This window comes from Ichthyophthirius multifiliis, assembly GCF_000220395.1.
Source record: "Ichthyophthirius multifiliis unplaced genomic scaffold scaff_1120509251018, whole genome shotgun sequence".
In the NCBI taxonomy this organism is placed as follows: Eukaryota; Ciliophora; class Oligohymenophorea; order Hymenostomatida; genus Ichthyophthirius; species Ichthyophthirius multifiliis.
The window spans coordinates 1-63222 of NW_004086280.1; the positions used below are offsets into that span (position 1 = coordinate 1).

Sequence of the window (63222 nt, forward strand, 5' to 3'; positions counted from 1 at the left end):
GTTTTTTTTNTTTTTTTTTTCAAAAAAATTATTATAAAAAATATCTAAGGTATATTTTTATGTTAAATTTATTTAAAATAAGTTATATATATTCCAAAAAACCTTAAATATTAAATAATATATTTTTCTTCTTCATAATAATAATAATAAACTAATTAGTATATTTTATAAGAGATAATTCATATTTAACTACTTTATTTATTTAAATATTCATTAAAATTATTAATAATAATCTTAGTATTAATTATAGATTGAATAATTGACCAAAAAATAATTAAAATAGTGAAAAAAAGATAATTTTGCATATGTTTTTAATGATTATTTTAAGGAAAGAAATCTAAAAAAAAATTAAATTAAAAATTTAAAAATAAAAAAAGATTAATGATAAAATATTATCTAATATTAATAATTAGATATGATTTATATAATTAAATAAAAATATGGTCATGATAATACATTAATTATATAAAAAGTTTTAATTTTTTATTTATTAAATAAATTATTTTTATTTAATATTAATAATAAAAATTTTACTTTAAATATAATAAATTAAGAAATTATATTTATATTTTTTTATATATATTTATTATTTTCTTCATTATATTAATATTATTATTTACATAGAAGTACCTCTACCTTAAAAAAAATCCATTTTAATTTGGTCTTTATAAAAAAAATTATTTTATTTTATTTTAATATTAATTTTAATTTTAATTTTAATTTTTTTTTTTTTTATTTAATAAAAGATATATAATATAAAATCAGTAAACTATGTTTTTTAAATTATTAGAGTATCATATAATTTTAATTGTTCATTGTATTTAAAATAAAAATTATTTTTTTTAAAAAAAAAAATTCTTTATAAAAATCTTAAATTTATAAAATCTTGATAAAACATTTTATTTAATAGAGATTTTTAATTTTTGAAGTATTGAAATATACGACGCATTAATCATTTTAATAATATTTTATAATAAAAGTTAGCTTTATTATTAGTTAAATTTACTTGTATTCTGATATACTTTTTATTTTTTTATTTTTAGGAATTATTAGTTTTTTTCATAAGATATGCTTTTGTTATTTTTTTTAATTAAATTATACTATCAGAAAAAGCTTCAAAATTATGTTATTATTTTATAAATTAATCAAATTCATTAAAAAAAATATAAAAAAGTTATAAATAAATAATATATAATAAATTTTTTATTAAAATATAATAATATATTATCAATAAGAATATAAATAATATTTTTATATTAATAACAAAATTTTAATTTAAATAATTATAAATATAATTATATATATAAAAAATTGAATTAAATAAATAAATATTTTTAAAAAAGAATATTTAATAATTTATATTTATATATCATAAATTTTTTATTAAAATAATTTTTATAAATATATAATACAAAATTTAATTTATACAACTTATTTATTTTCTAATTATTTTTTAAACACAAATTATAAATTATCTAAAATAATCAATAAATGGAATAATTATAAGATTCGAAAACGTAATAAAAATTATTGAATTATATAATTTAAAATAAATTAAATAAAAGAACTTTAAATAATAATGATTTCAAAAATTTTAAAACTTTCCAAAGTTTTTATAAATAAATTATAAATGAAAATCAAAAATTTGAAAAAATTATGTATACATAAAATGAATTTAGTAAAAGTATTACAGAAAATATGTTTAGAAAAACATTTTAACGCTTTTCTAAATAAAAAAAAAGTGAATTACCAGATATATATAATTTGAAAAAAAGCAAACCGATTGACAGTAAATATAAAATATATATATATCTAAATAAATTTTAACAAAAGTTTATCAACCAAGAGATGGTTAGTATATAAATTTAACATTTAAACCAAAAATGGATTTAAAGCGAATTGAATATACACCTTAAAAATAAAATAAAATATTATGCCCTCGACCAATTTAAGAATTAAAACCTCAAAAACTAAAATAAAAAGTAGCAGGTAGGGTAGCATCACAGAAACTATTTTTAAAAAAGTATACAAAATTAAAATAAACAGACTACAAATTTTAGATAAGCAGAGATTAATAGGGAAAATAGGTATAAGCTCCAAGATTTAATTTGAACGCTTTTTTTCTTGTGGAAGAACCTGAAAAGAATAAAGAAGATTTAAATGTAAAGATTGCAAATATAACAAGCAAGTAGAATAAGTATAATTAACAATAAGAAAATTAAGATTTAATTGATGAAAAAACTTAAGAAGAGATTTTTAAAAAATAGTTTTAAAATGAAAAAATAAGATAAGATTTTGACGCGTTATTATTATGCTAATAATAGCAATAAAAATAATAATAAAATTAAATTAAAAGCCATGATTATGGATATAATCATTTTTATTATTCTAATATTAGATCTCAAAGTTAAATTACTTAAATAGCTAAATGTCTATTATTAATAAACAAAAATTCTCCTACTTAGATAAAGTATTATTTACTTTTTTTTTATTTTTATATTATTATATAATTAATTAAATTATAGATAAAAAAATACTGTAACTTTAGGAAGGCCAGGTTATGATTTTTTAAAAGTGACTAAATATAAAGACAATGAATTCTTTTAAAATACAATAAAATAAGATAAACCATTTTATCATAAAGATAATAATTAAAGGCTTAATTTTGATAGCACTTTTAGAGATATCAAATTTGGTAGAATTAGTAAAGGAAAAATCTAACAACATAGGCCGGAAGATAATATAAAAGATGTTTATCCAATGAAAATTAAAAAATTTAATGATTAGAAGAAAAATTTGAATATTAGAAAAATAAATAGAAAAAAAATTGAATATTTAAATGAGTTATATCCTAAATATTTTGAATAACATAAAAATTTAGTCGAATATTTCAATAGTAATAATGGATAAGATTGCGATGATGTATTAAGTTTATCAGATTATATTCCTAAAGGATTAAGAATTCAATGTTATAACTGAAATATAAAGGTTTATTGTTAGATTAAATTTAATTTAAAAAATAAAAAAAAAATATAATTTTTTATAAAATTCATTTAATATGATAAAATAAAGGATAATTTATAGTAAAAAATATATAAACATTTTCTTTATGTGAATATAACTATTTTTTAATTTTAATAAAACATTTTTAGACTAGAGTTTTTAGCAATTATTTCTAGTAAGTTTAAAAATTAATAATGTTTGTACTAAAATTAAATGTAAATAAATAAATTAAAAAATATTAAAATAAAGAAATATTTAATAATAAAAAGATTATTCTTTTGATAATTATAAAAAGAATTTACTTAAGAAATATTTATTTTAATTTTAAATATTAAATAAATAAACATTTATGAAATGTGAATATTACAAAATATCTTTTTTATTTTATTTTTCCAAATTATATATGACATTTTTAAATTTTATTCATTTGACTTTATTTTATTATATAAATATTAATTTAATTTTTTCATTTGAAATTTAAAACAATTTTTCCTATATTAATGTTTTGTTCCATTCTTAAATGTGCATCTTTAATCTTTTTATTTTAAAATAAAAATAATAATTCTTAATAATATATTTATATTTTATTATATAGGAATATAATTTAATAAATGATTTCTATTTTTTCTTTTAATTTTATATAAAATATATATATAAAAAAAAATTATTTTGATTTTTTTAATTTTAATTAAAAATATATCTTGTTTTGTTGTATAATATATTATATGAGTAAGTATTTACATTTTATAGTCCTTTTTCATCCCATGTAACATCATATTATTTATCAATAATTGTAGTAAATTATTTATTCGAGAATTCCTTTAAAACTTCTTTGCAAAATTATTAAACAAGCTATTTTTTATATTCATCATCTCTATTTCTATGAAAAAAGAATATCATTAATAAAAAAAAGTAAAAGAATACCTTAATGTGCTAGTTATTAATGATGCTCTCTTCTATACTAAAGGAACGAAACTGAAATCCTTTACTTTTGCTCCTCCCATTAAGCCATAAAGAATCCATCTTGCATCCATATTTAAAATGTTTGTAGTCTTTAATTTAAATAAGATTTATTTTAAACTAAAGAATAAAATACCAATTCGCTATTCTAAGCTCCTATGCAATCTAAAATAATATCGATTCCTTTTCCATTCGTTTATTCTAAAATTTTTTATTTTTAATTTTAAATATCTTCTTATTTATAATTAATTCCTGCCTTAGCACCTAATCTTTTACAATAATTAATTTATTTATTTTGTAAAATAAATACTTTAAACAAAAATCCACTTTTTCTTTTGAAGAAGTAGTTATAATGGCATTTGCTTCATAATGTTTACAAAGCTAAATAGCTGCAGTTCCTACTCCACTTGCTCCTGCATATATGAGTACATTTTCATTTTTTTATAATTTTCCTATAAATCTTAATAACATAAATGCTGTTAGCCAACACTCTGTAATACTTGCAGCCTTTTTGTATTTTTTTATTAATAATTAAATAAAACTTTAAAAATATTATTTATCTACTTCTGAAAAATTTAAATTTTCTGGAATTTCAATTATATGATCTTAATGCACTTTTGTATATCTTTTTTTTATTTATAAAATAATAATCGATTTTTTTACTATGCGTATCCACCCCCTGAAAGTAACGCCATCACTTTTTTTTTTTCTTTACTTTGTTTTTATTTTTATTTTTTTTGTATATATTTATATTTATTACCCGTTTTCATCTAATAAATATCCCGCTGCCTCTAATCCCAATATTTATGATGCGCTTTTTGGAGGAGAATATTTACCTTGTCTCTTTTTTATTTTTTTTATAAAAATAAGGCAATATTTTTATCTCTTAAGTTATAAAAATTAACTTATAATATATCTGCTCTGTTTAATGCTGTAGATTGTATTTTTATTAAAACTTCTTTTTCTGAACAGACAGGTATTGGAGATTACTTTATTTATAAAATATCTACGCCACCAAAACCATTTAAATGAATATGTTTCATTAAACTAAAAGTATATTTTAATTTTAAGAACATTAATTATTATTTTTCTAAGTAAAATTAATTTATATTTTTTTTATCTTATTATAAATATTTATATAAATATAATTATCATAGACTTTAAAATATTTATTAAATATCTATATATATTAAATTAAATAAAAAAATATATAAAATTATTTCTACTACAAAAGAATATATCATTCATAATTATTTTGGTTGGTATAGTCTTTAAGTATCATTTTGGAGTTTAATCCTATAATTTAATAGGTTATATTTCATATTATATTTCATTTAATTTTTCATAATTTAAATCAAGTCTTTTATCATTTGAATAAATCAATAAATGAATAAAAAGACACATGAAAGCAAGAGAAGTAAAAAATATTTCCATCCAAAAGAATCCACTTTATTTGTAATTTGTTTATTCAATAATAAATCCGACAATTAAAGGTCCTATTACTAGTCCTTTTTAAGTATTTAAGATTTTTTTTATTTTTATTTATAAAAAATAAAATACCTCCGTTTTAAAAACCAATTGTTATTCCAAAAGCTGTTCCTAAAATTTTATTAGGAACAACTAAAGGAATACAAGACCAAAAAACAGCTCCATATAATGAATAAAAAATTCCAAATAAAATAAGTGGGAAAATAAATGAAAAATTAACACAATTATCAAACTCTTGTCCACATTAAGGCATTATAATCATAAATAGGTGAGCAAATATTAGAAATATTGAAGATATAATGAGTAATTAAGATCTTTTTCCTATTCTATCTATTAAAAGTCCTATTAAAGGAGTCAATATAGATGAAATTATGTAAGGTATACCCATGTAATTTGCTTTATTTAATTTATTTTTCAAAATAGAAGAAAAATTTTTTATTACATGCTTAACTATTTCGAAGACCATACTAATTTTGCAAATAATCTTATAAAATTTGCATAAAAGGAAAAAAGCACATATAATTGCAAATACTTGAAATTACTAAAAGTTTAAATTAATGATTTAAATATATAGCATCTTAAATTTTTAATCGGTTTTCTTCTTAATATACAACTTTTAGTTTACCCTCTTATTTATCAGCTTTCCTGTCTAAAATTATTAGAAAAATCCCACATGTAAAGGAAAAAATGCAAAAGAAACAGCCTAAAATCAAAGGAAAAAATAATTATTTGTTATATATTTTATAAACTTAAGGAAATACGAATGAACCCAAAACACTTCCTAATCTAGAAACAGACAAATTTAAACTCATTGCTAGAGAAATATCTTTGTCAATAAACCATTTAGAAGCAACCGAACCTAATTTTTATTTTTAAAAATTATAAATCATATTATATTAGCAAATATTTTTTTTATACTTTATGTTACATTTAAGCATTCTCCTCCTAAACCAAAAATAATACGACCAAATAATATAATTGAATATTATTTAACTTATTCATGAAATCCAATAGAACATATTAGTTATCCTATAATCAATATAAAAGTAAACAGAAAAATTGCTTTTCTAACACCTAAACTGTCTATGAAAATGCCAGCTAATAGTGGTAAAATTATATTTGGTAATGAATATACAGAATACAATAAACTAAATTATAAGTTGGTTAAACTCATGTCTTTCTTTATTTAATTTAGTAAATAGCCCGGAAAATCATAACACATATATGATCCAAATGTAAGAAAACACATAAATAGTAAAGCTAATAATCTCATTTTTGTTTTACGATATGAATTATTATAATTTGGTTCTTTGCTTTACATTATTGTTAATTTTTTTATTATTAATTTATAAGTTAAAAATACTATTTTTTTATTAATTTTAAAATTTTTATTCAAATATATATTAAAATATATTTATATATAAAATTAATATTTAAAGTCATTTATATAATAATTATAATAATTAATTTTATATTTTTTTAATTTTAATATAATTTATGATCGAATTAAAGTAATTTATTTTATAAATAATTTTTATTAAAAGCATCATTTTTGAAAAAAAACTGAAAATATATATTCATTTAAATATAAATCAATTTTACTTTAAGAAATAAAAAAAGGAATATTAATTATAAATTAAGATTAAATTTGCACATACAGATTTATTTTTATAAAATTGAAATTATTTAATAAATCGTGAAAGTTTTTTTTTTTACCATTGAATTTTATTATGGATATAAATTATTATTTTTTTTACTTTAAATTAATAACAAAGAAATTATATAATTTAATAACAACTAATCTTACATGCCTATAATTTCGATTATATTTAACTTTTAATAAATTTAATCTATTTAAATAAATTAAATTTTCAAATTTTAATTTATTAATTTTTTTTTAGATATATGTAAATAAATCTAAATTAATTTATTTTAATTTAAATGTAAAATTTCATTAAATTTTTTATAAAACCTAAAATTTATTAAATATTATTATACTAAATTTTGTATTTATACAATATATTAATTATTTATTTTTTAATTTTTTGTAATTATTTATTAAAATCCAATTAAAAAAAAATTAATATTATCCATATTATTTCATTCTTTTTTTTTATACTGATTCTATAATTAATAATTACAGAAAAAATCTATAAATATATAATATATAATGAAACTTATAAGATTATGTTTAATTTTAAAAACTAACATAAAAAATATTACTATACAAAAAAATATTATCTTTAAATTAAAACATTACTTTTACTAAAATAATGTAAGTTAATTAAAGAACAAAAATTAAAAAAACACTATTTTTTCAAAGAAAAATACATGTAAAATTGTTTATATATAATAATAAGAGTTAACAAAAAACAATTTAATAAAATACATAACATAATAGTATGCTAGCAATCTCTTTATTATTACTTATAACAATTATAGTAAAAAGCATAATTGCAACTATTTAATCAGAAATTAAATTTAGACTATGACTATTGGATTCATTTAATTAAAACGGAATACAATAATATATTGAATTTAAATAGGTATGAATAATTATAAAAATATACTAATACGAATTAGAATGAATAATTTAAGAAACAATCATAAATTTAGCCAATAAAAATGAAGATCTTTTAAATGAAAAACTGTAAATTTAGTTTAAATAAATCCTTTTAAAAAACAAACTTCTTATACAAAAGAAACATTAGAAAAATTTCAAAAATTATTCTTTTATGAAATCCAATGTTAAAAGATTAAATTTAAGCTTCTAAAATTACTGTCTCCCTTTTGCTTTTTACAAAACTATATATTTTTTTGGAAAAGCAAAAAAATTAGTAAAATGAGAAATTATCAGACTATGCAATTTTTTTTAGTTAAAATTGTCTAATTTGGAAAAAATATATATACTTTACTCAAAATAAATTAATTTATTATAGTACTTAATTAGTTTATAGATGTAAAGTAATAATAGAATTTTAAGGAGAGGAGGGGAGGGGGTCGATATAATAGAATTTTAAAACGAAATAGCGCACATAGTATCTAAAACTATATCAAGTCAAAAAAATAATAAATTTAAAATATAGAAATATATATATTAATCTAATCTCAAAATATAGAAAATTTATTTAAGATATTAAATAGTTACAAAATTTTTTGCAATAGAAAAAAAATAATCTCAATCAATAAACTTGTTAAAGAATATTAGGTAATTAAGATGCATTACATATTAGTTGCTTATAAATTTTTATTTCTGTATTTTTTATTAAAAAAATCAATAAACTAAAATAATGGTATTTATATTTTATTTTTAAACAAACAAAAAAATCTATAAACAAGTAATAATTTGAAATTATATCACATCAATATTTTTGGGAAAAAACTAGTATTTGAATATGAATTAATAAGTGTATTTAATATTTTTACGCTTTAGAAGATGAAAAAAACATATTTAGAAAAATCAATATTAAAACTTATTAGTTAATACTTATAAAAGTTATTGTTAATTATTAATGTTTTTTATTTTTTACTAATCTATTATATTTAATTTTAAATTTCCTATATTTATATTTTAAATAATAAAATAAATAAAAATACTATTTATTTTCTATATATTAAAAAAACTTATTAGTTATTTAATTTCACAATCTTATTTTTATATTTTTTGATTTAGTTTATATTTAATACAAAATATTGTTTTATAATATTAAATTTAATTATTTTTATAATATATAATTAAATAAAAACAAATATATATTAAGGTTTTTTAGAATATATTATATATTTTATTTAAAATTTTACTTATTTTATATTTTAATAATATAGTTTTTTTTTAAACTATATAAAATTATTTTAATTAAATCTTTATAACAAAAACTTAAAAGATAAATAATTAAAAAAAAAAATATTTTAATTAAATTAATTTAGTATATATATTTTCTTTTATTAACCAAATATTTCATATATTTATCATGATAAATTATATGTAAATACTTTCTTACTCATTGTTTTTAATTAAATCCTAATTAAGCATATAATTTACTTGATATTTCTTTCATTTTATCAAAACAATTTTTCTTTTTTTCTTAATGATGTGTTATAACAACTGTTTATGGAGATTTCTAAGGATTTAATTTTTAGTCTTATATTGCAAAAGCGCATTATTTTGCTAAAGTTTCAAATGCCAAAGATACACATTCTCCTGTTTTTGCACTTTATTTTATTTTTTATTTTTTATTTTATATATAATAATATACCTAGTTTCAAAATAATTCATTTTATACTATTATGCTAATTCAGCTGCAATTAATGTTTATACTTATCTATCCTATTTTATAAAAAAAAAAACTAATAAAAAACAATAATAAATAAAAAAACATTAAAATACTTCTTATAAATCAACTTTATTGCCAACAAGTATTTTTTTTACATTAAGCTCTGTTTTATCAATTACTTATTAAATCCAATAGTCTTATATTTCTATTTTTTTTTTAAATGCAACTTAAAATAACTTTTTATTATTTCAATTACTATTAAAACTTTACTTGTCAGTCAAATCAAATGTTAATATTATACCATCTGCTTTTTAAAAATAATTTTTCGTTAAAGCAAAATACTTTTCTTATCCAGCAGTATCCCAAATACAAATTTTTATTTTATTTTCATTTACTTATATTGTTTTTGTAACTAAATTTAAACCTATTGTTGGTTCATATTTATATGTAAATGCTTATGAATCTTTTTTTTATTTGTTTTTGCATAAATATAAATAAAATATTTTAATAAAACCAATTTCTTATTCTTTGTCATCTTATAAATATCTATTAATTAAACAGGTTTTTCCTGCCCCTTTCAATATTTTTTAATCATTTTTATAATTTATTTTATTTATAAAAAAACCTTAATTTCCTACAACTATAATATCGATTTTTACCATATTATTTTTATTTTTTTATATTATATTTTTGTTAGGTTGTTTTTTCAATAAAAATATTTATATACTTATTTTTAAAATTATATAAATTTTTTAATTTACAAATAGAAATAAATAATAAAATTAATAATTTATTATTTAATTAATATTTAATATATATTATTTTATTAATTTATTATTATCATATATATTACACTTGTGATTTTTAAAATTAAATTATATTTATATCTGTAATATATATACTAATTAAATATATATTTCTTAATTATTTTAAAATAATTCTTATTAATTTAAATTATTATTAGTATGTTTGTATATATATACTAATATAAATTTTTATATATTAATATATAGTAGTTAATATCATATACGCAAATAATTTCAGTTTTATTATAATAGTTTTTTTAGCATATTTTTTATTTAAATAATTTTGAGGATATTATTAAACTATGTTTTTTTTTTTTTATAAATTATACATACATTAATTATTAGTTATAATTACTTTCTAAATTTATAAATAATCTAATAATTTTATTCATTTTAATTAATTTAATTAAAAATATTTTATTTAATTTTTTTAAATTAATTTCATTTTTATTAAATTTTACTATAGATAATTGTTATTTTTTATAAACTTATTATTATAGAATATAAAAAAATAAAAATCTATAAATCAAAAATTAGAAGTAATTAAAACAAAAAAATATGTGTTAAAAAGAGCTAGTTTAAATTGTATATAAATAAACAATACATAAAATATAAAAATCATATAAAAATTTTAATTAATCTATCTTTATCGTTTTAGGCTGCAATTTGCCCTCTAGCAAACATTTCATCGCACCAGTATTCATCCCAAATCCAATAATCTATAGGAAATCTCACATTCGAATTTTCTGTTATATCTAAGTACTCAATATTTTATATATTTTCAGTAACAGCTTGGCCACATTCTTGTGATTTTAGGAAGTACATTAATAAATATTTTATAAGAATCTTCATATTTATAAGGTATGACTTAAACTAACCCTCCATCAAGACATTTTTTACCTTTATAAATATTAAAGAATTAAGGTCGAGAAATATAAGGAATCATTCCTGATGAAATAAGTGCTTCTCTAAAATTATCTTTATTTTCAAATTAATCTACAAGTACTTTTTTAAGTTTAAAGAATCCATCAACTTAAGCCACATAAGTATGAAGAACACCATTTATATGAGGAATATCGTCTTTTTTTCCTCTATAAAATCCCAATATTCATTACAAAACTATTCCATCAAATTACCTGAAGTGAAAAATCCAAAATATCTTCTATTTTCTTTCTCAAAAAATTTACGTATTTTATTTTAATAATAGTATTTCATATCGTAATCTTTTTAATATAAAGATACATGAAAAAATGCTCCTACTGCTGATCCTGCTGATATTCCTCCTATTTTATATTCTCGAAGTTTTTCTACTCCGACATATTATGTTAATACATGTAAGTAACCCATTTGAAAAGCTAGAGCTCCTGCTCCACCACTTAAGAGTAATTCTTTTATTTATTTTTATTCCATTATTTATTTTATAAAGAGTTATTTTAGAATTTTTTAAATTATATATCAATTTACACTATTTTTTAAAAATATTGATTTAATTTTTACAAATATTTTTATTATAAAAAAAAATATGTAAAATAGAAAAATTTAATAGATTTTTTTTATTTCTTTCTTTTTTACTTTATTCTTTATTACTTTTTTTTTTTTTTTACTTATTTGTATTTTTAAGATATATAATTTTTTTTTTTTATAAAAAAAAAATATAAAATAAAAATAAAACAATTAAATATTATATAAAAATAAAATATTATTTAATTTATTAAAATGTAAAATTAATGATATATTTTTAAGTTTATTAAAAAAAAAAAAAGAGAAAAAAATCATTTTAACAAAGCTCCACTTGCAAATTCTTCTTATCCCTATTTGACTACTGAGTCAATTTTTTTTAATATCTTTTTAGACTTATATTTCTTTATCTTTTCATTAATTTTCTATTTTTCAACTTCCAATATTTCCAATTGTTTCATTTATTTTTCATTTTCTCTTTTAATAAGAGGGTGTTCTAAATCCATTTTTTCAGGATTTTTAGCTATGTCTTCAAAAAATTTAAACTCTTCTAATTCTCTTCTAGACATTTATTCAGGTAACTTCATTTTATATTATGTTAAATCTGTATATCTAATTTCTGTTGGTTACCATATATCTAATTTTTTTCTTTTTATATTAAAAATAAATACTAAATTTTTATTATTATTGCATTTTACTAAAATTTCAAATGCCTTCTTTATATTTTAAAACTTACTGGTTTACTCTTTGCTATATATTAAGGATTAAATTTGGAATCTTAAAGCTTATACATCATCAACCTTCTTAAATATTCGCCATATAAAGAGTCCATTTTTTTAGGACGTGTTAATAGAATATAATTATCAAGTCCTCCATATTTGTCAATACATCTAATAGCTTTAGTACTTAATCTTAAATGTATTTTTTATTTCAAAATATCGCTTTATAGATATTTTTTACGTACATTAACTCCAAATCTTCTTGTATTTCTTTTTATATTATTAATTTGTTTAATTTATAATTAAAACATACATATATATATTACCTTTTATCTGAATAACAATATTTTTTTCCTGATTTTGATTGTTTTCCATGAAATAAACCTTTTTAGGATCTTTATGTACGTTTAGTTATATTTCTTTCAAGTATGTTATTTACTTTATGAAGATCAAGAATACTTTTTTAATCAAAATTTTTGAATAACATTTATTGTTTTGCATGTCTTGAAAATGCATAGATTGGCTTTTGAATTATTATTGCAAATTTATTAAATGTTCTTAATATATTAAACATTTTTTATATTAGAAATTTTTTTTCTCTTATTTATTTTTTATTTTAAATTTATATATATCTTTTATTTTTGTTTATTTAATTTATTATTTGTTTTTTTTTATTATTATTATTTAAAACATATACTTACTTTATTAAACTAAATCAATTGTTAAAGATTATTCATAAATAATTGTTTATTTAATATTTTTTTTTAAAAAAAAATTGAGATTAAAATATATTTTTTTATTAGTTTATTATTACAAATTACCTAAATATTTATTCTCATATAAAAATAAAAAAAAGAAGTTAAATTTTTATAATTTTTGAAATTTTAATAAATTATTATTATAATTAATAAAAAAATTCATAAATTTGTTTATAAGATTTTATATAAAAATTATATATGGCAACTTCAAGGTCTACATCTTAAGTAAAAATAGCAAATAAAATTAAATAAACGAAAAAAAAAAAAAGAAAAGAAATTTAAATGAAGATAAATTAAGAACATAAGAATTAAAATAAAAATATAAATTGAAAGATGAACTATAAAAGCAAGAAGTCGAATAAATTTCTAATAAACTATTTAAAATAAAGCTTTAATTTGATTATTAATAAAAACATTTTCAAGCTTAATAGGAAATGTAGAAGTTAAATGAAGAAAATAAATTTTTAAAGCAATAATTATAATTTTAAAAATAATAATGGTAATAATCTCTTTAAATTTCTAACTATATATATAGTTAAGGAGAAAGTTAATAAAAGTAATTAAAAAATGAAATAACAAAAAATTAAAATATTAAAAAAAAAAAAAGCAGTCGAGTATAAAGTAATAGATCAGTAAATAATAGTTAAAATATTTAAAAAAATAAAGCAGACAAATTACAAATTGATGTTGATATATTGAAATTTTAACAAAAATAAATAACTAAAGAAAATAATTTTTTAAAATAAAAACTTGAGATTATGTAAAATTAAATAGAATAAATTTACAATGTAATATAATCAAACAATATATTTAATCTTAAAATATCAAATGTTGAATATCAATAATAACTAAACAAATCTTTAAATTAATTAAATTAATTTAAATAGTAGATATAAAACACTAAAAATCAATTTTTAACTAAAATTAAAGGAGTTTTTTAAAAACATGAAAAATAAAACTAAATAATATCAAGCGAGAATGATAAAATAATGAAAATTTCTAAAGAGCTTCTTTCCTAATCATATGATCGAACTTTAAATAATACTAATTTTTCAGATAATAGTTCTTATTCTTCTTCAAAGAAATAAATAAATGAATAGTTAATAAAAAAATAAATATAACCTTCCACTTAAAATAACTAAAATAATTAAAAAAAAAAAAATAATAATATAAAAAAAGAAAATAACTAATTTAAAAAAATCAATAAAAGTGTGTTTGTAAACGAAAATAAATAAAAATTTAATGATTAATTACTTAAAATAGGGTAAAAAACAAATGTAAAGCAATAAAATATGGAAAATTGTTAAAAATAAACTAATAATAAAGTAACTTAATAATAATAAATTGAAAAATAATAAGCGAAATAAAGAATTTTCGAACATAATATAAATTTATGTTTAAATGCAAATAAAAAAATAAATAATGCAATATCGACTTAAATAAATAAAATTAATAATTAAAATTTAAAAAATCAAAATAAGTTAGATTAGAGAAGATTGTCTTATGGATATTAGGCATTAAATAATTAAAAAAATAGTTTTAAATTAAACATTACATCTCTTCAAAATTCTAATTATGAGTGTAGATAATATTCTGATAGAAAGGCGTTTGCTTCGAATAATAATTTTAACACAGTAGCACCTATTAGTTGTTAAATCACACCTAAGTATTCTCCAAGCTAAAGTTAATAGTAAACATCTAGGATTAAATAAAAAAAAATTTGATATATATATATATTAATAATTTAATAAAAAAAAAATTATTTATTTAATATAAAATTTTTGGTTTTTTTTTTTTTTTTTCTTTATTATTTTTAAATTTAATAAGAAATATTAATTTTTAATATTATCTATTTTATTTTTAAATACAATTAATAACAAAATGTATATATTTAGATTGTATTAATAAAAGAATATATCAAAAATATGAAAAAAAACTATGATAAAATATATTTATTTTTAGATTGTTTTAAATATATAATAATAATATTAAATAATTATTTGATAAATAAATTATTTTTTTATTATTTTTAAATAATTACATTATTTATTTTATGTTATATTTACAATAAAAATAAATTGTATTTTTTATTTATTTTAAAGAATAGAAATATTTATATTGAATAAAAATTATTAATTAAAAGTTTTTTTTTTATAGATTCAATAATTAATAAATTTAAAAGGAAAAAAAAAAAAAAAAATAAGGAAAAAAAAAAAATAATAAATAAATAAAGTAAAAAAGGAAAAAATAAAAAATAAAAAAAATATGAAACCTGTTTCTTTTTTTGACGACGAAAACATAGGTTCAGTAAAAAAAATATGGTAAAAAAGTTCTAAAAATAATGAAAAAGCTGGATAAATTAAGACTATTTTTACTAACACATTCTAGAAGAAAAGTAAGAAAGTAGGTAAAACAAAACTACTTTAATACTATATAGATGAAGAATACTTATATTTTTCGAAAAACTTAAAATCTGATAAAATAAATGGAGTCTTAGAATTAAATTGTTGTAAATTAGACCTCCTTTAAAATATAGAACCAAAATAAATAGATTCTTCTATGTCTGAGCCATTATGGGGATTTAGAATAATGAGAAATGGAAAAACACTCGAAATATATACAAAAGATTAAGTGTAATGGAAAAAATGGAAAAATATATTTATATATAAATCAATATAATCTACTTTTCATGAGGATTTCATTGTTACTAAAATGATAGGAAAAGGTTCTTTCGCTAAAGTTTATTTAGCTACAAAAAAAGAAAATGGATAATAATATGCAATTAAAGCATTTAATAAAGAATTCATGCTTAGTTAGCACAAAGGGAAGGAATCATTAATTAATGAAGTAGGTAATAAGAAAATCATATATTAAAAAATAATATATATAATAATGTATAAAATAATATAATTTAAAAAATATAAAAAATGAATATATATATATATATATATATATATATAAATATATAATATATATATATATATTAATTATTATTAAATTATTTTTAGGTGTTATGAGAAATATTAGAAGTGAGCATCTAATTAACCTTTATGAAGTTTATGAAACTGTAAATTCAATATATTTTGTTGTTGATATTTTGAGTGGTGGAGAACTTCTTCATCGAGTTAGGGATAAAGGTACTATAAATGAAGGAGACTTGAAACTTTTGATGAGAAATTTAATACTTGCTTTATAATATTTACATTAAAAAAATATAATGCATAGAGATTTAAAACCTGAAAATTTACTCCTTAAATCCAAAGATAATGATCATGATATTGTTGTAGCGGATTTAGGACTTGCGACATTTACAAATATTAAAGATATATTATTCAAGCGTTGTGGAACACCAGGTTTTGTTGCACCAGAAGTTCTTATTTACTAAGTAAAATATCAGTGTATATATATTTTTTTAACATTTTTTTTTATTCATAATAAATTAATAAACAAAAATTATTTATTTATTTATAATTAAAAAAAGGAAGGAGATTCTTTTTATGATGTAAAATGTGATATTTTTTCTGCTGGAGTAATCTTTTATTTATTACTTATAGGTAAGCAGCCTTTTTAAGGAAAAGATTATAAATAAATTCTAAGAGCTAATAAAGCTTGTGAAATAAAATACGATACACCTGATTTTACTAATGTTTCTCCTTAAGCAAAAGATCTTTTGATAAAAATGCTTATTGCTTAACCTGAAAATAGACCATCAGCAACTGAATGCTTATAACATCCTTTTTTAAAAGATAATAGTGGATAAGGATAATTATTGTAAAATGCCCAACTAAACTTAAGATCTTATGAAGTCGATTATTTAGCTAATGTTAGAAATAAGAAGGTATATTATAATTTTTTCTTTTTTTTATTTTTTTTTTAATATAAATAAAATTAGGAAGTTGATTCGTAGGACTAAATAGGATCTCTTGCATTACATTCTAATGGAATTTCCGCAATGAATGGAAAAATTGATACTGTTGGAAGTTTAAGTACTTGCAGTAATTCCAATTTTTAAAATAAAAATGGCGAAACTCATATTCCTTAAATTTCTAAATTTTCAGTTAAACCTAGATCTGATAGTATTGATGTAAATATGAAAAATAATTAACAAAATGAAACTGGATCTAATAAAATTAATCTTCAAATAAGAATAATTTGCATAAACTAGCAATTAAAATACAATTAACAAAGGTTATTAAGAAGAACAAAAGAAAGATGATTAATGAATAAATACAAAGTTAAAAGATAGTATTAATAGTTGATATTATATATAAATAAAATTAATATCAATTTAATAATAATATTATATGACATTAAAAATAACATTTTTTTATTTTACTTAATAATTAAATTTATTATTTATTTATTTTTATAAAATATAATTTTATAATATGGTATTGTTTTATTATTTAATTAATATTTTAATATTTAAATTTACTTTTTTTATTCATTTATTATTTTATTTAAGATAGTTATTTTTACTATTTAGAAATTTAATTTATTTTATAGTAAAATTTTAAATTTTTTATTTAAAATTTAATTAATTTATATTGTTACTATATTTATTAATACTAAACATTCTTATAAAATTAATATATATATATATTTTTTAAGATTATAAAATTAATAACAATATAAGTTTCTATAATAAAAATTTTAAAATTGAATAAATTTTAAAAAAATATAAGTTCATAATAAATTTACTAAAATATATAAAAAATACTTTAAAGTAAAACAATATTTTTTTTACTTTTTAATTTAAATTTAATTATTTATTTGAAATAAATTAATGAATTTAATATTTTTTTGTTAAAATTTAACAAAATTTATATATACGATATATATCATAAAATATTAACATATTTTCGTTATAAAATAAAATGCTTATAATATAATAATTATAAATATTTTTTTTAAAATTGAAAATTAATTTAATAATTATTGCAATTTCTTTTTTAATACTTTTATTCTCAATTTAATAAATTTTAACTTTTTATCTCTTAATATTTTTTTTTAATGCCTTTTAAATGGTCTACTAAACATATATTAAATTAATCTGGAATCATTAGAAAGCATCCTTAATTATTATATTTTTTTAAATAATTTCGAAATTAAAAATTACCTTAAGCGTCTAAATGAGGAATAAGACATTTAGGTAACCTCTTTTGCATAAATTCCTTATTTTTTTAATAAATTTAAAATTATATTTTCTTTAATAATTTATTATATACATTGCAATATTCTATATCTTAATCAGTCTTTTTTTTAAATTATAAGTAAGGATTTAAACAATTTCTTGAACATTTCAAACTTTCTTTTACTGTGCTTTTTTGATCTTTATAACATTAAATTTAACAATCATGGGTAAAAGCCTTTTATTAAATAATTTTAAAGATTTTTTATAATTTTTTTTTTTTATAATTTATTAACTTTTAACTATTTATATTCTTCAGCATATTTTTCAAAAAATAAATCTAAATAATTATTTGACCTTTTGATGGCATCTTTATAAAAATAATCTAATTCTTCTTAATTGTAAATACGATTAGTTTTGTTTTTATTTGAATCCATACACCTTATTTTATAAAGATATAATTAATTAATATTTTTAAAACTAAAAAATATTTTATTTAATCATTATTTATATTTTTTTAATAAGTAAATTCTAAAATTATATATATATATATATGGCAATTAAATAAAAAAAAAATACAATTGAAATTATATTTTTTATAAATTAAATATAAGCAAAAATACTTTATAAAATAATTAATAAAATTAAATTTAAAATTAAAATTAAAATCAGGATAATTCAAATATGTAAAATTAGAATCAAGCAAATTAAAATACAAATAATAATAATTAGAGCAATAATAATGCTATTAATAATCTTGATGAAAAAAATTAATAAACAGATAAAACTAATTAAAACTATTAATAATCGCTCTAAGAAAAATTATCATCAAACCCTTTTTAATAAAAACCCTTAAGAGAATATTATGATGCATCTGTTTCAAAAGTTTTATTAGAAGGTTTAAGAGAGTTAGCAATATAAAGGTATATTAATTTATTTCAAAATATTATCGTGTTCTTTTAAAAATTAAAAATTGTTTATTTTTCTTAAAAAGCTATAAGATTTAATTTTACTTCAATAATATTATGCTGATTATTTTATATACAAAAATAAGACAGTGATAAAAGTTATTAAAGGTAAAACTTATACTCGTATATCTTTTTTTAAAAAAAATAAAATAAAACAACTTTTATTTTTCAAAAGTATATAGTAATATAAATATTATATAAATTTAATTAATAAAAATAGGCCAGAAAATCCTTTACAATTTTTGGGAAAGTTTTTATTAGATAGAGATCCTGAAAAAAATTAATGAAAAAAAAAAAACTAAAGTTTTTATAAATTATTAAAATCATATTGATAAATAAATTTTATAATAATATAAAAAATAAAACTTTATTATGATATTATATCCTTATATTTAAAATTATAATTGATTTTATTTTATTTATTATATCATTTTTTAAATTCTTCATATTCAGCATCTTCTTGTTAATCATAATCTTCATCTTCTTCTTCTTCTTCTTCTTCCTCAGGTTCAGGTTCTTTAATTTCTCCTTTATTTTTGAGAAAGAATTATTTTCCACTTAACCGTAATTCTTCTTCTTTTTATTATTTAACTTTTAGTTTATTTAGTTCGTCATCAAATTTAGCTTTCCAAACAAGAAAGTTTTCTATTGTACAAGGTGTATATGTATCAAAAGTTGGTCTATGATAAATAATTTTCTATTTTTCAACAGCTTATTCTTTTTATTGAAGAATTAAGTCTATAATGTTTGTTTATATCCATTCCTTTATTTAAAATATTATAATTTTATATATATAAAATAATTTTATATTTATTACTCTAACACCTTCAATAATTTCAAAAACTAATAAATTTCCTTAATTTCTATTCATTATTTTTCTTGTTAATATTTCTAATTAAGCTATATTATCTTATGTTATATCGCTTATTGGTTCAAAAGTTATTTTTGGAAAACCTGATATAGGATACCTTTTTACCAATTCTGCAATTATTTTTATATTATATGATTTTTAATTTACTTCTTATCTAAATATAAAAGGTTTGCAAACAACTTCGAATTTAAATGGATATGAGCTTTTTAATAATGTAATATCATTTAAATAAATTGATTCCAAAACATCAACTTCTTCTTTTTGTTTTAAATAATTTCTATATCTCCTTACATTTGTTTTTATTTTATTTTACTAAAGATAATAATTAATATATAATTTATTTTTAGTTTTTTTCTTTTTATATATCTTTTATATAGTCTTTCTTTTTATATATTTTTCTAAAAATATTTTTTTTTCAAAATAATTCAAATAAGATATTTTAATTTTTATGAATCATGAAATCATATTTATTTTAAAAAAGACTTTAAAAAACAAAAATTAAAAAAATAAGATTTTTAATATATTATTAATTTATTAAAAAAAATAAAGAATTGAAAATATTAAAAATAAAAAAAAATTAAATATTATATAATATTTTATTTTATTTTTTATTTAAATAAAAAAAATATTAAAAAAAAAGTAATAATAAAATTTTTAAATATATTTAAAAAAAATCTTATATATCATAATAATATAATATTTTTTTATATATGTTTTTATATATAATTTTATATATATTTAAAAAAAAATGATAATATATATAATATCTTTATTTTTTTTTTTCTTAAAAAAAATAAATAAAGATATAAAAAAAAAAAGATTCAATTGCTTCTTCAAATATTTTCAACTTGTCCTTCATCATCATTTTGTAATTCAGAAGTCCAAAGAGTTAAGTTATCTCTTATTAATTACATAATGGTAGTTGCATCTTTATACTAATCTTCTTCAATATGTTCGATATCAGCAATAGCTTCATCGAAAGCTTATTTAGCCAAATTACATGCTTAGGAAGGATTATTCATTACTTCGTAATAGAAAACAGAGAAGTTCAAAGCTAAGCCCAATCTAATAGGATGAGTTGTATTTAAATCTTTGTTTGCAATTTCAGAAGCCTTTGTATATGCATCCAAAGCTCCATCTGATGCATTTTAATGGGTTTAACCTGTTGCATATTCTGAAATATATCTGTAATAATCTCCTTTCATTTTAAGGAAGAATACTTTTCCTTCATTAGTCTTTTAATTTTTTTTAAATAAAATATTTTTTTTATTTTTTTTACTTTTGCTTTTGGAATTAAATGCACATCAAGCAATTCAAGAATGTTATTACAAAATTAAGAAAGTTCTGCCTCTATTTTTTTCTTGTATTCCTTTAAAAGGTTCAAATTTTTACTTCCTTTTGCTTCTTCTTTTTATTCAATTGAAGATATTGCTCTCCAAGCAGTTCTACGAGATCCGACAGAGTTTTTGTAAGCGACTGAAAGCAAGTTTCTTTCTTCTATTGAAAGCTCTTAGTCTAATTTAACTACTTATCTCATGTAATCTAGCATGTCTTCAAATCTTTCTGTTTATTCAGAAATTTTTGACATATAAATTAGTTCTTCTCTAGATAGACTCATTTTTTATTTTAATTTTTTTTTATATTTTTTTAATTAATTTATTTTAATAAATTTAAAATTATTTTTAAAATATTAATGAAATTTTAATTATTTTTTCCTTTATTTATTATAAAAATTTTAATTTATATAAATTATTATAATAAATTAAATTAAAAAAAAAATTTGCAATCTTATATATATAAATAAATTTTGCAATAAAAATTTTTATATTATTCTTTTTTTAAAATAAAATAATTATATTTATTATTCAAATTTAAAAATAAATATAAAAAAATTAAAGCAAAATATTAAATTGTTTATAATTTTATTTAAAAAATATAAATATTAATTGATTTGAGTAAAAAAATTAATATAATATTAAAAAAATATTAAGTAAAAAAAATATATTAAATTAAATAAAATATAATATAATATATAAAAATATTATAAATATATTAAATAATTTTCTATATAAATAATATTTAAATAATTTAAATTAAATTAAATTAAATTAAATTAAATTAAATATATATATATATATATATATATATATATATATATATATATTTATACATATATTTTTTATTTATTTATTATTTTATATATATATTTATATTATATTTTTATTTTTTTATTTTTATTATTTATATATATTAAAAATATATATATTTATCTTTTTTATTTTTTTTTTAATATTTTATTATTAAAGATATTTTTTTTTTATTTTATTTTTAATTATTTTTTATAAATTTTTATTAATTAAATGAAAGATTTATTTTTTTTATTTAATTTTACAAAAATTATTTTTTTATAATTATTAAAAACATTTAAAAATTATTATTTTATTTATAAATAAATTATCATTAATTTATTTTTATTCTAAGATATATTTTTTTTTTAACATTGATAAAATTTTATCTTATTTTATTTAGTTTTATTTATTATTATTTTTGTTTTAAATATCATTTTTATTTAATAAATATTTTCTTTAGTTTATAATTATTATTATGTATTTTTAAATATAATTATTTATCAAAAATTATCATTTTATTTTAATTATTAATAAATCTTTTTATTTAAAAAATATTTTTTTATAATATAAATTATATATACTTTAATGATATATATTTCTCTAAATCTTTAAATACCTCATTTTACATATATATATATAATACAATTAATTAATTTTCAAAGAATAGTTTATATTTTATTCTAATATGTTATTAAATTTATGTAGCATAAATAAATATTTTTCATAAAGATATAAAAATTCTAATATATTTTTCAAATAATCAGAATTTTATCATTTTGAATATTTTTAAATACCTATGGATCAAATCTTTTAAAGAATAAATTAGCAAAAATAAATCTTAATTTAATAAAGCTTTTTACTTGATAAAATTTAAATTTATTTTAATTTTTATTTTGTGCTTAATATACTAATTTTTTATTTTATTTAACAAATATATACAAAATATTTCCTTATAATTTATATAATAAAAAATAAGCATAATTTAAAATTTTTTAACTAAATATTAGTTTTTTAAATAAAGTTTATTTTAAATACATAGTTTTTTTAAGAACTTAAGTGATATATATATTATTCAAAAATGCATTAATTTTTATTATTACATTTTTTTAACATATTATTAATTATAATATTTAGTTATTATTTTTTAATAAATATTTATTCATCAAATTTACTACTTCCAGTAATAATTTATTTTAAAACAATTGTCTAAATTAAATATATAATATTTAAAATCCTAACAATTAAAGGAAAAAAAATTAATTTTTTAAAATTCTCCATTTGTTAAAATAAATCCTTAACTCTTTAATTGCATCAAGTAATTAATCTATATATTTTAAATCATTTTTAACATTAAAACACCTTAATTTTATATAAATCTGGAAAAATATATAACCCCTTTCTCTTTTTTTGTATATTGGAAATTAATAATAAGTTTTAATTATTTTAAGACATTTTTTAATATTTTTTTAAAAAATTAAAAATATTTAAGCATTTACAGCAAACAATATTTTATTAAAAACTTTATGGACTTTTCGCAGAGTTTTTGAAAATTAAATTTGATTAAAATATAAAGTTTTACTTAGAATGCAAATTTTTATATTAAAATAAACAATTTCGAGATTCAGCTAATATTAAATTATTATTATATTTATAACAAGAAGAAAAATTAAAAAATTATTTTTCTTTTTAGGTAAGATTTTAGAAATATTATATATACTTTTAAATAAATAATAATGTATCTATAATTAATTATAATATAGTAATTTAATTTTTACTAATAATTATATATAAAAATATTATAATATTAATTAATATTTATTTTTATTTATTTTTAATTTAATGACGCAATAATGCATATATGCGCACATAAAAAAATTTCATATATAATAAATAAATTATTAAATTTATATTATTTTATTCTAAGTAAAAAATTATAAAAACTATATTTAAAAAAGAAAATTAGTAAGTTATGAAAAATGACTATATTATTAAAAATAAATAGAATTAATTAATATTTTATAAATTTAATTTTTATAAAGTACAATGTTTTTAGATTATATTTATTAATAAATAAATTTATAAAGATGTTTAAGAAATATCATTGATTATTTATATTTAATTAATTTTATTTTTTTTATTAATTTTAATATACATAATAAATAATAATTTAAAATTATTTATATTTGTAATTCAAAAAATTAAATTAATTAAAAAAATTAAATTAATTATGAACAATATTTTTATATTTAATTTTTTTTATTATTATATTTATATTTAGTTTTAGTTTTCACTTTTTATAAAAATTTTCTAGGATAAAATAATCTTTAAAGGAACAGTTTATTTATGAAACTTTCTTTTTTAAAATTAGTGTATTTTCAAGTAAAAATGTATATTCATTCTAATCACAAAAATTTTGAAATTAAATTTAAATACTCTTTTATAATAACATATTTAATTTTTTTTAATTCCCAAAGAATAAATAATTTTATATTTAAACATCATAATTTTTTATAGAATTTAATTAAGTATAATTAAAATTTATATGACATAATTTTTAATATCATTTTTTATTTCAAATAAAAATTATTTTTATAATATAGATATATTAATAAAATTAAATACAAAAATTTATACTCTAAAAACATAATAATTATTTTTTAAATAATAATTTATAGAAAATCTAATAAGATAATAAATTAATAGATTTATAAAATTATAATAAAATTAAAAAAAAAATTACATGGTATATTATAATTTAAAAATAAAAAAATTTAAACAAAAAATTCTATATAACAAATTTATTTTCTAAATTTTGGTAGTAATATTATTAAATATAGATTAGAAATTTATATTAAGTTAATTTCATATAATGTATAAAATATTTATATTTTTTTTAAATTTAATTTACAAAAAGAATAAAAATAAATGAAAATTACATTTTTATTATTAATAATTTATTTAAAATAATTATTAGCTTAATAGTAATTGCAAATATAGCTTGATGATAAATTATAATATAATATAAGCTTTACACAATTCTAAATGAAATAAATTTATGTATTTAGATTATTATAGGAATACAAATTCAAGTATATTTATATATCAATATAATTAAAGCATCCACTTCCCACTAATTAAAAGTTTCATCCTATACTATGTATGTAGTAAAGAAGAGAGCCGACAGTAATTTTAAAGGAAGATTAAAGTTTTAGTTTATTATAATATTTGCATATTTAATAAACAAATTAGAATTTGATAGATTTTAATGGTTATTATTAGAAAAAGAACAACTTATATTTATAAATAGATACTTAATATTTAAATGAAAATGTAAATTACTTTATAGGAGTATATTAAAGTGATAACATATTAAATTATGATTTTTAATTTTAAATTTTTGAATAAAAACAATGCCCAAATAATAATTGTCTCTTTTAAAAAAATGCAAGTTGTGTAAATGGACGTTGTTTATGCAAAAAAGGATTTATAGATGAAGATTGTTCGCTTACTTCCAAAACATTATAGTTAAATTAGGAAGAAGAAATTTAATTAAATAATTAAAGCTTAATTTATTCTAATTTTATTTTAAATATAAAAAAAGATGATGCAGAAAAAGAATATACTTTACAAATATAAAATAACTGTGAATCATAATATGCTATTAATGTTTATTTAAATGTTGAAGGAATGTAAAAATCTCTAGTGCCAAATCCTAACAATTTTTATAATAAAATGAATATAGAAAAGGATGAAATACAGCTATTATTAATTAATATATCATAATTATATAATTCTTTCGATGAACCTAAATAAATTATAATTGCCTTTTAAGTAAATACACCTTTAGAATAAAGAAAAATAGATTGCAATGCAAGTATTAAAGTTTATCATGATTCAGAAGATTAAATGGATAAAAATATAATTATTGTTTATTTTGTTTTAGGGGTTGCAGGGTTTCTTTTATTATTATCGATAATTTTAACAGTTATCAGAATTAAATATAAAAGATAAAGATTAGTAGTAGACGAGTAGATAGTTGATTCGATTTAATAGCAATAAAATTAATACTAGGGAAATAATAGAAATTATCATAAATTATCAATAGATGAAATTAATTAATTTTTTCCTTAAATAGCTTATATAGATATTTGCGAAATTTAAAAAGCAGCGAATAAATCGATTTCTGAAAATTGTTCTGTATGTTTAGTTGAATTTGAATAATAAGATTTTTGTAGAGAAACTATATGTAATCATGTTTTTCACAAAGAGTGTCTGGAAAAATGGCTAAAACAGAATCAAAACTGTCCGTATTGTAGATCTAATTTATCTTTAAATAATTTAGAAAAAATTTTAAAAAAAATAATTGATTAAAAATATTATTATAAAGGATAAATTAATAGTTAATAACAAAATATTGTGTCTTCTCAAAGAATTACTAAATCAGGCTTATAATAATCTAGTTCTGCTATTAATATAATATCCTAAAATTAAAAATAATTGCCTCTAGTAAACATATATTAAGATATAATTGCTAGTAATTAATTAAATCGTTAAATATGAACTTGCATTATAAGGAAGAAAAATTTTATTATTCAAAATGGAAGAAAAAATTTTTAACAACTTTATTTTAATACAAAAAATAATTATTATTTTTATGTTCGCCTTAATTTAATATTTTGATTTAATCTAAAAATCAAAAAAAAGATTAAAAATCTAATTTAAATATTGAGTTATTTATTTTTACCAATTTATATATAAAAAAATATTCAAATAAAATTAATAAACAAATAAATTTTTTAATATTAAAAAAAATATTTATATTATTTATATTTTAATATATATATTCAAATATAATAATTGCCATATATATTATTTTTATAATAAAATGGTTATTTATTTATCATGTGTTTATGTAAAATATAGTTTTCTGTAATTTGTTTTTAGTTTTTAAATAGTTTGGATGTTTAAAAACATTTATTAACCTCCGTTTTTGTTAATATTCTTTTTTACGATTTTTAAAATTTTTTTTTTTTTTTTACTTCTATATTAGTAGTTTTATTATATTATAATCTTTTAGCTAACATATTTTTAATATTTTACATATTTTCTTGTATTTCACTCTTAATATTTTAAATTGGTATTTTTTCATTACTTTTAAAGTTAAAAACTAAATGATCTTAATTTAATGTTTTAACTTTCAAATAAGGAATTTTTATTTTTTCCCCTTTATAAACTACGTTATAATCATTATTATAATATAAATATTCGTTTTATCCTCTTTTGTATTTATCAAGCTTGTTGTCAAAATATTTTATTTTAGGCACTTATATATTTTTTTCATATTCTTGCTTTTTTCTTTTAAAAGCATTTCTAATTTGATTATCTAATATATGGTCAAATTGTACTGGTGTTTTAAAAACTGAATCTATAAATTATATTTTTTTATTTCTATAATCAGAAGTTTTTTCAGTAAGCAAAATGTCATGATTACTTAAAAATTTATTAGCTTCTTTCATAGTTAACTATTAAGAATGTTAATGCTTATCAAAAGAGTTATCCTCTTCAAATTATTTTATTTAATTTATTGTATTTTATTACTATGTTTTTTCTTAAATATTTGCATTAGTTGATACTGTAACATTTTTCTTTTCTGTACTTGTGGAATGAGAATTACTAATAGTATTGTTTTTTTTAATTTATTAATTTCCTTATCTTAGTTATATATTCTTTTCCCATATTTATGACTCTGAATTACGGGTTTTATAAAAAGGAAGTTTTTTTAAAGTTGAAAAAGCTTAATTTTAATTTAAAAGCTTTCTTTTATAATATTCTGTATATGGTTTTTTAAATGTTTTTACAAGTGAATTTTTCGGATTTTCATAAATCTTTTTTAAATATTTTTAGAAAGCTTCTTAAGTCATTTATTTTATAGCTTAATTTTTTTACTAAACCTTTTCATTGTAAATTAATCTAGTTCGATTATTCTTAGAATTATCTGATTACTTTAATAAATGAAAGAATTCTTACACACTTTGAATTTCAAAATTATTATTATAATAAAAATCTCTATGCAATTTCTACAATTCCTTTGGGTTTTAAAAAATATGCTATAATATGTTACTTTCGTAATTTTTTTTTTCCTAAAAACGATCTATGAGAATATTTTCTAAACAATTTTATGGATATAAAAGTGTAGATTATTCCAATTTTAATATTTAAAGGGAATCTTTTTTATTTTTTAATTAAAAATTATTATTTATATAATAATTGGACATTTATTATTATTATTAAATAGAATTATTAAAATAATAATAATTAAAATATAAGTTAGATAAATTTTATAAATTAATAAATAAAAGAATTTTTATTTAATTAAAATTAGAAATAATAAATGAAAATGAAATAAAAAATTATATTTAATAAAAAATATAAAATAAAAATATTTAATTTTTAGTTTTTTATTTTTAAAAAAAAATCAAACAACAGGATATGAAGCACTGTCACAAACTCCGCAGGTGTTTCCATCAGCAAGATAGATGAAACCTTTTTCACCCCAAGATGGACCCCAAGAGTTTTTAACTTTCCAAGCATTAGCATTATCATCTCCTTTTTATACGAAACCGACTAATAAAACACCATGATCTAATTATTTTCCGCATTTTTTCAAGATACCAGAAGTGTAGAATTACCATTCTTCAGCATCAACAGCAATAGAAACAGGTTATTAAGCAAGAGCTTTTTTCAAAGAATTGCAGTTTCCTTTAGGAACATCAGCGAATTTGGTTATGTTAACTTTTTTGAATTTAGAGGTATCTTAACATGATCCATCAGTAGCAGTGTAAGGATATTCGCTTTCTTAGGCTAAACCTTTTTCAATAATATATTAGAAACCGTAGTCCATCAAACCACCGTCACATCCATCGTTTCCGTAATTAGTGGAACAGTCTACAAGTTCTTATTCAGATAAATCGACAGATTTAGATTATTTTCCAGCTAAAATTAAAGCGGATTCAACTGAACCAGTTGTAGAAAAAGCCCAGCAAGAACCACATTATCCTTAGTTTTTAACTTTAGTTACTTTTCCTTTTGATACCCAATCAACATAAGTAGGTTCATCCTTAGAATGGATTGTAATGGGTTATTCAGTAGATTTTAATTTTAAAGTTAAGTACGTTTGTTTGAATTCTTCGGTAGTTAAGTCCATGAATTAGGTGATTCCCTTGGTTTCATCTCCTTCAATTCTTTTTAAGTTTTAAGCGAATACTCTAATTCTGTAAGCTTCGAAATCAGGATCAGCATATTTTTTACCATATGTTGCTTTGAATCCTTACCATAAAGCCATCAAATTTTCATCAACGGTGTGGTGGGGGGTATTTTTATGGTTTAAGACAAAGAAAAAGGCAGTTGTTAATAAGGCAACTCCTGCGAAAGTAAGTATGAGTGTTTTATTCATTATTTTATTTTTTAATTTTTGCTTTATTAATTAAATTATTATTTTTCTTTTATTTTTTATTGTCTATTTAAATATATTTTTTTTCTTTTATTAAATTTTATTTGTGAAATTCGTTTCTTTTTTATATTTCTTTTATTAATTTTTTTATAAAATTTTTTAAATTCTTTTATAATATTTATTTTTCTAACATATTTTTTATATAATAAGATATAAAATATAATTATAATATGTTTAAATTGATTAAATTATATTATAAAATATTTTTTTTAAAAGTCGAAACTAACTAAGAATAAAAAATAAAAACTAATTTAATAGAAAAATAAATCTTCTATTAATATATTTTTTAATCCATTTTAATAAAAATATTTATTAACATAATTATTTTACAATAAATAATAACGAAATTTAAAAATCATTTATTTTTTAATATATATTTTCATTTAAATAAGAATATGATATTTTATTTTTTAAATATATAATAAAATGATTTAAAATAAAAATTTATGTAATAAAGTTGAATTATTTCTAATAATTATCATTTATTTTATTATTTTAAATATAAATTATAAATTATAATATTTATATTATTTCTATTTATTGCTTAAATATTATGCTATTTTAAATATAATATGTATGCAATATTTATATAATTATTAATTAAATATTAAATATAAACAAATAAATATTTTATATTTTTTTGTTTCTATTAATTAATTTATATTTTATTTATTATAAATTTATTTAAAAATTAAAATAATAAATTAAAAATTATCAAATAAAATTTTAAATAAAAAAAAATTGATATGTTATAATAATCTATTTAATTAATGAAAAAAAATTTTTAATATGTTTTAATTACTAAAATTATATTTAAATTATAAACATTAACTTTTATTAGTATAAATTATTATTTTCATCTGAATGAAATATACTATATGTTTAAAGATAAAAAACAAATAAAATTAAAGTTTGTTTATTAATATTTTTTTATAAAAATATCTATTTTTTTTTTGCTAAAAATATAAAATATACTAATAACAAAATGATTTTAAAAAAAATAATGATATACATATTATTGGTTTGTTTAATATTTTTTATAATATAATTTTTATAAATCAAATCCTAAAAATTTTATAATTTTCTGTATGTAACTCTAAATTATCTACATATCTTTAGAAAGGTTAAACCATGTTATAGCAACTGTTTAACTATAAAGAATATTCAGCCAATCCTTTCCATAATTTAGAATATTTAAGCTATTTTAAATCCCCAACTACAATAAGAGAAAGCCTGGCTCTACTTAGGCTAACATTCATTCTTCTCTTATCATTTAAAAAGCCTATTGTTTTTTTATTATTTTTTACCCCATTTTAAATGCTTGCTCTAACAGTTGAAAATATAATAATATCTTTTTCTCTGCCTTAAAAACCATCTACTGTGTGCACTTCTACAAGACATTTGTCGGTTCCGTCAAATTATTTTATTTTTCTACGAATTTCACTAACTTGGGATGAATAAGGAGTTATAATTCCTAATTATGTTAAATCGAATGACGGAAACCTTTTCTTTAATTAAGCATATATTTCAACAATTGCTTCTGATTCTTCCTCATTTTTATAGGATGATTTATGAAAAATTTCATTTCCCTAAATAAATTAAAAAACATAAAATTAGTGAAAATTAAATTAATAAAATATAATTTTTTAGTGATATTTATAATGCATTATTTTTTTATATATATTAAAATCGATTAAGTTTTTTATTACGTTAACATTCAAAACTACTATAGGTGAGAATATTCTAAATTAATAGAATTCCGGATTTCCGACTATCTCCTTTATTTTTTGAGCATCATCAATTTTTCCTTCATAAAAAGTGTTTGAAATAAATTTGCTAATAATTGGATTCATTCTATATTATTACTTTAAAATAAAATAAAAGTTAAACTTGTTGTCTTATAAATGATTTTTACTTTTAACATATAAACATTTAATCCACATTTCATTAACCTCTCAAAAAGACTTTAATCATAATTAAATTTTTCGCATTTTTTAGAAAAAATTGTAGCAGGTAATTAATTAGGATCTCCAATTAAAATTAATCTTTTACAGTGATACTAAAGCGGAATAAGAGTGCTTATTTCTGCAGCTTAAGCAGCTTCATCAATGATAACAGTATCAAAATACTAAATTATTTATTTTATTAAAAATAAATATATAAATAAAAAAAATACAAAGTTTGAATTTATTAATAACTAAGAACCTGCAGAACTTAATGTCCCACAAATAATTTTAGCTTCTTAGAGTATTTTTTTTCTTATGTTTTCTGCTTCTTCAGCCCTTAAATTCATTTCTCCTAATTTTTGCTTTACTTGATATTCAAGGGAAATATCTTCAAGTGCTCTATCAAAATTTTCTCCTATTCGAACAATCATATTATTATTAGGAAAATATTATTTCCCATTTTTATCTAAAAGTCCTTCGCTTTTAACTTTTCTTACAATTTCGTCTATAGCAGCATTAGAAGGTCCACAAATAAGAATTGTTTAAGGAGGAGTATGTTCTTCTTAAGTTTTAGAAACAGATATTTGTTCTCCTTACATACCAGCAGTTACAAAACCTTTACTTTTCGTAAAATTAGAAAAATCTGGTTTTATATTTGCAAAACATTAGTCTCTCCAATCACAATAATTAGGTTGCATCCAAGCCATAACTTTCTTTTCATCGAACTCTCCTTAATTAATTACAAACTTACTTTCTTAAGTTACTTTTTTGCTTACTTATTTGTTAAAAGAGTTTATTAAAACTGAAACAGTACCTAGTACTGTTCTTGTCTTTCCAGTTCCTGGAGGGCCTTGTATTAGTGTGATTCCTTCCTTTCTTAAAGTGGCTTTAATTGCTTCTATTTAAGATAGATTATAAGTTTCTTACAATTTTATTTCTAAGTTTTCAGAAATTGCAAATTATTCATGCACTTATTTTAAAAGTTTTTAAGGCGTTATTAAATATTCTTTTAATTCTATCTTTCCAAAAGCTTAGAGTGCCTTTTTAAAAATTAATATTAATAAATAAAATATATATTACTTCATATTCTCTTTAAATAGTGACTATATTACAAAATTTTTTAACTTACCAAAAACGCCAGACATTTTCATCATCTTAAGTGAAAATTTGACATAATTTCTTATTTCTTATATCAGTTCCGAATTCGTCAAAAACTACTTTGACATTTATTTAGTTTCCTTGTGCTCTTTCAACAACTCCTAGCATATGTTCAGGAGAAATTTCATTCTTTATTTTATTTAATTATATTATATTATATTATATTTTATTTTAAAATGTATTTTTATTTTATTATTTTACTTCAGTTAAAGATAATAAAACAAAATCATGTGCAACATATTATGTTTAATTTATTTCTAATCTTTCGAGTTTTAAAGTTCTGAAAAATAGGCTTTCATTATTTTTATGCTTTTTTTGCGTGCTTGATAATATTCTCATTTTTTCAGGAGCAGATCCCTTATTGTTATTTTTTTTAAATAATATTTTTTTTATAGAAATATAATACATTATTCCTTTCTTACTTCTTATATTTAAGCTTTTTGAATTTGTGATTTTGCTTCTGTAAATAAATGTAATTCGAAAGTTTTTATATAATCTTCAGTATCATTAAATTAAAGTGGTATTTTTGCTAAATTACTATATTCTTTGGGTTTTTCCATATTTTGTTTCAAATCTACATTTTCTAAATTATTTTCTACATCATTTTTTAAATTTTCATTATCTCCTTCTATATTAACATTGATGTTTTCTATGGTTTCATCGAAATTTATATTATAATCTCTAGAACATAAATAATAATGAAGTCCATCGAGAATTCTTTTGCGATTAGTATCATTATATTCTTCTTCTTCCATCGTTTTATTAAAAAGATAAATAAAATAAAAAGATATAAATTAAAACTAAATATATATATATATATTTAAAAAAATTAAATTAAATTATGTATTGTTTAAATAAAAAAATTATGAATAGTATAAATAAAAAATTATTTATATTTTATTTTTTTATGCTAAATAATTTATAATTAATTTTATTTTATTTGAAAACTAATTATTTGCATTATTTTTTATTTGAATTTCTTTACATAATATAACTCTAATACTCATCTTAATTAATTTTTTATAATTTATATATTTATTATATATTAATTTGGTTTTATAAATTTTCATTTATTTATTCTTTTCTTATATTTGCATTTATATTATATTATATTATATATTTCGATAATAATTTTGAATATTTATTCTTTTAGTAATATTTTAATGTCTTAAAGACATAATATATTTTGGTTTCTAATTTAGATATTATAAATTTGTATTCATTTATAAATATTTATAATCATTTATAATATAATAATTACTATAATTAATATTTAATTTATAAATAGACTAAAATTTTTGTTTTATATACTCACAAAAAATTTTATGTTTTGCAAACTCAAATGACTTTTATATATTAGAAATAAAAAAAAATCATAGTCATTTCTTTTAATAAAAGCAATTATTTTTAATTTATTTTAGAATTAATTTTAAAAACTTATTTAATAAACATATTTATATTACATTTTAACATTATTTTTTAAAATATTTATCTAATTTAATTTTAAAATATAATTAACTTAAAAAAATAAATAAAAGAAAATGTATTTATATTTTAAAAAAAAAACACACAGAATAATCAAAAAAAAAATTTAAAAGATGTTCACAGAGCAAATAAAAATAAAAAAATCTTCACCCTTTAATAATAAAAGAATAAATAATTATAAACCTTTTAATTTGAAAAAGGCTTATTTTTGTCTTTTCATAATAAATCAATCTATCTAAATATATGATAATAATTAATATTTAATTTATTTATTTAATTTAATATACTGAGAAAATATTTCGTTGTATCCTAAAAAACTTAAAAGTTTCATAAAATAACTATGTTAATAATCTACATATTTTCTTGATAATTTGTATTATTATGTATTAAAGTTATAAATATAATCACAATTAACGATTAGATTTGTATAAAAAAGGCCATACAAATAAAAAAACATTTGATAGTATATTATTTTTCTTAATCAAATATTATATTAAATAGATTTTTAATAGTATTTAATTATACATACATATCTTTAAGATATAAGAATATTATTAATTATATATTTCCTAATAGATTTTTTGTTTAAAAATATAAAATATATTTATAAGAAAATAAATTAAAAAATTAAATATTGAATAATAGATAATATATAAATTTAAGAATGAAAAATAAAACTCTTTATGTTTAAATTTCAATTGTATTAATGAAAATAAATACATAAAGTTAAATTAGTTAATGATTATTAAAAAATTTTATTACTTTTTATATAATTAATTTAAAAAAATGAATTAAAATAATATTTGGTTTATTATTTAAATAAAAAAATGAAAAAAAACATAATCTTTTAAAATAAATAAATGAAAATAATTCTTTAATTATAAAAATTTAAAATATTATTTGTTTTTGTAATATATTTAGCATTTTTACTATAAAAATATAAATAATATTTTATAATTATGATTATATTTTTCTATTAAAATTTTTTATTATATATTTATTTTATTTTTTCAAAACAATTATTTAAAGCAAATGTTTATTAATTAAAATAAATCTTATTCAACCTTATTTAAAGATGAATTTTTAGAATAATTTTAAAATAAACTATGAATTTAATTAACGAAATTTTTATTGTGTGAAAAACAGAAGCAATAGTAAATGTAATAAAATATTTTTTCATCTTGATTTATATTTGTTGATTCTATTTAATTATGAAATGTTGATAGAATATTTTCTTAATCGAATCTTTTAAAGAAAAATTCATTATCAACATCAAAATATTAACTTAGTATTTTTTTAAGCTTTTATCTATAATTTTCTTAAACTATTATTTAATTTAAATCGTCATAAGAATTTACATATTCAATTGGCAGATTATTATTATATGTTAGATTATAATTTTATATTTATAAAAGCTATATATTATCGCATAGTCTGTTTATAAAAGCATTAAGGTTAGAATTATTTAAAAGACATTATTCAAAATCTTATAAAATTTTTTTTTTTCATTTAATTATAAAAAATCTTTTGGTTAAACATCTATTGAATTTATTTTATATTTCATTTTTTGAAAATCAAAACCTTTAATTTTTTCATGAAGATAATTTAATATAGATTCAAATTCTTTTAACTTTTTAGAAAAATTTCTTTAGTATTTTTCTTTTATTGAATTCTCAATTTTCGGGATTTTTTTTATTGTTTAATTACAAATTGTAATTTCTGATTTATTTTCAGTGTTTTCTTCTTACATTTTATCAATTTATTTTACAAATTTTTCATTCATTTTAGAAGTTATTTTCATTATTTCTTCTTTTTTTTTACATATTAATAATTTTTCAAAAGCTTATAATTATTCTTTATATTCTTATTTTTTTAAATTCTAATCAAGGCTTAAATCTTGAAAATTCTAAAAAATCTCACTTTGTATTTACATAATTGATTCATATTAGCTTTTTATTAATTCATAATTATTTTTTATTTGATAATTTATATGATTTAATTATATTATCTGATAAATAAATTTATTTAAATATATTTAATTTTATTTTATATTTTATATTTTTTACTTTTTAAGTTAATTATTTTATTTAGATATATTATTGATTAATTTTTTCATCTTTTTATTTATTTATAATTATTATTTATTCTATTTATTCTAATAATAAATCTTTTAAATTTACCTTCTTTTCTTCTATCAAATCGTTTTCTGAACAAATAAAATTCCTTAAAATAAAAACAATAAAAGATTAAGAGTTTAAAATATAAATAATATTTTTAATTATATATATGAAACAATTCAATTATATATATAAATTTAGTTTATTAAAAACTATTAATGTATTTTAATTTAAATATAATAATTTATTGTTTTGGTTAAAAAAGTAATACTTTATGTTTTTTTAAGAATTTATTAATTTGTCTAATTATTAAAATACAAATTCTAATTTTATTTCATACAGATGACTTTTTTATTACTTATTTATTCTTTAAGATGTATTCTATGATTTGTTTATTTAAGATTAAAAGAATTAAATTTGATTGCTTTGTTTATATATAAATATATATATATATAATAATTATTTTACTTGCAAAAATCTTATTATATATCTATTGGATTTTATTAATTTTAATAAGTATTTAATTATTTTAATAACATTTTATTCTATTCATCAAATTCAACTTAATTTTTTTTGTATTTTATTTTTTATTTTTTTTGTTAAGAATTTAAATTATGCAGTTAATCTTAAAATTTTTAATTTTATTAGCTTATTACTTTAATTATTTAATACGCCTTTAGAATAGCGTCGTCTCTTTTTTAAATTTTTTATTCTAATTTAATTTAAATAATTTCATCTTAATCATCTGGAATTTAATTTTTTCGAATCTCTTAAGATGATTTTAAAAGTAAAAATTCTAAATCATTTATTTTTTCTTTTAATTATTCATTTTCTAAAATTAAAATTTCATTTTTTTTATCTTTTTCCATCATTTATAAAAATAAATTATTTGAACAATGATTTTAAGAATTTAATTCAATATTATTTTATTCAATCATTTATAATAATGCTTAGATATAAATATTATTTTTAAATAAATATAATATATATTTATATATTTAAATAAATATAATATTATTATATATATATATATTATATAAATTTTATATTATTCATATATATTATTATTCGTTAATAAATAAAATATAATTCTACATTTTAATTAATTAATTTTTATTTAATTTAAATATAATTTAAAAATGAATTAAAACCTTGATTTTTTAAATTTAAAATAATTTACTTCATATGATTATTCTAATGTAAATAGAAAAGTAATACAAATATAAATTATATAATCTTAATTTATATATTAATCTATAGATCGAACTAGATGCAGGTGAAGCTATTTAAGTTTCTTGTAAATTATAAAACAATTTTTAAATTTACAATAGAATATGTACAAAAATTTATAATGTACAAGATAATTTTTTTAATTTATATTTTTCTTATTTTATTTTTATTTAAAATAGCCTTATAATTTTTTGCCTTTAGTATCATTTAAATTTTATAGAAGAAAATTTATATTGATTCATATAACAATAACAATTTTATGCATTTCATTAAATCAGGATATTACTTCTAAATAAGATATGTAAAAAATAAATATATTTGTTATTAAATTATTATTTACAAGAATAAACTATTTTTATATGTTTTTAATTCCAATTTTAATCTCTTAAATAATTTACTTATTATTAGAATATGTTTTGGAATAAAGAAAAAGCCTCTTTGATCTATTAAAGAATAATAAAGAATGTTCTGTATTTATAAAATTTCGCAAAAAATAAATCTAAAAAAATGCTGTAAAATTAATTGTAAAAAAGAAATGGTCTGAAATTGAAGTATTTTTAAATTATATATAAAAAAATATAAAAATATAAATAGATAGCTGATATTGTGATCTTAAAATAAAATGAAGAATGTCCGAGTGATATTTTAATTTTAGATTCATCTGGAAAGTAATGTATAATAGATACAAGCTTAATCACGGAAAACACTGAATATGAATATAAATCAATTTTAAAATTAACTAAATGTTAATCATAAAAAAAATATTTAAAAAAAAAAAAAAAAATTAAAATATTAAAAAAAAAAAAAAGCTGATGAAAATTCTAAGCACAAGCGAACTCTTTTATAGTTTCGTAAACTATTAAAAGGAAATCTAGAATATTCAAAAAGCAAAGAATAAATACGTGGATATATAAAATTATCTAAAGATCCTTAAACAGATTTATTTACTAACGAAAATATAATATTTAGAGGATCTATTTTAAAAGAAGAATGGGCTATTGGTATTGTTTTATATACAGGACTACAATGCTAAATATATTAAGATGTAAATAATAGATAAAAGAATGAAAACAATTCGATTTTTTGGAATAAAATATAGTTTTTTTGTATTTTTAATTATTTGCTCTTCATTCCTATTTTGATTGTTTCAATAGTCAATTAATAAATGTCTAAATGCTATATAATTTATAGTTAAAAATAAATTTAATTTTTTACATTATAAAGATTAGTTGTTTTAATTTCAGATTCTTTACCTTTATTCCCTATATTTATTTATTTTTTCATAGACTCGCTTCTTTTAATAGAAATTTTATGCTAAAATTATTAATTACAATAGGGTAATTTATCTTCTTTAAATGAAATAATATAAAAAAAAATAAAAAACTTTATTTTTTGGCCATTTTAAGTTTTTAAAAAGGCTTATTTAAATAACCCTTTAATTCCAAGTTATAGAATAAGGGAAAACATGTTACTTGCAGATTTATAAAATATAAACTATGCAATAATAGGAGAAATCTCTAAAGATTTTAATTAAAACTAACATATTTGTGAATTAATAATTGGAGCTTAGACTTATTAATTTTCTGATTAGGTAAATTTAAGAGAGAAATATTTAAACGCTATTAAAAATTTAAATAATAAATAATAAGACTTTAAATAAAATAGATAATAAAATTAAAAACACTAATAATAAGAAATAAAATTTGTAGTAAATAAAAATAATAAAAATGGTTCTTTATTAGTTTGCAAAAGTGAAAATTTAATAAATTTTGAAAATGTATAAACCTTTTCTAAAAACAATGAAAAAGTAAAATAATAACGGGATGAAAATACTAGCTAAAAAACTAAAAAAGTAATAAAAAATATTTAAAAAATAGATGATTCTTAAGCAGGTTAGTATGAATAGAAATTTCTTCATGATAGTATATCATATAATGGATTAGAAGAAAATATAATTATAGACGAATCTCTTTAAATAGGTCCATTATAATTTAAAATTGTCAAAAGTAATGCCTAAGTATTTAGAAATGGAAAAGATGAAACTGATAGTAATAATCATAAAAACCATTAAATAAAGTATTTTGATGAATTATTGTATAAAAATGAATATAATTAGAGTTAATAAATAAATAATTATGAAATATAATAAAATTATGATTTAATTTAATAATAATTTTCTAATACAAATAAATAAAAAAATGTGTTATAAATAAGAAAATAATAAAGGTTTAAATTTCAAGATTAATATTTAAATATATAAAGCCACTAAAAATATTAAAAAAATGAATATTCAGATAATTTTATGTTAGATAACAATATAAAAATACATAAAGAGTTTAATTTAAGTCAAAGTAATCATTAATTAGATTTTTTAAAAATTGAAAAAACCAACTTTCCAGAAAAAATATATTCTAATGTCTTATTAGATGGGTTAGAAATTAAAAGTCCGAAATTGAATACAACTGATAAATACATTAATATAAGGAAAAATTCTTTAAAATAGTTGACTTTTTAGTAAAGGAAAAGTATCTCTTCCAATAAAAATACAGAATCTTTAAATAATTTTAGTTTTTAAAATATTTAATAAAAAAAAAGAAATTAATCTTTGAAAATTATTAATAACAAAATTTTAGAAAATAATATTTCAAATTTGGATGAAAAAAGTAATTAACATCAATTAGAATTTAATAAAATTAATTTCAAAGACAATAAAAAGTCATAAAAAATACGAAGTTCATATTCGAATAAATAAAGTGTAATAATAAAAAATATATTTTAAGCATATATTATTAAAAATAGATTGAAATTGATAATAACTAGGTAACAAAAAATCTTATAATAATACTAATATATAAAATTAATTTAATAATATTATTTTTATTTTATACAATTTTTATCAAAAATGTAATATGGAATATTGAAAATTATTTAGATGCTTGATATTTTTTAAATTTATAATATATATTCAATTTAATATATTAAAACATTTTTTTTTAATTATTTTTTTAGAATGAAAACAATTTTATCAATGATCTTATAGATTAAAAATAAAATAAAAGCATCTAGAAAGCATTAAAATGTATGGCATTATGTCATTAAACAGTCTCAAAATATAATACTTAAAATAAATAGCTTGTATAAAACAGTTATGATATAGATGAGCAATTAATTCTGAATTTTACTTCTAATTTTGACTATATGTTTATGTGTAATTCAATTAAAAAGGGGAATAATTAATTATAAAATTAATTTTTGCTTTAAAGAGAATATGTATTAAAGATTAAATAAGAAATAGAAACTTACGAAATATTAGCAGTTAATAGAAAGAAAGATAGGCTCAGTATATTAATTAAAACTTAAGAAGGTTCAGAATTAATAATGAAAGAAGATCTAAAATATGTTCCAAATTATATTGATTATTAAAAAGATTAATTAGCTTAAATTATTCATAATAATACAAAGCAAGGAATAAGGAGTGTGATGTACACTAGCAAAGTTTTAGATGAAACTTAAACTTAAAATTTTAAAACTTTTTATTCTTAATTATGCTCTAATATAGTAAATTAGAAAGAAGCTATTAAAAATGTTTTTGATTAATTAGAAAACCAAGATGGCTCAATGGACTTTATTTGCATATTAGGAATAAAGAATAAATTAGATGTATATATGTATATTTTAAATATTTTTTATAAAAATAAAATAAAAATATTACTTAAAATAGAATTACATGTGCCTTCTTTTAGAAAATCTTCGAAAAAATAAAATTAAAACTTGGATGCTTACTGGATAATAATATACAAAAGCATTACCTACTGCTTATTAATGCGAATTATTATAGGTAGATAAAAAACTTGAAAATATATTTTTTGATAGTACAGATTATGATGATTTAAAACTTTTAATTAAAAGAAATTTAGAGAAGCTTTAGATTTAGTTTATAGGTTTATTATTATATTAATTATTACTTTAACACTTTTTTTTTTTAGGTGTTGAAAATAACAAATATTCTGCTTTTTCAACTATAAAAAATCATGAATATTAAAGGAGAAAATCCAGGATAATTAATTTAGATAATGATTTAGAATCTCAGATTTAATTTCAAATTATAATTAAAGGAGATACTTTAGATTTAATTTTGAAGGATCCTATTTATTTAAGAAGTCACTTTTTATTTTTATCTCATTTTTGCAAATTTCTTGTTGCATATGAAATAAGTTCCTCTACTAAGTAACTACTTATTAATTTATTATAGATTTAGAATACTAATAATAAGTTTTTATCTATTTCAAATGATATATCACTTTCAAACTAAGTTGATTTTTCTATTATGGTTTAGAATTAATATAATTAATGTTTTGGTGATGTTTCTATTAGAAATTTTAAGGATATATATAAGCTTATTTTTATTCATAGTAGACGATAAGCTGATTTTATAAGTATTTTGATTAATTTATAAATTTATAGATAATTTTTTCTATACTTATATTCCTTTCTTAATATTTAATATAATTGCTTGGAAGGATATTCTTTTCTTTAACCTGTTGAAATCTTCATTTATAATTTTTTTATTAACTTTTTTTCTATGATACCTATATTTAATTATTATTTCAATCCTAAAGTCCCTAATGATATAGGTAATATAAAAATTAATAAATACAAGAAAAAAAAAAAAAAAAATAGTTATTGACGAAAATAACATTTTATTTAATATTTAGAAACAGTACTTAACTTCAAAGTAGTTCTGGATTAAAACTTAAATTTTTACTTATTTTAAAATCTTTTCAGTTTCTTTAATTTAATCTTTAGTTCTTTTTTTGGTTTCATCTTTTGTTTTTTAGGTTTAATCTATTTAAGGAAAAAATATAGGATATTAAACAATAGGCATATTAACATATTTATAATAATTATTTATAATTCAGTGCTAGATAGCTAAATTTATACCTTCTAATTCACTGATTAATATAATATATTAAATATTCTTATTTTTTATTTATAGTTTCATTTATATTTTTGTTTTAGAAAAAAATAATAATATAAAAGCATTTGGGGAAATAATAGAGTTTTTCAGTGTGTTTTATACCAACTTGGTGTTTTTTTCATTTCTGATTTTGAATGTCTTTATTTTTGATATTTTTGATTTTGTAATTTATTTAATTCCTATAACATTGAATATTTCTATTGTAAAAATAAGAAAAATATTTGAATGGTATTAAAATAAGTATTCAATTTTAAATCGTTTAAAATTATTTGATTAAATAAGAAAAAATTAGAAAAATAATTATCATTTAAGTCTAGTTAATATAATAAGATAATATTTTAAAGGAAATAGCGAGATAGATGAGTTAATTTAATAAAGTAATTTTTAAATTAAAAAAAATATAATTTTTAATCAAAAAGTGGTCAATATTAACTTAGATAATGTTTCTTCGGAAATGAATGCCATTTCACTTACTTTTATAAATAAAGACTTAGAAAATAAATATATTAGAGTTAGCATTTAGAATTGGCTATATTTTGGTAGATTTATAAGCATTTTCTAATTTTTAACTATAGATTTTTTTTTTTTACTAATATTTCTACTTGGACAATTTCAATTACAAATAGACAATTATTTAGTATATTATAATATTATAAAATATTTATTTATATTATTTAATTATAAAGATATTAATTCTAATTTTAACAACATTAATTTTTATTTAAGTTTTATTAAGTATTTCAAAATATTTTGAGAATTTATTTATATTTTCAATTTACAGTTTATTCTTGATGCGAGTTATTTATTTTATTCTAATTTTAAAAGTTATAGAATTATATGAAAGTTTTATTAATTTTGCAAATTTTGTGTATATCTTATACTTTATGCTTTAAATTAGAGTAGATATTTAGATTTTTATTTATTTTTCTTTAGCTATTTATAATTGTATAAATTTCACATATACTCTTTTAAATGATAATAATTATATTTAAATAAATATACAATATAAAGTATACTACATTATAAATACAATATCATTCGTTTTTTTGAACATGATTTTTATTTCTATTTATAAATACAGACATTCCTAATTTGATAGGTTATAATATTTATCTGAAAATAAAATATAATTAGAAATGAAAAAGTTTTCAGATGTTCTTTCTATATTATTACCTAAATTTATCCGTGAATAAATTTCAAGCGAATAATCTTGTAGTATAAAAATTGAAAATCAAATAGCCATTATATTTTGCGATATTTATAATTTCGATGAAATTATTGCTAAGTAAAATGTTGAAGTAGTTAAATTATTAGATAATCTTTTCCGTGCATTTGACATACTATGTACTCATAATAATATTCAAAAAATAGAAACCGTTGGTAAGACCTATATGGCTTGTGCAGGAATTTAGTAAAGTAACCATTAATAAGTTAGTGAAGGAAGATATGATGAAACTAATGCAGTTAGATGTGCAATAAATTTTGGATTTCAAATATTAGAATATACTAATGCACTTACATTTGGTGATGAAGGTTAAAAAATTATTTTTAAAATAGGAATTCATTTTGGTTAAGTTATTGCAGGAGTTATAGGCTATCATAAACCTTAATTTTCACTTATTGGAGATACTGTTAACACTTCTAGTAGAATTTGTATTACTTCTGAACCAGGTGTTTTAACTTTATCAGAAGATGCTTAATAGTAAGTTTAATTTAATAAAGATTTAAGTTTTATTTAAAAAAATGTTGAAGCAAAAGGAAAAGGTTTTTTAATTACTTTCTAAGTTTTCTAAAAAAAAGCTTATCCAATAAAGAAAAAAGAAAAGTCTTTATTTTATTGTTAAAATCGTATTAAAGAATAAAATGATTCATAATCTATATTATATAATATTTTAGATATCAAAGAATAAAAAATCATTAAAAATAATAAGCCAGAATAATTTTTATTTAATAATAATTCAAATAAATAATAAAAAACAATTATATTAAATAATCAAAAAAATGAAGAAATATCAAAAAAATTAAATAAAAATAAATTTAAAATTTTTAAAACTAATTATTCACATAAAATAATTCAAAAGACAAATCCATTTAATCATATTTAAGAAAGTGTTAATATTCTAAATAATTAAAAAGATACACTTGCAAATGTACTTAACTATATAAAAGATGATTAATCAATTACTTATATTGATAAGATATTAGAAAATAAAAATACATTAAATTAAATGAACTAAAAATAAAATAAAAATTATTTGATAAAAAATAATAAATAAATGCCTATTACATTAAAAAATATTGTAGTTAATGATAATATAATGTCAAGTATTGTTTATAATACTAAACTTTAAATGAATAATAATTTAAGTAGAATATATAAAAATAAAATAACATTATAATAAAACTTCTTAAGTGATAAACAAAGCATAAATAATAATAATAAGATTATTTTAGGAAATAAAATTGACAATAAAATATAAGGCTTTAAATATTATAATCAATAAGAATCTATTAGAAATAGAAATACTTCTACTCTTCATAAAAGAATCTCTGAGTATACTATAAGATCTCAGAATATATCTAGATTAACAAAAATTACTTATGATTCTATAATTCCTTAAAGAGAATGTATTTTATTATAAACATATATTAATAATAAATATTTTATAAATAAAAAAGAGTCAATATGTATTTTTTAGTAAAGTTCATCATAAAACACCATTAAGGATTCAAAGTAGAAATAAATAAATTTTTAATATAAAAATATATTTTATTTTTTTATATTAATTTAGAAGTATTCATGAAACCAATAATGCTGATTCTTTTAATAGCATGACATCAAAATTTTTTATTTTTTAGTTTGAAGATATAAAAAGAGGAATTATTGTTGAATAAACTAAGAATTAAGATGAAGATAATTATATAAGTAGTGAATAATTGAAGTAGTTATATAAAGATTCATAAAATAATTAATAAAATGAATAAAAAAATATAGATTAATATAATTTAGATTTTAAAAATTGTTTTTTTTTCAAAACAACAAAACAAAAATAGGATTTAGTAAATGAGTTTTTTATAAACTAAATATATAATTTTTAAGCAAATACATAAATATAATTATGGATATGGTATGTATTTATGATTTTTAAGATAATATCTTGTTTATTTGTGAGTAAATAGTTATCATTTGAATATTTTATAATTTAGATAATAATTCGTTTCATTTTTTAAATGATTTATACTATTTTTGTGCTTAAATATAAATATATACTTTAAAAATATCCTTTATTAAAAATAAAAGTAATTATATATTGTCTATATTTACTTCAATATATTATATTTATTTACGAAACATCTGGTATGTAACTAAAAGGAGGAAAAAGCTTTTCTTCTAGTCTATAATCTGCAGAAGCTCTTTTTTTTATTTTTAACATATACATAATTTAGTTTTTAAGTTTTTATTGAAAAAGTAATTCATTGCTTTAATTTGATTTTTATTGAATTATTTATTTCATTTCTTAAAAAAGGGTATTTTCAATTATTTACTTTCATTTTCCTTACAATTATTAGTTCCTGTTATCATCTCATTATGCATTATTTAATTCTAAACTTTCAAATTAAGCATTTTAATAATTAAAGAAATTTAGAATTTAAAAGGCATTTGTATAAAAGATTCCTAGTAAATCTTTTGCCCTCCCATATAATGGAATAATTACTTTATAGTGACTAGTAAATATAACTTACTGAAAAACTTGAATAAACAACTCTGCTTTTTGCTGATATAGCTGGTTTTACTAAATACTGTTCTGGTTAAGAACCGGAGAAAGTACTTAATATGTTATAAAATATATTTGTGAGTAAAACAATAAAAAACAATCATTAAATATTATTATTTTGTTTTTATATTTTTAACTAAAAAAATACAAAAAGAATTCGATTAATGTTGCGTGATACATAAAGTATATAAAATTTATACTATAGGAGATTGCTATGTAGTTATGGGAACTATAAATGCAAAATAAGGAAATCCGGAAAATGAAGCAAAAAATGTTATTGATATGGGCTTTTCAATGATAGAACATATCTAAGTATCTTAAAAATAAGGCTTTCCAGATATTGATATGCGAATAGGAATTCATACTGGAAATATAATCGGAGGAGTTATTGGAGCAGATATTGTTAGATATGATATATATGGGCCTGATGTTCTAATTGCAAATAAAATGGAGTCTAATGGAGAAAAAGGCAGAATTATGATAAGTGAAGAAACTTATAAACTTATAAATGGTAATGTTAGTGATTAATACATATTTGAAGAAAGAAAATAAGGTGTAGAAATAAAAATACTTAATAAGCATATTAAAGCATATTTTGTTTAAGAAAAAAAAAAGATTATAGTGTATAAGAGGAAGATGAATCGCAAAATTAATAAAAAATTCCATAATATAATTAAAATATTTAAAACTAAATGCTATTATAAGATATTTAAGAAAATATAAAAGAAGATATTTGATGAAATAAATCTTTTATTAAAAATTCAATATTATATATGTATTTAAATAAATCATTATATATTTTGTAATATATTATAAAGCATTTAATTTTAACAAAACCTATTAAATATTTTTTTTAAAATTCCATTAATTTTATAATTAATTATGGATTTTAAAATAATTTTAATATTTAATATGTTCTATTTTGATAAGAATTATATTCTTTTTTAACATAAAAAAACAAACAATTAATGATTTTATTCTTCCAGATTGTCTTATTTATATATTTTATTACTTAGTAAACATTTATTAAAATAAGCTATCAATTGGTATAGAAAAAGTTTAAAAAGTTGTGATATCAGCAAAACCGTAAATTACTTCCAAGTTACCAAACTAAATATTAGTTTTTTTGTTTATTTTAAATTTGTTTGAAGATAGAAAAACTTAAAATCTTAATTAAAGTTTATTATGCTTTTTATTTCTTATTAAGTCCATTTTTTTTCTCTCAACATTTTTATTATAAAAATCTACCCTTTTTCAAAATCTTGCTTTCATCTTCATAATCATTTAGGAAATAATTTTCCTAAATACTATTAGTATATATATTCTAAATACAAAATATAATCTATTAAATCAGAAATATTGTGAAAAGGATTTAGATTCATGAGATTTTTTCTGAAATGTAACTTATTTCTAAATAAATATATTTCTATATACTCAAAAAAAGAATTTTTAATCAAATAAATTTTACAGTTTGATAGGAATAATGAGTTATTTAAAATATAAATATTTTCTGATTCTTAAACTAGATTCTAAAAAATTCGATATTGAAATTTCTCTTATTTATAAAATTTTCATTTATGATTTTAATGATATTATATACCATAATTAAAAAAATAAAATCGGATATTTATAAATAATTAAAAAAAAGGTTAATTAGTTATAAATTTATATTTAAAAAAAATAAAAAAATTTAAAAAGCATCATCTTTTTTGAAATTTCACTCAGTACATCCTTATTTAAGATTAAAAAAAATACTAATTTATTTTTTACAGATAAAAAAAAAAATTAAAATAATTAATATTATATAAATGATAAATAACATAAATTAATAACATATTTTATAATAAGAAATTATAAATTTTTAAAATACTTATTTAATATGTTAATTTTGCAATTATTTTTATAAAGTAATAATTGTAAAAATTAATTAATTTTTAGTATAAAATATTTTTATTTAATATTTTAATTTTAAATATCTTTTAATTTTTTAATTAAAATAATAAAATAAATGAATACTTAATTATTTTCAAAAATTAAAAACTTTATTTTAGGATTATTTTTTGTAATTTTAATAGCTGTTATAATTATTTTATACTATTGGAGTCCATAATATTCTGGAGAAATAATTCATAATTATAATTATTAAAATGTATATATATATCGAGATAAGAATGGAATCCCTCATATAAAAGCTTAAAATTTATAATCATCATTTTTTGGTTTAGGTAAAACAAAATAATTTTTAAAATAGAAAAAAAATTAAAACAAAAAGGATATGTACATTGTCAAGACAGATTATGGAATATGGATATATATAGAAGATTAGCAAGTGGAAAAATGAGTGAATTATTCGGAAACTCAACTTTAGAAATGGATATTATGTTTCTTGAGCTCGGACTTAATAGAGCCGCTAAAAATATTATATCTTAAATTTCTCCTGAAACAATAATTAATTTATAAGCATATACAACGGGAATTAATGAATGTAGTTAAAAAATGAATGTTTTGCCTTTAGAATATTAAATAACCAGAACAAAGTTTGTTTAATGGGAGTTATTAGATTCTTTGTATATAATGAAACTACTCTCCTTTTAATTAACTTTGGATTGGTAATTTGAGTTAATCCGAGAAAAACTTAAAATTATATACGGTAGAGATGTTGCAGGAAAGATGTTTGCTGGAGAAGATTTATTTGACGAATATACAATTATGAATGACGACGAGTTAAAAAAATAAAACCTTTTTGAAGAAGAAGAAAATTAAAATTAAAAACAGCAAAAACATTCTCTGACATCATCTTAAATTAAAGCAATTCTAAACACTGGTATTGTTGACTATCTAATAGAGCCAAGAGGCTCGAATGCATGGGTAATCCATGGAAATCATACTTCTACTGGAAAACCAATAGTTGCAAATGATCCTCATTTAGATAATTCTATACCTTCTATATGGTATTAAGCACTAATTTCTTATGACTCACATGTTATTTAAGGAGGTTCTATGCCTGGGATAGGATTAATTTTAAGCGGAATGACAAATTATGTGGCTTGGAGTGTGACAACATCGTATAGTGATTCTTCAGATTTGTATTTAGAAAAACTAAATTAAGAGAAAACTGAATATTTTTACGAAGGCGAATGGAGAAAACTTAATATAATTTAGGAAACTATTAAAATTAAAGGAGTAGAAGAAAAATTTTAATTGTTAATAAGAAATACACATAGAGGACCTATTTTATCTACTCCTAATTTGAAAAAACTGAACATTGAATATAAAGAGGAACTAGATTTATCTTTTTCATGGGCAGCAAGTGGAGTAATTGATACTAATTTTGATGCTATTATTAATATCTATCATGCTAATTCTTTAAATTAAGTTGTAAATTCATTAAAAATGATATCTTCTGCATATTTAGCTGTTAATTTTGGTACTGTGGATAATGATATTGGATTTATAGGTACTGGAAGACATCCAATTAGAAAATTTAATAATCAAGGGGCCTTTTTAAAAAATGGAACTACTGCAGATTCGGATTGGCTAAGATATAACAATGAAAATGAAATACCTCTTCTTATAAATCCTTAAAAAGGATATATTATAACTGCTAACAATAAAATTTCATCAAATAATATAAAAAATTATCTAAGTTAGAGCATTTCTACTACTGCTAGAGGGATGAGAATAAACTAAATAATCGAATAATATATTAAGAATGGAACTAAAATAAGTCCTGAGCATGTTTAAGATATGTAAAATGATGTTAAAGATGCCTATGCTGAAAAAGTTCTTCCTTTTCTAATTGATTTATATGAGAAAAATAAAAAGAAGTAATTTTCTTTTTATTTATATTCAATTTTTTAAAAAATTAACAAAGATTCTTATAAAAAGAAGATTTGACGTAATGTGATGCCATGATAAATGTATTGAAGAAATGGGATAGCAATGTAGAAGTAAACAGTGTAGGAAGTAGTATATATTACAGCATCGATCATTTTATTAGTAAGAAGTTAATTCCTTAATATAGTGAAAATTAATAAGAAAAATAAAAAGTAACTCATAGTTTTGTGTTTGATCACTTCAAGCTTAACAGTATAGTAAGATGGGCATAAGGAAAAGAATTAGATTCAATATGGTGTGGTCTTTAGAAAGAAAAAGATAATAACTAATGCATTTTTCTTTTTATTTAATCGGTTTTAGATGCGAAAAATTATTTGTAGAAAAAATTAGGAGGACAAATTAATGATTGGAAATATGGAAAACTTCATTCTCATAGACACCCTCATGTGCCTTTCTCAAAAACTAATTTATGGCCTATTTTTGAAAGGAGTTGGGAATCTAAAGGTTCTAAACATACTATTCATTTATCTTTGCCCAATCTTAAAAATGATAATTGGGAAGGACTAAGAGGAGGAAATTATAAAATGATTGCCTCTCTTGATTAATAAAATTCTAATAGCTATTATATAATAGATACAGGTATTTCTGGTTATCCTTTTTCAAAACATTATACTGATTAATTAAAAATTTATAAAAATGGATAGTATTTAGTTATGGATAGATAAGATTTCGAAAAATATGAAAATGTTTTAGTGCTTAAATAATCAGAATAATTTAAAAACTCAAACAAAGGTAAGAAAAAAGATTTTTGATAATATAAAAATAAAATAATTTATTTCATATAAATACGTATATTGCAAAATTATTTAGTACCACAAAAATTAAATAAAAGTTTTAATTATATCGATTAACCATTTTCGACTATTAAAATATTTTCTTTAATTGAATTATCAAATAATTAGTTTAATTTATCTTAATAAAAAAAAAATGAATTTTTTTCATTTCTATATTAAAATAAAATAAAATCTTTTAAATCTTCCCAAAATAAAACATAAAAGGAAAAAAAAAATATTAAAATTTCTATTTTATGTATTTAATATAAGTATGAAAAAACATTAATTAATTAATTTTAAATAAAATATAATTATTTTGTATGAAAATGGGAAAAAGTGAAATAAATATGAAAAATACTATAAGTGATAATAAATTTGATTGATATTATCAGCATTTATCTTTTTAACAATTCGAAATTTTAAAGAATTTTATTTTATTTTTCTTCTTTTTTTTAGTATAATGAAGGCAAGAATTCTTTCTTTAAATAATAATATATAATTAAAACAATATTTTGTATATATATATTATTTAATCATTTTTAGAATATCATGTTTTTCAAATAAATATTTTCCAGCAAAAATCTATTTTTAGGATTAATTGCAAATAAGAACATTAATAAAAAATTTTTATCAGGAAAAATTAATAAAATTCATGACATAATGGAAGCATTTATTTTTTAACTACATAGTTTTCTAGCTCTTTTAGGCAATTTCACTTTTTTTTTTTAGTATAAATTTAAGATAATATAAGCAATTATATTGGCAAATACTTATTTAAAAAAGTATGTACTTCTCTTTTTAAAAATTATTCCAAATGTTTTTTTTAGATTAAAATTTAGAAAAAGCTAGTTTCTATTATCTATAAATAAAAATAAAAAAAGATTTTTTTAATATAAAATATTTTAATTTCTTATTTATATATTTTTATTGTAAATTAAAAAAAAACATATTTAAATATTTTTACCAAAAAGCAAAAAAAATATACATAAAATATATATAAAAACTAAAAATTATTTATATATTTATTGAAGTGTCCAAAACATTATTATAAAGCTGTTTCCTCAAGTCTGTAAAATAAAAAATACAATTAAAAGAAGAATATAATCATGATATGTAGATTTAAAATAATAATTTTATGTTATTAATTATAATACTATTAATTTTATTATTCCTATATAGATAGTATTTATGTATTATCCTTTTAAAATCACAATTATTAAAAGTAAAGTTAATTTAATTAAAACATTAGAATTATTATCTATACATTTAGTTAATATTTAACGTATTATTAATTTACTTTAATATAATATAAAAATAAATTATTAAATACGTGTCTATTATTTATTTTGGTTGAATATTAAATATAAAATTAAATAATTTATATTCTTATAAGAAAAAAAAAATATCTTTTTTTTTTATAATTGTTACTTATTAAACATATACATATCTTATAATTTACTTTTATTTTATAATTTATTTTAAATTCAAAAAATTTTAATATTATTATTATATTCAACTTTAATTACTTTTTAAATAATTAAGTTCTTATATTAACTTTTGCAATTATATCTAAGAACTTTCATATTTATTTTTATAAAATTTCAGCTCATCTATTATTTTTTATTCAGAATAGAATGAAGATTCAGTATCTTTAGAAATATTTGAAAATTATTTATTATTAGATTTATATAGAAAAGGCTTATATTAAGAAACATCTTAAATTATTTATTTTTATTAACATTTTTTTAAATTCATAATATTAGATTATAAAAATAGTTAGTATTTATTTTATAAATTTTAAACTTAATTTAATTATTAATCTTTATTTGTTGACTATTCATTTTAATTTTGATATTTGTTTTAATTTTATATATTTTTAGTTTAATTTTAGTAATCATTCTATGCTTAATTTAATAATTCTTATTTAATTAATTAACCTTATTATAATTTTATATCTTTATTTTTAAAAAGATCATCTGAGGCATCTTTTTGAAATATATCATTTGATTTTTACTAATGAGATTAGTTTAAATTAATTGAATTTTTCTTTAAGTCTTTAATTTGTTATAAAGTGAGTGAAACATATTCAAGTTTAAAATAATTTATCTAAGAAGGAAATTTAACTCCCATTAATTCTAATTTATTATACTCGCTTTCAAAAATACTTCCAGGAATCCAATTTTTCCATACATATATACATTCTAATAATAGTCTAAAAAAACTGTTTCCTAAAATAACTAAATCTTCTTGATTACTATTTTCCCTTTATATTATTTATAATAAAATTTAAGATAGAAATAAACATAATTTTTTTTTAAAACAAAATTATATTTTTTTATTTTAGATATATGTTTTTGTCTATTTACGTAAAATACTATTTTCCTCTATCATCTTTTTATATATGCATTTAAAATTATGCAATTTAACACATTAAAGGAAGTAAATTTTAAGACAATTATTAAACATATTATTATTAGTAAAGTTCAAAACATTCCTTTGCTAAACGAAGTGAGTTTAACTGTATTATAGGAGAATATTTTAATTTATGAGATAATATAAAATGGGTTGTTTATAAAACTAAATCTATTGCTTTCTAATCATTTTATAATATCTGCTTTTTATATGGTTTTGTATTTGTCTTATAATTTTATACATCAGCTAATAGTTGAATTAAGTTTAAATTTTCTTAATTCATTAGTTTACTTTTATTTTGTGATAAATATGATTATTTAAAAAAAATTATTATTAATGGAAAATATTAATTAAAAATTAATCAATTAATTTTTTTATTTAATTATATTTAGTAAATTGAAAAAAAAAAAAAAAAATCTATTTCAATCAATTTTTTAAAAAAAGAATAAAAAATAAATACATGCTTAAAAGTAAATGAGTTGTGTTTATGTTTAAATAATTATAAAAATTTACTAATAAAATTTATTTATGAATAATTTATTCATATTAATAAATATATATTTAAGTAATATTTAATTTCATTTCTATTTAAATATAAATATAAGTAAATAATTATTTATATTAAAATAAGTTATATGTATTAAATGAATTATCCTTAAAGCTTTAATTTTTAAGAAACTTTATCGTATTTACCTTCCCCTTCTTAAAGTTTTTACCGTTCAAAAGCTAAAAGTATTGTATAAACAGTTTAGAAATATACTCAAAAAAAACAAAAAATAAATACACCAATTTAAAAAAGTTCTTTAAATAGTTTTATAAATCCAAATACATTTGTACAAATAGATTCATCAAATGCAGTAGTTAAAAAAATGCCTAAAAAATAAATTAGAGAAATAGTTAATTAAATGAATAAGGGAAATAAACAATATGTACTTAATAATTATTTAAATTAAATAAGTCCAACTAAAAAATCTTAATAAAATAATGATGAATTAAATATAATTTATGAAAAAAAAAAAAAAGGAAAGTAAAACTAATAAATATAATATAATTTAGATAAGTGAAATATATTTTGATAAACTAATTTTTCCTAAATTTATATAAGGCGAATAATATTAAGAAGAACCAAAAGAATAATTACAAGCCAAAAGTGATAAAAAAATAGTATTATAATAATAAGAAAACTAATCCTTAAATTATCGAAAAAAATTAAAAATAGTCCTATTAAGATTAAAAATAGTCCGTTTATTCTTTTTAGAAATAGATAATAGATTAAAATAAATTCGTAAAGAATAAATGGTATATTTTTCAGACGAAAATATTCAAATATAAATTCACGAAATGATGAATTTTTCATTAAGTTGTTGTGGAAATTTAATAAAACAACTTTTTCGTGAAAAGGAAAAATTGATATTTTATAAAAGATAATTTAGTAAAAAAAATGAAAACAAAATTACTGTTAAAAATTATGCTCTAATCTTAATTAAAGAAATGGCCGTCTAAAAAATAGACTTGAACGAAAAATTTTTAATTTTTTTATCAAAAATTATTAATTAATATTAGTTTCTTCCTTAGAAATTTTTATCATAGTTTATAATAAGCAGATTATAATTCAATAAAATCGGATAAATTATTAATATTTCCAAAAATCAAAAAGAAATGATTGTTCTTCTTGTTATTATTATATATGGGTTATTTAATAGGCTTATTAAGCCTTGGTAAACTATTCCTAAAATGCATGAAAGTCCTGAATTGAGAAAAAATACTTAATTGGTTGTAAGTCTAATTTTTTATGTACTTTTTGATTATTTAAAAGAAAAAAATAAAGTTATTGAAAATAATTTAAATGTAGTTTTACCTTAATATAAAATCGAAGCCAGAGATTAAATATTAAATGCTCACCATTTTTTCGAAAATGATGAATAAATTATGCCACATGAGAATGATGATTACTTTTAACGCAAATTAGAAGATTAATTGGAATATAATTAAGGAATTATAGTTGGAATTTAAAAAAAAGAAAAGTTTTAAGAAATTTTTAATGATGAAGATTTTATAGATGAAATTAGAGAAAATTTTTATAAATTAGCTTAAAATATTATTAATTGTTGTAATTTAATTTATTAAAAAGAAAAATTACTTTAATTTTAATGATTTAATAATAACTGCTTGTAAATTAATTTTTTATTTTTTTGAAAGCATATTTTTTTTTGTTTAATTTACATATTTAAATAATAAAAATATTTTTAAGAGAAAAAATAATTATTATAATATATTTATTTTATATATTAAATTCCTTTTATATTTTTTTTATTATTTTTTTTCGACTTTTTTTTTAAAAAAAATAATAAATCAGATAACAAAAAAAAAATGAATAAAAGGCATTTTTTTTAAATTGAATTTTTATATAAATAATTATAAAATAAAATAATTAATAATTTGTATAATACTTGTTTATTTTTTTTATAAAAAAAAAAACTCTTTCAAAAATAAATAAATAGGCAATTAATTCATTTATAATTCAATTTTATTTTAAAAAATCATTTCCAGAAAAATAATAAAATTTATTATAATTTTCATTTGATATATTTAATATAAAGATAAATTAATAAAATAATTTACTTTCACTTATTTATAATCAATTTAAATCTTTCATTTATTAAAACACAAATTATTAAAGTAGTATACTTTCGCTTTTTTCAAATAAATATAAATACGTAATTATTGAAAAAAAAATATATATATATATTAATTATTCTTATATATAAAATAAATATGAAAAAAAAGCATTTTATTTTAAATTATTTGAAATTTCTAGTATTTTAGTAAATATTAATAAAATTATTAAAAAATATAATATATAAATAATTAATAAATAAATATGATATATATTTCATAAATAATGATAAAATAATTATTATAATAATAAAAATATGTATATATAATAAATAAAAAACATAAATATATTTTATATATATATATATAATTTTTCAATAAATTTCATAAATGAAAATCTTCATCACTATTAGACTTTGTTTCATTTAAAAAATCAATAAAAACACCATTTTTGATTACTAAATCTATTTATGAAATTTCATTCAAGAAAAACTATAATTATTTCTCACGATTTTAAATAAATTATTAATTTAGATTTTCAAAGATAGTTTTACTTGGGAAATTAGGAAGTCTAATATTAGGAATAGATGCTTGCAAGTTTTAATAAAATACCAATAATTATTAAAACATAGTTTCGAAAAACCAAAAAGAGTTATTTTTTTCAATTACTTTGAATTTGTAGATTATTACTTGTTTATTATTTCCATCAATTCCATCTAATTCATTTTCATTTATTATTTCAAAACCTAAGCATTCGAATTTTAAGTTACTTTGTTTTTTACCTAATCTAAAACGAGAAAGCTTGCTTTTATTCTTAATAGCTTTTTTATATATAATTTTCTTCTCCAAGATACTTAGTATAGTTATCTAGGGAAGTTCTACCTCTTTTTTCAATTAAAAAATACTACATTCATCGTCATCTGAAGTAGAAAGTTAGGAAATTCTTCTTTGTTATCTTATATATTCATGTTTAGTATGTGTAAGAGACTTAAAAATTTAAGAATCCATTGTGAAGTTTAATATTTTATCTGTTATTTTTAGTTTGCAAAGATATAAAACCTATTCAGTGCTTCTGAGTTGTTTCAATTATTAGATTCTTGTTTTTATTTTTAATATATTTATTTATTTTTTATAATTATATTATATAATTTATTATTTGTTTTTTTTATATACATAAGTAAGATATTGGAATCAACATATATTTTTTATTTATAATAATTTAAAAAATACAAATATATTCAAAGACATAAATAAGAAAGTATTATTTACAATTTAATCATTTTTAATATATTTTGTTTTTTTAAATTTATTCTTTATTAATTTTTTTTAAAAAAACTATTTGAACAAGAAATATCATTAAATATATTCACTAATATTATATTTCATAAATTTTTAAAATAAATTTTATTTTTATTTAATTTTTTTATTTAAAAATTTTTATTTTATTTAATTAATTATTTATTTTTGGTTAAATAGTATTTTGATTCATTTTTATTTAATTAATTAATATATTACTAATATATATAATTACTAAAATTATTTTATTTATTATATTAGAAAGTAATATTATCTAATTTTATTGAATTAAATATAATTTTATATTAAATAATTAAATCTTTATTGAAATAGATTAATAAATTTAGTTAAATTAAAAAAGAACTTTTAATAATTTTCTAAAAGAAAAGAAAATTAATATATTTAATGAAAATATTATATATTATTTTTGTATCTTTTATAATTTTTTATTTTTATTTTTATTAAAAAAAAAATATTAAGTTTATTAATTTAAATTATAATTATTAGTTATAAAACTAACAAATAATCCAAATTAAAAATAAAGATATAATCTAAATAAAAAATAATTTATAAAAATAGTTTTATCATTAATTTATTAATATAAAAATATTTTATTTTATAATAATTTTAAATTTTTTATAAACCTTTATCAATTATCAATTTTAACCTTTCATTTTTCTTTACTCGAATGCTTCAATTGCTAATTCTCTTAGTTTTTCATGTTAATATAACTCTTTATCTTTTGAATCTAAATTGAAATATTCGTCAATATTATTTGGTTCTTAAACGACGGTATTTTGATTAGTACTATTATTCTTTGGTGGAATTTGGTCAATTAATAAAAATTATGATAAATCTCCGTTTTCTTAGCTTTTATAAGAAAGTAAAATATTAGAATAAAATTCAACATCTGCAAGATAATTTTCTAAATTACCTTCACTTAAATCGAAGCCTAATTCATATTCAAATTTTCTTTTCGAATCTGGGTTAAAAGATGTTTGTGCAAGGTCAATAAGTAATGTTTGAAGTGTTGGCTTGAGGTCTTTTATAATATTACGCGCAGTATCGATTTCCGTTTATTTTTTTGACAATAAATTATTAATTTTTTTCTTTATTTTCTCATCATGAGGAGTGCCTTGTAAGGCTCTTCTACGGGCTTCATTATCATTTTCTTAATCTTCGCATTTTTTTTCAAGATCAGTATTCAAAGTTTCTAGATTATCTATATCTTGAGATAAGATATCCACATAATTATATAGTGAATAATTTTGTTCTTCACTTTTTATAAAAGTATTGGCTATTTCTTCGATATCAGTTATACCACTACATTCCTTTATTTAATTGAAAGCTTCTTCTATTACTTTAAGGTTCTTTTGGTATTAATCGATTATTTTTACCTTTTCTTTATTGTTTGCTATTATTTTTTTTAAACGATGTTTTAGTAAATTTTGAGTATCTTAAGTATCAAAGTTTTCTTTTTTATTTGTGGTTTTCAATATTTCAAATTTAGGTTTATTTTCATCTGCTTTTTTTGGACTTATTCGAATTATCTTTATAATTTTTAGTGTTTTTAAATACTAAATATAAATATTTTTTTACTTAAAACATGATTTTTTTCATTTTCATTTTTATTTCTTAATAAAATAATTTAATTTTTAGTTAAGTCAGTTACTTGAATTTTATTTTTTATACTTTCTATTACATTTTAAGTTTCTTTTGATGTTTTTTTTACATCTTCTTCAAGCTTTTTGCATACTTCTAAATGTAAAACACGCTCCTTCCTAAGTTGGTTTATTTGTTCTTATAAATCTTAGTTTGCTGATTAAGTTTCATTATGCTTGCCTAAAACTTTTTCGATTTTAGCTTATTGATTTTTTATTTAAGATTCCATTAATTTTGTTTCCGTATTATGCGATTTTTGCTTTAACTCTTTTATAGATTAAATTTTTTGTTTATATTCTTTTAGTACTATATTATATGTTTCATCTAATCCAAATAAACGACGTTTTTCTTATTCTAATTTTCTAGTATAATTATCAACTTCTTTTTGCATAGAAACTATTATTGGTTCTTAAAGTATTGATTTCTCATTTGTTGCTAATGTTAAATTCATATTTCGCTAAGACTAATTATGTGATGGCTCATAACCCGTGTACATTTTACTTTTTTAAGGTAATTAATTTATTTTTTATTTTTACAATATATTTAAGTCTTTTTTTTTTTTTTATTTTTTTGAAAACTGTTTTATTTATTTTATCCTTTTTTTAGAAATTTTAATATTATTTAATTTATAAAATTATTAATTATTTTGATTTTTTTATTGAAAAGTTATTTTTTGATAGTTAAACAATAGAAGTTTATTCAAAAATAATTCTTTATAAAATTTTTAATTTCTTTTGAAATATATTGATAAAAAAAAAATCTCTTCTTCTAAACATATTTATTTGCAAACTTAAATTTAAAAAAATTACTTATTTTAAAAAATCCAAATTTTATATTATTTATTATAATGTATAAGCTTAAATATACAGAAATTAAACTAGTTTATATATTATATACGAAAAAAAAAATCGTATTTATTTAATATATAAATAAATATAAAAAACAAAAGATATTAAATGTTTATATTATTTGAAATAATATTTTAAGAAAAAATTATTAACTTTATTAGAATAAAAAAAAAATGTTATATGTTTTATTAAAAACAACATTATATAAATTATATATTCTTATAAAAAATAAAATGAAAATTAGATATATAAGTTATTACCTTTTTAATAATGCAATAATAATTAATATTTTTTAAAAAAATAATAATATAAATAAAAAAAAAAAAAATAGATGTAATATATATAATAAATTATGAAAAATTACATAATTAAAGATAATTAAAATATATTTAATAAATAAAAAAAAAAAAAAAATAATACTTTTTTTTTAAAAATTAATATTATTTATAAAAAAAAACAATATTAATATTAAAGTTAATAATAATAATAATAATAATAATAATTAATAATAATAATAATATTAAAAATAATAATAATAAAAAAAAAAAAAAATTAAATTTATAATATTTATATATAAATAAAAAAAATATAATAATAATAATGTTATATATAATAATAATATTTTTAATATTTTTATTTTGTTTTAACATTTATTATTATTATTTTTTTATAAAATTAAAATATAACTTTATATACTTGTAAATTTCAAAAATAAAATATAAAATATTTTAAAATTTTAAAAATAAACACACAAAATTACAAATAATTTTACATAGAAAAATGTAATTTTTAATATATTCATTATAATTATTTTAATCATAAATAATGTTTTTTTAAATACATCAATTTATTTTTTATTTTTTTAATTATTATCTATTTCTAGTTCTTAATGAACTAATATTTTATATTTCTTTTGGGTTTTATACAGCTTTAATATAGTCTTTAAGTACATCTTTATGTGCTTTTTTATTATTTACTTGGCTTTTTTATAACCAATTCCAAGCCTCTTCTTCAACAAAATACTTAAATATATATTTATAAGGTTCGTTAAGTATAAGGGCTTTAATAAAAGTATTATTGTATGAATAATTAGATTCGAATTCTTTATATTTTTATCTAAAAATATCAAGTTCTTTTTAGGTTTAAATATTTATGATTTTTCTAAATTTATTTAAATCTCCCCAATTATTTACAAAATTTCTGAAGGCTTTTACGAAATTTTTAACTACATTTTTTTTGGTTAAACTGGTTCTTTATATAAATTTTTGTTTTATTTCTTCATATTATAAATAGTAGAAGCCTATGAATAATCATCTTCTTCTTAAGCTTATTTTTAGGAAGCTAAAAGTTTTATTTTAAAATTATTTTGGAGAGATAAAAAAGAATATTTTTCAGAATATAACATATACTAGATATCAATTTCATCTTGACATACTTAAGAAACATTAAATTTAAATTTAAAAACTGAATTTTTTAAATCATTTCCAACACTTTTTGTTAATAACTCTTTTTTTTCTGATGTTTAAAATTCGCTTGTTTAAATATAAAGACCAATATTTTATAAAAGATATCCGTTAAGGGTATTATTTTTATATATGTATTTCTATTTCTCGGCACATTTATAATCATCAGTGTATATTGTATCCTCAGTTTTCAAAATTAAAAGTTTTTAAAGAGGATTTTTGAAATCTTTATCTACATAAGTTAAATAAAAAGATGAAATAAGACGAATGTTTTAATAATTATAATCGTTTTGGTTAAAGTTAGGGTTCTATTCGTTAAATTTAAGCTCTTTTCCTACTGTTAACCACATATAGTAAGTATCATAGCCTAAAGTTGCAATTTGTAATATGTTATCGTTACAAGTTTTTATAGATTCTTAAACTGGATTCGCTTAGAATATTTAGTTTTATTAGTCTGATAAGTCGTGAATACTTTTATATATGGAAATCTTACGAAATTTATAAGAAAACATGTAGTTAAATTAAAATTGATCGTTTTATTGAGTCATTTTGCTTTTGGTATTGTTTTTTTAAATGAATTTTATTTGTATATATTATAGTCTTTAAATTTAGTAAATGGAAAAAAATGAGTCTTTTTTTTTAATTAATTAATTAAATATTTTTTTATTTTAACTACCAATATCTCCTTTTTACTTTTTTTTTTTATTTAATATTTTTATTTTATACTTCCCCACCTTTTATTATTCCACGTTTAATTTATTTTAATGAATTTTTTCATTCAAAAATTTATAATATATTTTTAAATTCTAGAAATTCTGTATTACTTATTATCATTTTAAAATTTTATTTTTTTATTGATTTAATTTGTATTATGCTGTTTTTAAGAAATAAATTTAAAAATAAGAATTAATTATATCATAAAAAATATATAATAATTTATTTTAATATAAAGAGTTAAATTTATTTTATTATTTTTCTTCTCTCCCACTTAAATCAAATAAATGTAAATAAAATTTTAGAAAATATTCATAATTTAAAAAAATTAATACTTATTTTGTAGCTATTTAATTTAAATAGCTAGAAGTAATAATTTATAAAAATATTATCTTCTATTCTATAGTTTTAAAAAAAAAAACAATAGAAAATAACTCTTTTTAAAATAAATAATATTTGCATTTAAATAATATAAAAAAAAATATTCGAATATATATAAAGAGGTTAAATATATTAAAAAAAATATAATTGAAAAATATATATTATAGAAAACTATTTATTAATTACAAATGAAGTAATAAAAAATATTTCTTAAAATTTAAAATAAAAAATTTATTTTTCTTAAAAAAAAAAAGTATAAATTTTTATAATCTTAAAAAAGTATCAATTTTTATTATAAAAAAAAAGAATGAAAAAAAAAAAAAATTAATAAAATAAAAATATGATTAACAAAAAAATCATATAAAAGAAAAAAATTATATAAAATATATAACAAA

At 16.7% G+C, this 63222-nt stretch overlaps 14 protein-coding genes across 14 annotated transcripts, besides 55 other annotated features; 4 read left to right on the forward strand and 10 right to left on the reverse strand. All coding sequences in view use genetic code 6, as the record gives it.

Moving 5' to 3' along the window:
• The first annotated feature begins 556 nt into the window (after nucleotides 1-556).
• Nucleotides 557-611: a microsatellite.
• Nucleotides 559-623: a microsatellite.
• A 54-nt stretch (nucleotides 624-677) lies between these two features.
• Nucleotides 678-738: a microsatellite.
• Nucleotides 680-724: a microsatellite.
• Nucleotides 686-729: a microsatellite.
• Nucleotides 739-2770: 2032 nt separating the features above from the next.
• Nucleotides 2771-2809: a microsatellite.
• Nucleotides 2810-3227: 418 nt separating this feature from the next.
• Nucleotides 3228-3271: a microsatellite.
• A 198-nt stretch (nucleotides 3272-3469) lies between these two features.
• On the reverse strand, nucleotides 3470-5081 carry IMG5_129540 (tumor protein p53 inducible protein 3, putative; the record flags this gene model as incomplete). The annotated part of the gene is made up of 9 exons (XM_004032075.1): nucleotides 4869-5081; nucleotides 4724-4806; nucleotides 4627-4677; nucleotides 4528-4588; nucleotides 4274-4470; nucleotides 4100-4232; nucleotides 3928-4055; nucleotides 3745-3883; nucleotides 3470-3538 (listed from the first exon to the last, which is right to left on the reverse strand). The coding sequence occupies exons 1-9, from the start codon at nucleotides 5037-5039 to the stop codon at nucleotides 3470-3472; spliced, it is 1032 nt and encodes a 343-aa protein (XP_004032123.1). The 5' UTR covers nucleotides 5040-5081.
• Nucleotides 4660-4702: a microsatellite.
• Nucleotides 5082-5241: 160 nt separating the features above from the next.
• On the reverse strand, nucleotides 5242-6772 carry IMG5_129550 (major facilitator superfamily protein, putative; the record flags this gene model as incomplete). The annotated part of the gene is made up of 4 exons (XM_004032076.1): nucleotides 5242-5471; nucleotides 5524-5847; nucleotides 5894-6310; nucleotides 6370-6772. The coding sequence occupies 4 exons, from the start codon at nucleotides 6770-6772 to the stop codon at nucleotides 5242-5244; spliced, it is 1374 nt and encodes a 457-aa protein (XP_004032124.1).
• A 2680-nt stretch (nucleotides 6773-9452) lies between these two features.
• Nucleotides 9453-10387, reverse strand: IMG5_129560 (ras oncogene family protein, putative; the record flags this gene model as incomplete). Its single annotated transcript, XM_004032077.1, has 4 exons — nucleotides 9453-9663; nucleotides 9708-9778; nucleotides 9839-9930; nucleotides 9982-10387. The coding sequence occupies 4 exons, from the start codon at nucleotides 10385-10387 to the stop codon at nucleotides 9453-9455; spliced, it is 780 nt and encodes a 259-aa protein (XP_004032125.1).
• Nucleotides 10388-10630: 243 nt separating this feature from the next.
• Nucleotides 10631-10680: a microsatellite.
• A 270-nt stretch (nucleotides 10681-10950) lies between these two features.
• Nucleotides 10951-10988: a microsatellite.
• Nucleotides 10989-11149: 161 nt separating this feature from the next.
• On the reverse strand, nucleotides 11150-11941 carry IMG5_129570 (patatin-like phospholipase family protein, putative; the record flags this gene model as incomplete). The annotated part of the gene is made up of 2 exons (XM_004032078.1): nucleotides 11150-11431; nucleotides 11774-11941. 2 exons carry the CDS (start codon nucleotides 11939-11941, stop codon nucleotides 11150-11152), a joined length of 450 nt encoding a protein of 149 aa, XP_004032126.1.
• Nucleotides 11942-12080: 139 nt separating this feature from the next.
• Nucleotides 12081-12129: a microsatellite.
• Nucleotides 12130-12303: 174 nt separating this feature from the next.
• Nucleotides 12304-13195, reverse strand: IMG5_129580 (hypothetical protein; the record flags this gene model as incomplete). The annotated part of the gene is made up of 3 exons (XM_004032079.1): nucleotides 12304-12637; nucleotides 12688-12978; nucleotides 13035-13195. 3 exons carry the CDS (start codon nucleotides 13193-13195, stop codon nucleotides 12304-12306), a joined length of 786 nt encoding a protein of 261 aa, XP_004032127.1.
• A 75-nt stretch (nucleotides 13196-13270) lies between these two features.
• Nucleotides 13271-13303: a microsatellite.
• A 38-nt stretch (nucleotides 13304-13341) lies between these two features.
• Nucleotides 13342-13387: a microsatellite.
• A 637-nt stretch (nucleotides 13388-14024) lies between these two features.
• Nucleotides 14025-14072: a microsatellite.
• Nucleotides 14073-14608: 536 nt separating this feature from the next.
• Nucleotides 14609-14666: a microsatellite.
• Nucleotides 14667-15651: 985 nt separating this feature from the next.
• Nucleotides 15652-15689: a microsatellite.
• Nucleotides 15652-15729: a microsatellite.
• IMG5_129590 (protein kinase domain protein) lies at nucleotides 15729-17908 on the forward strand. Its single transcript, XM_004032080.1, has 4 exons — nucleotides 15729-16317; nucleotides 16475-16851; nucleotides 16948-17304; nucleotides 17359-17908. The coding sequence occupies exons 1-4, from the start codon at nucleotides 15732-15734 to the stop codon at nucleotides 17680-17682; spliced, it is 1644 nt and encodes a 547-aa protein (XP_004032128.1). The 5' UTR covers nucleotides 15729-15731; the 3' UTR covers nucleotides 17683-17908.
• Nucleotides 16398-16450: a microsatellite.
• Nucleotides 17909-17945: 37 nt separating the features above from the next.
• Nucleotides 17946-18012: a microsatellite.
• Nucleotides 18013-18070: 58 nt separating this feature from the next.
• Nucleotides 18071-18162: a microsatellite.
• A 1074-nt stretch (nucleotides 18163-19236) lies between these two features.
• Nucleotides 19237-19266: a microsatellite.
• Nucleotides 19255-19312: a microsatellite.
• Nucleotides 19313-19992: 680 nt separating this feature from the next.
• Nucleotides 19993-20436, reverse strand: IMG5_129600 (rWD repeat protein; the record flags this gene model as incomplete). The annotated part of the gene is made up of 2 exons (XM_004032081.1): nucleotides 19993-20328; nucleotides 20383-20436. 2 exons carry the CDS (start codon nucleotides 20434-20436, stop codon nucleotides 19993-19995), a joined length of 390 nt encoding a protein of 129 aa, XP_004032129.1.
• Nucleotides 20437-20968: 532 nt separating this feature from the next.
• Nucleotides 20969-21023: a microsatellite.
• A 53-nt stretch (nucleotides 21024-21076) lies between these two features.
• Nucleotides 21077-22099, reverse strand: IMG5_129610 (hypothetical protein). The gene is made up of 2 exons (XM_004032082.1): nucleotides 21716-22099; nucleotides 21077-21671 (listed from the first exon to the last, which is right to left on the reverse strand). The coding sequence occupies exons 1-2, from the start codon at nucleotides 22052-22054 to the stop codon at nucleotides 21270-21272; spliced, it is 741 nt and encodes a 246-aa protein (XP_004032130.1). The 5' UTR covers nucleotides 22055-22099; the 3' UTR covers nucleotides 21077-21269.
• Nucleotides 21128-21176: a microsatellite.
• Nucleotides 21133-21176: a microsatellite.
• Nucleotides 22100-22390: 291 nt separating the features above from the next.
• Nucleotides 22391-22458: a microsatellite.
• Nucleotides 22395-22498: a microsatellite.
• Nucleotides 22396-22489: a microsatellite.
• Nucleotides 22499-22515: 17 nt separating the features above from the next.
• Nucleotides 22516-22560: a microsatellite.
• Nucleotides 22559-22654: a microsatellite.
• Nucleotides 22610-22675: a microsatellite.
• Nucleotides 22634-22747: a microsatellite.
• Nucleotides 22718-22797: a microsatellite.
• Nucleotides 22798-22944: 147 nt separating this feature from the next.
• Nucleotides 22945-22983: a microsatellite.
• Nucleotides 22946-22983: a microsatellite.
• Nucleotides 22984-23572: 589 nt separating this feature from the next.
• Nucleotides 23573-23613: a microsatellite.
• Nucleotides 23614-24573: 960 nt separating this feature from the next.
• Nucleotides 24574-24603: a microsatellite.
• A 148-nt stretch (nucleotides 24604-24751) lies between these two features.
• Nucleotides 24752-24793: a microsatellite.
• A 4126-nt stretch (nucleotides 24794-28919) lies between these two features.
• Nucleotides 28920-30046, reverse strand: IMG5_129620 (papain family cysteine protease, putative). Its single transcript, XM_004032083.1, has one exon. It carries the CDS (start codon nucleotides 30016-30018, stop codon nucleotides 29041-29043), a length of 978 nt encoding a protein of 325 aa, XP_004032131.1. The 5' UTR covers nucleotides 30019-30046; the 3' UTR covers nucleotides 28920-29040.
• Nucleotides 30047-31133: 1087 nt separating this feature from the next.
• On the reverse strand, nucleotides 31134-33934 carry IMG5_129630 (hypothetical protein; the record flags this gene model as incomplete). Its single annotated transcript, XM_004032084.1, has 7 exons — nucleotides 31134-31664; nucleotides 31785-31940; nucleotides 31991-32203; nucleotides 32252-33061; nucleotides 33102-33308; nucleotides 33381-33536; nucleotides 33602-33934. 7 exons carry the CDS (start codon nucleotides 33932-33934, stop codon nucleotides 31134-31136), a joined length of 2406 nt encoding a protein of 801 aa, XP_004032132.1.
• Nucleotides 33312-33351: a microsatellite.
• Nucleotides 33935-34015: 81 nt separating the features above from the next.
• Nucleotides 34016-34069: a microsatellite.
• Nucleotides 34070-34384: 315 nt separating this feature from the next.
• Nucleotides 34385-34428: a microsatellite.
• Nucleotides 34429-36602: 2174 nt separating this feature from the next.
• Nucleotides 36603-36643: a microsatellite.
• Nucleotides 36644-37278: 635 nt separating this feature from the next.
• Nucleotides 37279-37324: a microsatellite.
• A 23-nt stretch (nucleotides 37325-37347) lies between these two features.
• Nucleotides 37348-37381: a microsatellite.
• Nucleotides 37382-37749: 368 nt separating this feature from the next.
• Nucleotides 37750-37808: a microsatellite.
• Nucleotides 37759-37820: a microsatellite.
• Nucleotides 37821-37920: 100 nt separating this feature from the next.
• Nucleotides 37921-39342, forward strand: IMG5_129640 (hypothetical protein; the record flags this gene model as incomplete). Its single annotated transcript, XM_004032085.1, has 4 exons — nucleotides 37921-37992; nucleotides 38042-38134; nucleotides 38191-38756; nucleotides 38821-39342. 3 exons carry the CDS (start codon nucleotides 37921-37923, stop codon nucleotides 38611-38613), a joined length of 588 nt encoding a protein of 195 aa, XP_004032133.1. The 3' UTR covers nucleotides 38614-38756; nucleotides 38821-39342.
• A 2396-nt stretch (nucleotides 39343-41738) lies between these two features.
• IMG5_129650 (penicillin amidase family protein, putative) lies at nucleotides 41739-47502 on the forward strand (the record flags this gene model as incomplete). Its single annotated transcript, XM_004032086.1, has 5 exons — nucleotides 41739-42645; nucleotides 42692-43724; nucleotides 43771-45309; nucleotides 45782-46846; nucleotides 46920-47502. Coding segments are annotated over 4 exons (4152 nt in total), but the record flags the coding sequence as incomplete, so codon positions are not given.
• Nucleotides 47503-48587: 1085 nt separating this feature from the next.
• Nucleotides 48588-48634: a microsatellite.
• A 139-nt stretch (nucleotides 48635-48773) lies between these two features.
• On the forward strand, nucleotides 48774-51414 carry IMG5_129652 (hypothetical protein; the record flags this gene model as incomplete). The annotated part of the gene is made up of 3 exons (XM_004032087.1): nucleotides 48774-48990; nucleotides 49038-50592; nucleotides 50640-51414. The coding sequence occupies 3 exons, from the start codon at nucleotides 48774-48776 to the stop codon at nucleotides 51412-51414; spliced, it is 2547 nt and encodes an 848-aa protein (XP_004032135.1).
• Nucleotides 51415-54452: 3038 nt separating this feature from the next.
• Nucleotides 54453-54500: a microsatellite.
• Nucleotides 54454-54492: a microsatellite.
• A 2185-nt stretch (nucleotides 54501-56685) lies between the features above and the next one.
• Nucleotides 56686-56764: a microsatellite.
• A 1116-nt stretch (nucleotides 56765-57880) lies between these two features.
• Nucleotides 57881-57928: a microsatellite.
• Nucleotides 57929-58415: 487 nt separating this feature from the next.
• On the reverse strand, nucleotides 58416-59945 carry IMG5_129680 (hypothetical protein; the record flags this gene model as incomplete). The annotated part of the gene is made up of 2 exons (XM_004032088.1): nucleotides 59492-59945; nucleotides 58416-59309 (listed from the first exon to the last, which is right to left on the reverse strand). Exons 1-2 carry the CDS (start codon nucleotides 59915-59917, stop codon nucleotides 58416-58418), a joined length of 1320 nt encoding a protein of 439 aa, XP_004032136.1. The 5' UTR covers nucleotides 59918-59945.
• A 799-nt stretch (nucleotides 59946-60744) lies between these two features.
• Nucleotides 60745-60808: a microsatellite.
• Nucleotides 60809-62952: 2144 nt separating this feature from the next.
• Nucleotides 62953-62991: a microsatellite.
• A 69-nt stretch (nucleotides 62992-63060) lies between these two features.
• Nucleotides 63061-63133: a microsatellite.
• Nucleotides 63134-63176: 43 nt separating this feature from the next.
• Nucleotides 63177-63211: a microsatellite.
• Nucleotides 63212-63222: the final 11 nt, after the last annotated feature.